Here is a 72,089-nt window from a genome sequence, read left to right on the forward strand (position 1 = left end):
TTTGCATACAAATAAGCCAACTTATTTGTGTAAGGTCACTTTTTATCTTACATTTAAGCAAATAAGTTAGTCAAATGCACATTATTCAATGATTTTTATATTATGTCAATGATTGATACTTTTTTGAATATTTATTCTTTTACTAAACTTAGGTATCACTTTTTATCTTACATTTAAGCAAATAAGTTAGTCAAATGCACATTATTAAATGATTTTTATATTATGTCAATGATTGATACTGTTTTGAATATTTATTCTTTTACTAAACTTAGGTGTGTATGGGTTAAAGATATTTCTAAATTCCAACCCAACCATTGGTATTTCTAAAGTCCAACCCAATCCAACAGGAAGGGATAGGGATTGGGTTGAATTTGGTCATTGGGTGAGGCCATTTATTAGACTTAATTTTTATATATATATATATATATATATATATTTATATAAAAGGTTTTCACTTTTCATTCAAAAACTTTTTAGTATTCTACAAATTATTATAAATTACACAATTGAGTTTAATATTCCAACTTCATTAAAATAAAGTTTTGACATACCAGAATAAATCAAGCTAATAAATTTAAATTAAGTCCCATAATCCAAAATGAATCAAACTACTAATGAATCTATAATATATGCATTTGTTAATTATTAATGGCATAGATTGGGTCGGATTAGTCGAATTGAAAAATTTGTCAAGTCAAACCCAAATCGAGTCCAACTTATAATAATACTAATGACAGTTCCTAACTCAACCCATCAACTCACAAAAAATAACACAAGGCATCAGGTTGGACTATGTTAGATCGGTTTTAACAAGTTGGTAGGTTAAATACATATCCTTATACTAACGTAGTTTTTGGATTTTGTTATCTGGTAGAGTCAGGTAGACTAATCTTTTGACCTTGTCTTAAGTCTCAACATATTTGCTCCCTCTTTTTTAAAAGAAAAACTTTTTTCACCCACAAGTGTGAAAGGGAAATCAAAATCCAAAATTCTCCTCTTTAGAAAATTTGGGTGATGGAATTGAGCTCGAAAGCTCTTGACCTTCAACTCTATCCGTACCTCAAAAGATGATAAAATAATGCCTTTGCTTCGTCTATAAGATATTAAAACTTTCGCTTGAACCATTAAACACGGGTCCACCAGATAATCATGAGTGAAGAATTTATCTGGAACCGTTTAGTCAAACTCTTCAAAAAAAAAATTAATTAATCAATTAACACTGGTTTAGTCAAACTGACTTTTGAGTCATTGATAGGTATTTGTGCTTGTGGAAAGGTCCAAAAGTTAATTAAAAAAAACGATTATTATTGTTATTAATTCCTTTCAAAAAAAAAATTATTGTTATTAATTGACTTGGTTTTGTTGCTATACGAGAATCCTGCAATTGCTGTAATTGTCCTATTGTTTCTATTTTAGGTGCAAGCTAAAATAGAATCAAAATAATAAAAGTATGAAATGAATATCAGGAGTTAATCATCACATCACATTTCCCACTCATTTTATATTATGGGTATGGTTAATGGGTGCTTTTATGGTATTTATTAATGGATAATTTTAAAAAAGTTTTAATACTAATTTAATGAAAAATATATACAAAAATTGTCCAAAAATTAGTTGTTTGTTTTTTTTTTTTTTCCTATAAAAGTTTCTAAAAATAATTGCTAAATTAAACTAATACCCTTAGATTATCTATCCCTAGCAAAGAGTCTTTTGTTAACTTTTTCCTTATCTTATCTATCCATCATAAAGAAATGAGTGAAAGATTCAAACTTGATATAGGAGAGTTTAAAAATTGCAAAATGAATAGCCAAGAGTCTTATAACTCAATGTCATAGTTAGGTATTTTTAATAGAAATGTCTAGGGTTTGAATCCCCTTCGTCCATGTGTACCTATTGCTTTGAAGCTCATAGAAAATTTAAGCCTAACTGTACCCTTTCATATAATATAAACCCGTACACCTCAAAAAAAAAAAAAAATTATACAAAATAACAAATCAAAAAGGAGAAAAAAGACAACAAAAGAAAATAAGGGAAGGAAGAAGCTTCCTTCCACCACTAGGGTGGAAGGTTGTCCTCTCTTCTTTCTTGGTTGGAGCCTTGAAGCCTCCACTATGGAAAAGATTATGGATAGAAAAATACAAAAAGTTTCACAATTTAGACCGTTCCCTTGTGTAATGATTACCGAGGCAATCATTTCTCTCTCTCACTCACTCACACACACACACACACACACACACACATATATATATATATTTGTTTGGGTAAGTATATGTGCCATCGGATTTGGAAGAAAGCTTTGAAAAACTATCATTTTTAAACAGCAAAATATTGACTTTAACTGTTCACTCATAAATGGTCAAATAAGATGTTGAAACTTGAAACTGCATCCATAACACCTTATCCTTATTTCTAGAGGGGGGGTGGGGGATATTTTATTCATTAAAACTCTATTTACTATGAGTCTTATTAAGGCATGTTTAAATGTTTAACTAGGAGTTATAATTTACATTTTTTGAAAGAAAAAACATTATACCACACAAAAAAATATATATATTGAATTGACTTTAACCTTCAAATTAATGAACACTCATTAATAAAATCGTTTAATATTTAAAGCAAAAGATAGAAAGTTTAATGATATTCATTATGGTCGCTGTTATGATACCTACCACACTAATTATGCATAGACTTTGCATAATGCTTTGGAGTTTGGAGGCTACATTAAGCAATCAATCCTTTTAGGACGGTTGAATTAATGCTCGAGTCAAATTTCACAATTTTTTTGTAAAGAGACATCTGTGAGTCAAACCTATGGTGCATATGTTAATTTTGTTTTTACTTTATGTCTTTCTCTAAGGGTGCTTGGGGTTATTGCCTTCCATAAATTTGAATGATCACCGTCTCTATAACTGAAAATCTCTAACGGAGTACTTTGATTATTTAACAAATGTATTCAAAGATAAATAATATTAATAGTGGGCTTAGATGAAAACCAATAAGAGGTTGATCACATCAATATATTGTAAAAATGTTGTAAAATAGTTTGTGACTATAGTATTACTCTTAATAAAATCATTTAGTATTTAAAGCAGAAGATAGAAAGTTTAACGATATTCATTATGGTCGCCGTTATGATACCTACCACACTAATTACGTGTAGACTTTGCATAATGCTTTGGAGTTTGGAGGCTACATTAAGCAATCAATCCTTTCTAGGACAGTTGAATTAATGCTCAAGTCAAATTTCACAATTTTTTTGTAAAGAGACATCTGTGAGTCAAACCTATATGGTGCATATATTAATTTTGTTTTTACTATATGTCTTTCTCTAAGGGTGCTTGGGGTTATTGCCTCTATAACTGAAAATCTCTAACGGAGTACTTTGATTATTTAACAAATGTATTCAAAGATTTGAGTAAATTATATTTCTATTTTTTCATTATAAGACCATTAATTAGTAATATTTCTCTAAATTTTAAATTTGAGTAACCATTCTTTTGAAATTATAGAATTAGTTGCAATTTTTTTCACCATTGGGATGTGAAAAGTTCCAAGTCTACCAATACAAGATATTGTAAACCTTAACTAGTATAATGTCCTATTTCGAATTAGGGGTGTGCATGATGTATCCAACCCATCAATCCAACAAAACTGACCTAACTCTGACTTTGAAGCACCCTTAATTAATAATTTGTTTAAATTTCTTTAGCATCCATCATGTTTAACCTTAAATTAAATGTACTTGCCACGCAGCCATGGACAAAATAAAGGAAAAATAATTATAAAAATAGAAAATAAAAAGAAAGATTCTCATTTGTTTGTAAATTCACATTTTGTTTTGAGAATATGCAAGCGAAGAGTTCTTATTTCCTATATTATTTATCTTATTGTTTCTTTTTATTTTTCTATATGATCATTAGATAATTTTTCATCATAAATTGACACTATTTATCATCACAGATCGATTTCATAACTCGGGCCTTGATAATAAAAAAAAAAGGCAGAAATTGAAAATTCCTTAATTAATTTTAATATTTTATTCTCTGAGTATGCTTTTGTACCGAGTTGTCCTTTTGAAATTAGATAAGGGTCATACAAGGTCGTCCCTTCAAAACTTCCTTTGCTCAGAACCAAGACTATCATGAGTCAATTTAACAAATTCTGACTGTGGAGGTAATGCAGTTAGACAATTCACTCTTATTCTTTTGAACCTTATTGTGAATTGTTCAACAATTTTCTCTGGCCTTAGTTTCAATTTGCCTTATTTTCTAGAGAACTTGGAGAAATCTAGGACCTTAAATCCTTTAGAAAGCTTGACTTCCCTACCCATTTAGGGTATGACACTGTTCTTAATTCCTCAAGGATTAGGAAACCATTCAAGACCAACTAATTGATTTGATTAAGCGAACACATGGTCAAGGGATAAGGAGAAGCACTGTTCTTCATTCCTCGATTATTGTTGCAGCTGTTACCCATGTTAATTTTTGGTTATTTGTAATTGTTTGGTTAACAAATACTTGGTTACCACGTAACATATGCATATATTTTATGTATGCTAGATTGACTCTTTGATTGTTGGACACGTGTTATGTCTTTTTTTTACCACATGTCACTTAGCAATAAAATTACCTATAAAAAAATTCGGAAAATCGTATTACAAGCTTGTTTTTGCATATTTTATACATGGTACTTTTTAAAATTGTGTTTTAAAACACAATTTCAATTAAAACTATAAAATTATGTTTTAAAAACACTATTTCAGTCTATGTGACAGCGTGCATATGGTGAGTGTGAAATAGCGAGCATATGTGGCTATTATTAGTCAAAATAATTAGTTGTTATGCTATATAGATTAGATAATTGTGGTGGTCACTCACATCATTTTTGTTGAAATAAAGATATTAAGATAGCAAAATAGCCTTGACTAGTAAGAGATGAATTTTTAAGAGTGGGTACTAATTGGATCAATATGTATCTTTCATCGTTGAAGAAGAAATATTGGATTGAATTCAGCCTAAAACCAAGGAAGGGAAGATTTAAGGGAACTAGGGAAGGGAGAGGGCCACCTCCTCTTGTTACATGACACAGCTTATTTAATTGATCTCAAATGGACTGAAGAAAAGACATTAAAAAAAAAAAATGGTTAAAATGTCCTGGTCATATGCAATTAGGGTAAATTTTATTTTTGAAGTAACAAATTTGGATAATTTGAGAGCAATACAAATGATTGGTTAGGCTCAAAGTGAAGGAGCTAATATTATATGCATCAAGTGGAAGCCAAGAACAATCACTGAGAATCATATCACAAAATTATGGAGAAAGATACGGGCCATATGGCTGGTGATTTCTTAAGAAATATGTTACTATAATTTGTTATGAAAAAAGATGACTGCACGGCCAAATTACAAGTAAATGGCTTGTGTAACCTAACCTTAAGTAAATTATATATATACACACACATTCTTTAAAAATCTTCCGTCTGGGGACGTCTGGGGACTTCTTTAGTTCTTAACTTATACTTTTCGGTGCTCTCTGGCTTTCGGGCTTGTAGAAGCAGGTGAGTGTCTCACATCCTATTGCGAGAGTTAGTCTGACCTTCCTTAGGTAAGGTCACTGGTAGTGCGGGTGGTGTGAGGTGGATGTTCGTGTCTCTCTGCCTAACTCTAAAGGGCTGTTGTATTGGAGTCTCATGGCGGAGGAACTAGAAGTGTTGTGGAAGAAGCTATCGTTTACGGAGGAAGAGGCTGATGATGTCGAGCTTGGGAGTGGCAGTACAAAGGTGGCAATAGAAAGAGGGAGATTTTGTGCCGTCTTGAAGGTGCTCACAAACAAAAGCGTCAGCCTAGACGCCCTGAGGAAGAACTTGAGGATGATGTGGAAACTAAAAAAGGAAATGAAACTGTCTGAAATAGAGGAGGATCTGTTCTTGGTGGAATTTGGAGATGAGAAAGACAAAAGGAAAGTTATCGATATGAGTCCGTGGAGTTATGAGAAACAGTTAGTAATAATACAAGAGTTTGAGGCTGAACTTACCCCAAAGGAGATAGAGTTGAAATGGTCACCCTTTTGGGTCCAAATGTTCAACTTGCCTTTGAAGTGTAGGACAAGGGAGACGGGGATGGTAATAGGCTCAAAACTTGGGGAGGTCTTGGAAGTGGATGTCCCTGATTTAGGAGTCCATTGGGGAAAATGCTTGAGGGTGAGAATTCGAATAGATGTGACAAAACGTCTATTGAGGGGTAAACGGTTTTCCATAGAAGGTGGGGAGAGTCGGTGGGTCAACTTCAAATACAAACAGCTTCCAAACATTTGTTACAACTGTGGTTTGCTTAGTCATAGTCTAAAGGATTGCCAGGATAGTTCAGCTAGTGTTATATAGAAGAAGGGGGAGCTTCAATATGGGGCTTGGCTGAGAGGAGAGCCAATAAGGAGAGGCAATAGGGATTTTCTCAGTTCGGGCATGGAAGGAGGCGTAGCAGGAAGGGGTGATACCGGAGTTAGGTCGGAAAAGGAGAGAACACAACCTGCTGAAACTGATGCGGTTGGTGAGGTTGGTAACACTCAATTGCCTAGGCTTGAAGCTAGGGGTGATGATAGCCTTACATGGGATGAAACAAAAGTGGCTTCCTCAATGCATCTGACAGAAAATTTACATGAAGAAGGCAAAGTCAATCTGAAGGAAGGTAAAGCAAAAGATTTGATAGCACAAACTAGTGAAAAGGCTACTGATGTGAAAGCAGCACAACCCGAGGCCTCTGATGAAATGCAGTGGGAGAAAATCACACGGCAAGTGGAAGATCCCACTTTTAAATTTGAAAATAAGTCGGTGCAAAGTTTGAAGATGCACGCAACAAACACGGACTCAGCTGATGTGTCACAGGGCCCAGTTGCGATGGTGTATGATGGCAAAGTGGGTTGGACCACGGAAGCTTTAGGCCCACATAGCAAACATTGGAAACGTTTGGCTAGGGAATCAAAGGGCAAAAGTGAAAGTGAAGAGTCTGGCCCAGAAAGAAAAAAAAAGAAATGGACCAACTCCTTTACAAGAGTTGGATCCAAATGCAATTGATCAGAAAAAAAGAAAAGGGACGAACCAAAGGAAGATCAAACTAGAGAATGAAAAAGAGATGGCTGGTGGAGAGGCGGAGGCTGCGCTGCAGCCCCGCCGAGCCCAATGAATGTGATAGCTTGGAACTGCCGAGGTATGGGGTCCACCTTGGCAGTTCGTACTCTCATCGACGAGGTGAGAACTCGTGAACCCCTGCTGGTCTTTCTTGTTGAAACCAAGGCCAGGGTAAGCAGAATAAGAGGGATTCAAGCAAAGCTGAACTACACGCAGGGCATCGTTGTTCCTAGTGATGGCAGGAGTAGCGGCCTTGCTCTGTTGTGGAAGGAGGGTGCGGATGTGAGTTTTAAAAGTTGCTCAAATGCTCACATAGATGTGGTAGTTCGAGAGAGTCCATCATCACCTCCGTGGAGAGCCACATGTTTTTACGATCAACCGGAAGCAGAGAAGAGGTATATATCGTGGCAGTTATTGGAAGCTTTACGAGATCAGTGTGAAATGCCATGGATTGTCTTCGGCGATTTTAATGAGATTGTATACTCTCATGAAAAATCGGGGGGCTTGGCTAGAGATGGTAAACAGATGGCAAATTTCAGGGACTGCTTAGACAGGTGTGGTTTAGTGGACTTGGGCTTTGTGGGCCAGCGCTTCACTTGGTGTAACGGGCGGCATGGAGATCAGAGAACCAAACTCAGGCTTGACAGAATGGTAGCAAATGAAGATTGGTTGAGGTTACATCCGGAAGCAAGTGTGCACCATTTCTCAATGTCCATTTTAGACCATTGCATGTTGGTTCTAGCCCTGAAACGAAGCCAGCCAAGAAAATCAATGAAAAAAAGGTTCATGTTCGAGGCTATGTGGATGAGAGAGGAAGGATGTAGGGAAATTATAGAATCAGTTTGGGACCCTCTTAGCTGTGATGTGGGACGTTCAATCACGGATAAATTGAGGCAATGTCAAGATCATTTGCAGAGATGGAATTGGAGAGTCTTTGGGCATGTGAACAAGGTTCTGAGGCAGAAACAGTCAAAACTTCAACAACTTGAAGCCACGGAACACAGGAATGAGAAGTCGGAGGAGATTAGGAAGATAAGGGTAGAAATAAATGAGTCATTGCTTAGAGAGGAGATGATGTGGAACCAAAGGTCTAGAGCTCTATGGATCAAGTGGGGAGACCGAAACACAAAGTTTTTTCACACCACAGCTAGTCAAAGACGAAGACAGAACAGGATAGTGGGGCTGCTTGATTCTGATGGGGTGTGGCAGGAGGATCAGGGGAGGATTGAGGACATAATGCTGGAGTATTTTGCTGCCATTTTCAAATCAGATTTCCCAACTTCCTTTGAAGCCAGTTTGAGTGCAATCAATACCCGTGTCACTCCTGAAATGAATGATGAGCTGTTAGCAGAGTTCAAGGCGGATGAGGTGACGCGAGCAATCAATCAAATGCATCCTACAAAGTCTCCAGGTCCAGACGGTATGTCCCCGATCTTCTATCAAAAATATTGGGATTTGGTTGGTTTTGATGTTATAAATTGTGTCCTAAATATTCTAAATGTTGGTATGCTGCCTAGTGGTCTTAATGAAACTTACATTTGTCTCATCCCAAAAGTCAAAAATCCCCAAAGAATCACTGAATTTAGACCGATTAGTCTTTGCAATGTTCTCTACAAAATTATTGCGAAGGTTCTAGCTAATCGGTTGAAAAAAGTCCCAGCTGTTGTGATTGATGAATCCCAAAGTGCTTTTGTCCCGGGGAGACTTATTACTGATAACGTCCTAGTGGCGTTTGAAACAATGCATTGTATAGACCAAAGAAAGAAAGGAAATGAGGCTCTTATGGCTATAAAGCTCGATATGAGCAAAGCCTACGATAGGATAGAATGGGTCTATTTGGAAGCTATAATGAGAAGGTTGGGGTTCCATGATAGGTGGGTGTCTCTTATGATGATGTGTGTGACCTCGGTGTCTTATTCGGTTTTGCTTAATGGTAAGCCCAAAGGTAGAATCATTCCATCAAGAGGGCTTAGACAAGGTGACCCAATATCACCATATCTCTTCCTTCTTTGTGCGGAGGGGTTGACGGCAATGTTGAAAAAGGAAGAGTCTAATGGCTATATAATAGCGGTAGCGGTGTGTAGGGGTGCTCCAAGAATTTCCCATCTTCTATTCGCGGATGATAGTATTGTTTTTTGTAGGGCCTCCTTTGAAGAAGCAAGACGGGTTATGAAGGTGCTTGAAGACTATGAGGGTGATTCGGGGCAAAGGCTTAATAAGGAGAAAACTTCCCTATTCTTTAGCAAGAATACTAGTAGAGAAGTCCAAGACCAAGTGAAGTCTTTGTTTGGAGCCCAAATTATAAGGCATCATGAGAGGTACCTTGGTCTACCACCACTTGTGGGTAGAGGGAAAAGAAAGGCTTTTAACCATATTAAAGATATGGTGGGTAGAAAAATTGCGGGTTGGAAAGGAAAGCTTCTTTCCAATGCGGGGAGGGAGATTCTTATTAAAGCAGTGGCCTAAGCCACTCCTACCTACACTATGAGTTGTCTCAAGCGTCCGGTGACCTTATGCAAAGAGTTAAATTCCATGGTTTGCAAATTTTGGTGGGGGCAGAAGGATAAAGAGCAGAAAATCGCGTGGATTTCGTGGGAAAAACTTTGCATGCCTAAGATGGAAGGGGGGATGGGTTTTAGAGATTTAACTACCTTCAACCTTGCACTCTTAGCAAAGCAAGGTTGGAGGATCCAACAAAATCCTAACTCCCTTGTCCATAGAGTTTTTAAGGCAAAGTATTTTGCGGGAAGCTCTTTTAGGGAGGCGCAATTGGGCTATAGACCATCCTATGTGTGGAGAAGTATCATGGCGGCCAAGGACTTAATCATGAGGGGGTCTAGATGGATCATTGGAAATGGTGAAAGGGTCCACATTTGGGATGATAGATGGATCCCAATTCCGGACTCTTTCAAAGTGGTAAGTCCGAGGGGTCTTTCGACTAACCTTGGACTGGTTTCGAGTCTTATCAACAGGGAGACTAGGGGTTGGGATGTTAATTTGGTAAGGAATACCTTCCTCCCCCATGAAGCTGAAATTGTGCTGGGAATTCCAATAAGTCCTAGGCTTCCTGATGACTCCCTGGTTTGGGCTTGGACTCCAAATGGCCGATTCTCAGTCAAAAGTGCCTATAGAGTAGCTCAAAAGCTGTTGCCAATGCTAAACCAGCAGGGTGAAAGGGGGGAAAGCTCAGATGGGTCAAAGTCTAGAGCCATTTGGAAGCTTGTATGGAATCTAGATTGCCTAAACAAGATAAAACACTTTATGTGGAGGGCTTGTAGAAACATTCTGCCATCAAAGTGTCGTCTAAAGTCCAAGGGCGTGGATGTGGAACCGAACTGTGATGTGTGTGGAAGGGAGGAAAATACAACTCATATTCTTTGGGACTGCAAAACAGCAACAGAGGTTTGGAGTGCATCCAAAGTAAAGCTTCCTTATCTGCCTAAAACTCACCTGGAGTTTGTGGATATAGTATGGGAAATTATGAAGAGATGCCCGGTGGTTGATTGGGATATGTTTGCAATTACGGCGTGGAGCTTGTGGAACAATCGGAATACAATAAGACATGAAGGCAAAGGCAAAACCATTGCTGAAATGGTTCGGATGGCAGTAGAATACGCAAAGGAAGTCAAGCAATCTCATCAAGTCCAAATCCATCCCTCCACCACAGGCAAGCCCTCATGGTCTCCCCCAAACCCGGGTTGGTATAAAATTAATACAAATGGGGCTATTTTTGGAGACATTGGATGCAGTGGTGTGGGAGTTGTGATTAGAAATGAGAATGGCCAACTAATGGGGTCGATGAGCAAAAAATTGCTGCTGCCGCTGGGTGCGCTGGAGGCTGAAGCAAAGGCTGTGGAAGAAGGATTTCAATTGGCTTGGGATCTTGGCCTCAAAGATGTTATAGTTGAGAGTGACTTGATGAGTATGGTAAATGTCTTAAGGGGGCAAGGTCCTTCTCCTTACTCTATTAGGAAGGTTTCGGAAGGCATTGAAATGACTCTAAGGCAATTTAGAGCTTGGAAGACTTCTCACATCAACAGGGGCAGCAACATGGCTGCTCACTTAATGGCACAATATGCCAAACGGGTAGATGATTGTTTGGTTTGGGTTGAGGATACTCCCCCTGTAATAGAAAACCAAATTCTGAATGATGTATTCAATTTGAATGTTGTTTTAGATCAATGAAAAGTTCTCCTGTGTTGTTTATCAAAAAAAAAATCTTCTGTCTCAATTATTGATTTTTTATTTTAAAATTTTTTTATAGATAATAGAATTGGGTTTTTTTTTTTAAGAATTTGCATCATGATGATGATGACGATATTATAACCATTACAATAATGCAATAACAGCCACACAAGTACCGCCGGCGATAGCAAAGAACGAAAACTCCCTTAGCTCATTTCACTTTAATGAAAAAGACATTCACTTTGTGAAAATACATAAATGATATATATATATATATATATATATATATATATATAAAGTAAGAATATAATTGGTGCTATTTAAACAAAATAATAAATAAATATTTAAAATACTTTATTTTATGATTTGCGACATGATGACACCTTAATTTGTAAAATTTCTCTAATGAAATTTGTAATCCTTAACGTCACATATTTAATATATTCAAAGTTGATTTCACAAGTGACATATATTTTTGTGACTTTCTCATGACGACTTTGAGAATTAATGACACCTCAGTTTAATTATACTAGTCAAACTTCTCTTATGTTAACGGAAATCATGGTCCAATCAATGGTGGAAAGAAATTGTTACTCGAATGTATCAAATGGGAATGATTGGAAAAAGAACAAATGACCAAACAAACCAAAAAATATATTTGCTTCTAGTTTAGCTTTCAACTTCAAAGTCTCCATGAAAGTATCTGATATTGTGCCTAACCATCACTACAAAAAAACGGGGCTATCCCAGCGTTTTGAAAAGCGCTGGGATAGCCCCAAAAAGCGCTGGGATAGGGTCAAAATTCCTATCCCGGCGTTTTTTTTCCCGGCGCTTCAGACCGCCGCTTTTTGAATGTGGGGATAGGGTCGTGCGGACCTGTACCAGCGCTTTTCAAAAGCGCTGGGATAGGTCCTAGCGCTTTCAAACCCTATTCCGGCGTTTTTAAAAGCGCTGGGACAGTCTTTATGAAAATGTGAATATAACCTATACCAACGCTTTTGGAAGGCCTATGCCAGCGCTTTTGAAAGCGCTGGCATAGGTTTTACCTATTCCAGCGCTTTCAAAAACGCTGGTATAGGTCTTGAATCAGTATAATTTAAAAGGACCTATGCCAGCGCTTTTGAAAGCGCTGGTATAGGTCTTGAATCAGTAAAATTTAAAAGGACCTATGCCAGCGCTTTTAAAAGCGCTGGTATAGGTCCTTTTTTAAAAAAAAAAAAAAATTAATTTTATAGACCTGAAATATACCTACAATACATATTTTCCAATACATATTTTATAACACCTGTAATGAACCGCAATTCATATTTTTACAAATAATAATGCAAAAACCAAAAACATAGATTAAAAGAATTTTATTCACAGATTTTTTACAATAATAATGCTAAGACCAAGTGTGTAAGTTAAAAGAATTTGATTCACAAAAAGCCTAAGTCATGCCAATCATAGGACAAACCAATAACCTGAAGAACTCAACCTAGGCAACCACAAGATCAGCATCAATCTACCTGCACCAGACCAATAAGAGAAATTACCACATTCAAATAAGCGATGACCTTGCAAACATAAAATGGCCCCAAATTGAACCACATTCAGCAACAATTGATCTCTACAGAAGTTTGGTGCAACAAGGAACAACGATTCCTTTTGAGGGAACAATATATTAAACAATGTATGCGCAAAAAGTGAAATCTACAGAACTAGAAAAAAGTCATAAATTTTAGACCCATAATTACCGGCCATCCAACAATAAGGGAAAGGAAACTTCATGTATTATGCTCCAATAGAAGAAACATATTGATCTACAGAATTGTAGCAAAAAAAAAAATTGATCTACAAAAGCTTGCTACAACAAACACCTTTAAAAAAAAATAAATAAACCATGCACCCAAATCTATTAAATAAATGGAATGAAGTCATACCTGGACCATTCTTAATCTACCTGTCCCTCAACAAATGCCTTAAAAAGAAACCATGCACCAAGTCATTCCTAGAAAGCCTAACTAGTGTTATAGGATGAAGCAAAAAAGCTGTATTATTTTCCCTGGCAACCATATTAAGGTCAAAAACTTTGTTAATCTACCAGTCCCTCAACATCAACAGGCATTACCACATTCAAACTAAATGACCAAAATTTAAACAAGAGAAGACATAGAAACAAGAAGAATTGCAAGGGAAATTTCAAGCCCTCCCTAGGTGAGACATGAATTTATGGATGTGAAGGAAACCAAAGCCTAAGAAAAGAATTTACAGGCACAAGTATCAAAAAGAATTAAAACAATACAAGAAATTTATAATTCTTATGATTGCAAGAGAGAATAATGAAAGCAGGCAGAAAATAAAGCTTATCACCAAATGAAAAGTTCAGTTTATTAAAGCTGCTAAGCACAAACACAAAAAAATTAAAAAAAAACTAGTTCCTGTAGACAAACAAAGAATAGATTTTTAACATGTGAATTGCAGAAGTTGCAAAACAACAAATGAAAGAACTATATATTTCAAATGAAATTAAACAAGCAAAAAGTTTTTTAAGTTCTCATGATTGCAAAAGAGAATGATGAAAGCAGGAGAAAAAGAGAATTTATCAACCTAATCAAACTTGGCTGCTTAAACTGCCAAGTACAGCAGAAGAAAAAAAAACAGTTCTATATACATATAAGTAATAGAATTTTAACATGCACAGAGAATCACAGGAGTTGCAAAACAACAAATGAAAAAACAACTATATTTCAAAGAATGCAAAAATATAAAGATAAATCCTTTCTAACTTAGAAAGCCAAGCTCTTCTCTGTTGCTAGATATTGGGGGACAAGGAAATCAAGTAGCAACAATCCAAGTTAACAAATTACGATGCATACCAATGTAACTCCCAGAAAGCCCACAAATGCCAGGAGAAGAGAAAGCAAAAGCGTTCCCTCAAGACACACTACGATTAAAATTGTGGACTACAACAATACTAAGCACTGCCAGATTAAGCTGTGAATTCATTATTGAAGTTGCCAACACATAATGACCAAAAATAAAATAAGACAGCAAGACAAAGGAAGAAAAATTGCAATAGAAATTTCAAACCCTCACTTTGCAAGGCTTGGAATTATAATTCTTCTCGAAAATGAAACCTAGGAAATTCAGTCACAAACCCAAGTATTAGACAAAATTAAAACAACAAAAATGTATCCTTCAAATTATTGTGCTTGAAGGAGAGAAAAACAAAGGGGAAGAAAAAGGGAGTTTATCGCCAAACTCAGCTGCTTAAGTTGTGAAGCACCCAAACAAAAACATCTTGCTTCCTGCATACAGAATGTGACAATCCAAACTAGAAAAAGAGCTGCTAGCACAACATAACCAGGTTCCACTATAAGCAAGAAAACATCAATAGAAACAAGACAAGAAGACAAATGTACAAGTGCTATGTGAAAGATGACCACACGAGCAAACTGAAAAACAGAATTCCAGCTACATAGTTTGGAATAATTATAAATTATAAGATTTTACTTCTAAAGGAAAATATAAAAAATTTATAAAGAGCAAGACTACTCAAAAGCATGTTTCATCAAGAAGCAACCAAACAAAATCAACCTAGCTTAAGTACCACAAATGCATCACCACTTAAATTAAAAAAACCGACAAAGTAGACAAGCAAGATATCCAATCTCCAATAATAAAAATGTAGATTAAAATAATTAGTCATTATTATCATTATATATATAACAGAAAACCAAAAACCTCTTAAGGGTCAAGCAAGAAGTTAAGGGAGTATTAGGATCAAAAGCAAAAACTAAAACACAGCTGCAATAGAAGCCTGTTCTCAACCCAATGTCAGTCCAACAAATTGTTTTTCTAACTCATGTGTATCTTACTCCAATACTTAAAACTTCAAATTAAGAAAAATAATAATGAAATCAAGACATAAAGAGAGCTTATTACCTGAGGTCCCCCATCAAACTTTGCCACCCAAGTAGATATACAACATGAAAATTTTTAAACACAAGAATTGGGGCAACAAAGCCATAAGCCCCAAAATATCACCCCCACACAATCCAACTATACAAACCACATCCAATATATCACTTGTTTTGACTTTTTAGTTTTTTTTTTTCGAATTAGGTTAGAACTTAGAAACTATACAAATAATCCACACACCTATAAGTGCTGAAGTGCATGAAAAGGTACCATCTGGACCAACTTGATTGACTTTGACAACAAGAATCGGTGCAGCGGCAAATTAAAATAACACCGGACATTATCCACACAATTAAAAAATAAAATAAAATAAAATACACTAACTACTTACCCAGTACTTTTTTTGGAGAGATAACCAGTACCTAATTAAACAATGATGCAATCCACACAACGAGAAGGAAAAAAAAAAATTTAAAAGAGAATAAAGTCAAACATAATTTTCTTTGCAAACAAACAGTAAAATACATACATATATTATTAATTATTAATTCATAACTTGGTGAATGAAGGTGATTGAGTTTCGTTGGAGTCAATTAACGTAAAGTCTTTTGATTTGTATTTGATAGCCACAGAGTGTTTAAACCTTAAATATACACAAAATATTTAACAACAACCAACATAATCCAACAGTTACACAAAAATATACACATAATCCAAACCAAACTTCAACCAAAATCAAAAATAAAAAACCAGAAATTTAACAACAAATATATATACAAATATTGCTACAAAATAGAAATGAGAGCTAGAGAGACTTACCTTGCTATGTACAGAGGCAGATTAACAATTTCTAATGTAAACCTTAGAGAAAATTTTTGTTAGCACTACTGCCACCTATAGTTCCTCCAAAATAAAGCAAACTTTAACCAAAATCAAAAATTAAAAGCCACAAAATGAACTAAACTTTAACCAAAACCAAAACTAAAACCCATACAATCAACCAACAGTTACACATAAATATACACATAACCCAAACCAAACTTCAACCAAAATCAAAAATAAAAGACCAGAAATTTAACAACAAATATATATACAAATATTGCTACAAAATAGAAATGAGAGCTAGAGAGACTTACCTTGCTATGTACAGAGGCAGATTAACAATTTCTAATGTAAACCTTAGAGAAATTTTTTTTTAGCACTACTGCCACCTATAGTTCCTCCAAAATAAAGCAAACTTTAACCAAAATCAAAAATAAAAAGCCACAAAATGAACTAAACTTTAACCAAAACCAAAACTAAAACCCATACAATCAACCAACAGTTACACATAAATATACACATAATCCAAACCAAACTTCAACCAAAATCAAAAATAAAAGACCAGAAATTTAACAACAAATATATATACAAATATTGCTACAAAATAGAAATGAGAGCTAGAGAGACTTACCTTGCTTTGGGTAGGGTTTGTGGTTTTGGGTAATATTTTTTTGTTTGAAATTTCAGAAAAAAAATGGTGGGTTTTGAGTAAAGAAGAAGAGAGGAAGAGGGGAAATGGGTTAAGGAAGAGGGAGAGGGAGAGTAAATGTGGGTGAGAGGAAAACATCTGAAGCAAAGAAGAGGGAGACCAAAAACGAGAGGCCAAAGTGGTGGGAAGGTGAAAAAATAAGTGGGAAGTCTGAAAATTTTTAAGTGGTGCGAGGGACCTATCCCAGCGTTTTGGAGAGACCTATCCCAGCGCTTTCAAAAGTGCTGGGACAGGCCTCTTTTCATAAGGGAACGAAGAGACCTGTCCCAGCGCTTTTGGGACAGGTCTTTCTCATTCCCTTATCAGAATGACCTATCCCAGCGTTTTGGAGAGACCTATCCCAGCGCTTTTAGAAGCGCTGGAATAGGTGGACCCTATTCCAACGCTTTCAAAAGCGCTGGGACAGGCCTCTTTTCATAAGGGAACAGAGAGACCTGTCCCAGCGCTTTTAAAAGCGCTGGGACAGGTCTTTCTCATTCCCTTATCAGAATGACCTATCCCAGCGTTCTGGAGAGACCTATCCCAGCGCTTTTAGAAGCGCTGGAATAGGTGGACCCTATTCCAGCGCTTTCAAAAGCGCTGGGATAGGCCTCTTTTCATAAGGGAACAGAGAGACCTGTCCCAGCGCTTTTAAAAGCGTTGGGACAGGTCATTCTCATTCCCTTATGAGAATGACCTATCCCAGGTCTTTCTCATCCCCTTATCAGAATGACCTATCCCAGCGCTTATAAAAGCGCTGGGACAGCTCATTCTCCATAATGGAAATAAGTAACCCTATCCCAGCGTTTTTGGGCTTCCTATACCAGCGTTTTTGAAAAACGCTGCTATAGGCCTCATATGGCAGCGCTTTGTAAAGCGCCGACAAAAAGCGCTGGTATAGGCTTATCTATTACGGCGGTTTGTAAAAACGCTGGGACAGGACGATTTTTTTGTAGTGATGCATCCATTAAACTTTCAACAATTTATTCTACCCTAGTTTCTGATAAGTTAAAAACTTAGGGTACCTCTTGAGGTACCAAGAGGTACCTAACCATTCAAGAAATACTTGATTTTTTGAGATAGTTTTAACCTATGACGTTCGCTCTTAATAATAGCTCTTTATCATCAGATCAAGATATCAACTAGTTTGTTGATGTAGCCAGGGATTGAATCTCAAGTATCTTATTCAACTATCAAAAACTTTACCAATTGAGTTAACTGAAACCCACAAGAAATACTTGGTTTGAATCTAAATGACTACATTTCATTCTGAGTATTCAAATTTATATTTCACCAAATAATAGTTGATAGATGTCACTTTTTTTTTTCTTTTTAATAAAGTAACCAATATTAAAATGGAAAAAAATTAGACACATGACATCATATAATTGGTGGAGTACAATATGAAACACTCATAATAATGAGTATTCAACTTTATACTTCACCGATTACTGTCAGCTAAATGTCATTTTTTTAGTTTCCTTTAAAAGTAAACCAAAAAATAAAATGAGAGAAGAAAAATTAGACAAATAACATTGTAGTTGATGAAACATAAAGTGAAACGCTCAAAATAATGAGCTTTTAACTTTAAGCTTCATCAATTACTGTTTGCCAAGCATCATTTTTTGTTTTCCTTAAAAAGTAGCCAAAATTTAAAATAAAAGAAGAAAAATCAGACACATGACATTGCAATGGGTGAAACATAAAGCAAAACGCTCATAAATTGATTTGTAACTGTCTGTATTACACATCGACAAGTATTGTTATGTTGTTGTTGTTGTTGGAGTCGCACCTATATGGCTATGGCTATGAATGAAGCAATTAGAATCTCTCAGTTTGAGCCATCCAAGCCGCTCTGCAATTTATTATTATTCTTCCGGACCACATCAAAGACGGCCTCATTACCCTTCACTTCATTAGCTTTTATGCTTTTCTCACACGATGTGCACATTGTAAGAGTTGCAGCCTTTTGGATCTGAATGTATAATGGTGATGGTCCAACTTTTAATGATCGTAGCTCCTGTAGTTCTTTCTTCAATCTTTTATTCTCTTCACTCAAACTTTCACAGCATTTCTTCAAGAATTCACAGTCTACTTCTGTTTGCTTCAGCTTGGTTCTGCGACATGAAATTGTCTTTCTTGTTACATAATTACAAACAAAAACAAAAAAAAAAAAAAAAAAAAAAAAAAAAAAAAAAAAATTATTTATGAAGCAAAATTACCTTGCTCTTCTGTTTTGAAACCAAACTTCCACTTGTCTAGGCTTCAGATTCAATTGCTGAGAAAGTGCCTGTTTCTGTGCCTGCATGTTTTTTCCAATACCTATTAATGCACTCTTGAACGCATAAATATATAAATGTAAATTAAATATATACAATAAATAACCCATGATATGTGCACCCAAGGCAGAAAATTTCATGCAATGAACTTATTGTGCCTCTAGAAATTATGTTAAATCCTAACACAAACGAGCATCCATATGGGATTTTTGCAATGCCCGAGGAAATTTCTCTGTGCATCATTATATATATATATATATATATATATATATATACATATGTATTTAAATATAATAGGATTGAAGCCTATAACATCGACAGTATAATAATTATTCTTTATAACCAGTCAAAACATCATTCGGTTTCTTTTCGGTTTGAATCAAATCATTTTATTGATTGAATTAATTGAAATCCAGTGTGAATCAATATGTGGGCACTTAGATTAATTTTCTTTAAAAAAACATAAAAAAAGATTAATCTTTCAAAAGAAAAATGAAGAAATTCATTGAAAAAAGTACCGGAGTAAGGGTGCTGTGAATTTTGAAGCTATCTTCAAGCAAGGAAGATTGCTCTTTTGAGAGCCTCAGTTTCTTTCTCCCTCCATCCTCCTTGTTGTTATTGGAACCATTTTCCTTACTTGGGTATTCATGGTCTCTCTCCATTTTCTTGAAACTTGATCTATCTGCCTTATGATCAACGTTCATAGCTTCTTGTTTTGGGCGCATAGCAAACGCCAAGCCCAAGGAAACCACAGGCTTAGCCTTCTCATCATGTCTCTTTTTCCTCGGAACATAGTCACCCAAGCCAAGTCCAAGACGGAGCTTTGTGTTGCATGCTTCATCATCTTCCATGGTTGAAAGAGATAGATACAAAGAAAAAGAAAAAGAAAGAGAGAGAGAGAGAGAGTCAGAGGTGTGAATATAATTTTATCAAATGGGATAGTTGGAAGGAAATAAAAAGGAGAGGATTTGATAGAGATTTTAAAGAGGGAGGGTATTTAATATCAATCAGTTATTAGTGGGAATTTGATTTTATGAATATTTATGTAATATTAAGTAATTAGTACTAATGACAACTATGAGATGTGAAAAAGAGTGAAGGCATGCGTTAGAATTGTGACTCCTTTTAGGAAACCAAAACTACCTTAATGCCATGGCAGCGGCTTTGACTTTATACACGAATTCCACGAGATTTTTTTTTGGGCCAACTTTCTTTGTCTTTGAGTCCACCATACCATATCTTTCCAAACACCTTCCTATCATAGTGCTTTGTCATACATATATATCTAATTTATAACTTCTTTAAATAAATAAAAATATTATAAATAGGATAGAATTTTAGTCTATTGCATAAGTTTTGTTATGATTGTTTTTTATCATTAGTCCAATATATTAATTAGTTTCTTTTTGTGTAGTTAGGGTTAAAACCTAGATATTTTATTTGATGACAAAATATTTTATTAGTTGAGCTTATTGGAATCTATTATCTACGTAACAACTAATATTTTTCTCACCTAAATTCCATATTTTATAATAGGAAATAGTTAACCGATATCCTAGGAGTATTGGTTTAACAAATGCCCTAATTAAGGGCACTCGTTAACAAAACCATTTTTTTTTTTTTAATATTTGGTTGTCAATCACATTTTCTTGATATTTTAGCTCATGAATTAGAGAGTGTTTACAAATAATCCATAATCATTTCATAAATCGGATATATATATTTTCTTCAATGATGGGTCGGTTCTATAGCTAAGTGAGACTCATATGGTGTAAAATTAGATACATATAGTCAATACATGAGATGCATTTTTCCAAACAGTCCTTTCAAAAACGAAAATGAATTAAAAAATTTATTAATATGGTGGTGTTTTAATCAAGGCTTTTGTTAATGGATACACTCATACATACGTTAAAGAAGCATTTAATGGGTCCCTCCCATATTGATAGGTAACAAAATGAACAAAAAAAAATTAATAAAAATATAGACTATTATAATATGGAAAATGTACGAGGTTTGACTGTCCATAAAAAAATAACTCAATTGTAGTAGTGTTTCCCATCCTTATCGTTAACTAGACCCTTTAATCAATAGTTTGGTTTTGGAGAATAATCTTAATGTATTGGAAAAAATGTGTAAAATTAGTGATGATTGTGCGTGAAGACTACTCTTTAGAATTCCTACGTGAATGCACGCGTAGTTCTTGTCCCTATTCATGCAGTTGTAGCTTGGACCAAAGAAATAACGTTTTGTAGTAATTTTGAAGAAGATTCAACTAGAAACGGCAGAAGATGATGAATGATCATTTTGTGAACTGCCCAGTCTTCTCAGCATTCAATTCCATCTTCTCCTTTTTATTTTTATTTTTTTGGAGAGTCCCTTCTATTCTTGAATATATCATTCTTGTTCCTCTTCTTTTTTTGGTCCTATATGGTATTTATTTATGGAGAGAAATTTATACAAAGTAGCTTCTTATTTATAAAACCTCATGGTCCATTCCCATACTTCTCATATACTAGTGAAATTTTGTAACAAGTATAGATATTTTGATAACTCAAAAATTTCTTATCACACCAAATTGGTTGACATCTCTTAATGTTTTCAATCGAAATATTTAATGTTTAAATTTCCTCTTCCCAACTATATATCAATGTATAAAAAAACAAAAATTCCTATTATTGTTTGAGAAAAGTGCAAGCTATATGTGTCTTATATCCTGAAAATTATTCAAGTTATTAAAAAAAAAAGTTCAATATTATTACTTATATAGTTCAAATTAAATCTACCTTGTATATGCCTGATATGTGACAACACAAATTCAAGGATGGATAAGAACTTAATCTTTGGATATTAAAATATGAACAATATATCTTTGAAATTTTAGGAATAAAAACAATAATAAGATTCAAGGCCAACTCTTAGGCTAAGCCATTGCCTAAGAGCCCCAATCAAGGAATGGTCCAAAATTTTAGGTTAATAAATAGTTTTACTAAAAACATAATAAATAAAAAAACATAATAAAAACATAACAGCATAGATGAGTTTTGGCTTCTCTCCCCCACCCTAAGAAGGCCTTAAAATTATTGGCCAACAGAAATTCAACCCAATTAAAATTCTAAAATATTTCCCACAAAAAAAAAAAAAAAAAGTCATGCGTCCACAATAATTAGTTTCTTATAATAACTTGAGGATCAATCGTTGTAAACAAGTTTCCCACACTGTAAATTTTCAATAATGTTAGTCTCTCTCTAATCAACACCAAAATCAAAATTGAAAATCAGATATGTGTGTGTGTAAACACATAAGGGAGATGGAAATACGTTCTAACAAAAAGGTACACCAAAAATTCCATTTAAAAGCTATGGTAAGATATATAAAACTAGCTAAAGGCATTTGACTTTAATTTGGTTGGTCTCACCATAATAATATTATGTTACATAAACTTTTGAAGTCTCACAATTTTACACGATATTATTCTAATATATTTTTTAATTATTTAAATTTTATTTTATATTTGAACCTTCAACCATACATTAAAATCTTGGTAAATTATATTTTCTTTAAAACAAGAAAATATATAATTTCATATACAAAAATATATAATCATAATAAATGCGTAATGGTAAAATATATAGTTCAATATACAATAGAAATTGTAGGGACACGATTTTCAGCCCAGGCCTAAAATGTATGAGATACTGGTCCAGTGAACCTAATACAATAAATTTGTAGAGAGTGGGTAAAAGAACTAGGTTTTAGTGAATGGGATAATAGTTATAATGAGTTTCCAAGACAATCAAACAGAAATGAACCAAGTTTGTACAAGAAAGTTTGTCCTTGGCACAATTTGAGGAGCTCTGTTCTAGTATATATTGGATGATAATGGTTACAGGAGTTGTTGAGATTGCTACAGTGCTTTCTCTTCTCCTTTTTCTCCCCCTGATCTTTGGGGTCTCTACCCTTATTTATACCACATATCTTCCTTCATCTTCACCCTACACGTGGATAGTTGATGGTTTATGCTAATACTTGTCCCATCAGCCCCCTCTAAAAGTTTTCTAGGGTGGTTGTAAGGCTGTAATAATACTGTGCAGAGGTCACTTCCTCATTAATGCAGCCAGGGAGTTAGCTGGGGTGCATTCAATGCAGTGATAGCAGCTTTTCCCAAGATATTTTGGGATTTTTCTTTGTCTTTTGTTCCTGCAATGCTTATCCATATTTCCAAAACTTCATGGATCGCACCTCTAGATGGCAGGCATCCTTTACGAACCTCGGCCTTGGCTAGCCGAGGACAAATTCATCCTCAACGCAAACTCCTAAGCTATTATGTTCAATATTGTCTTCCTTATCCACTAGCATGAGTTTCCTTGGCTATACTTACCCATCCTCGGATGGCCCCTTATCCTCGGCTTGGGCCTTAAGCTCAAAACCCAATTGTATGATCTAGGCCCATGACCCCACAGAAACAATACAAATACAATTAAAATAAATATCTATTATTAATAATTACCAATTTTCCATAATTTTCAAATTTTATAATAAAAAAAAGAGAAAAAAAAAATCATATCATGTTAAGATATATGGTAAATAACCAAATTAATTTAATTTTTTTTTTTTTTTTTTTTGAGAATGAACCAAATTAATTTAAGAAATGTGTCAAGTATTTATTTCTGCCACTCCAAAAGAGGAAAATTATTTAAACCTCTTAAAAATCCAAAGACATTTCAATTACAATAAAGTCAGAATGTGTGTTATATGGGTTTCCAAGTAAGGAAGCCGTGTCAGCATTTACTATATTGCTTACAACAGATACTCTGTTCATACTAATAATTATTAGTATTAATGGAGAATCTGGAACTCTGTATATTAAACTTAATAAAACTCTGTATACTTTCTTCTATAGAATAAAATATTTTTTTGGAAAATTGAAACTAGAAGTGTGAATTTAAGAAAATAAATTAATAAGTGGACCGCAAGATTTGAAACTTGTGACCTCGAAGGTCCAATGGTGGAAACATAATATTTTTGTTTTTTCTATATTCTTCAAATACTACTTTTTCTTACTATTTATTTTCAAAATTGGCAGTAAGTGCAGTGGTCATCTCTGCCATCAACAACACGTTTGAAGCTGATTGGGATTATTCCAATGTTATCATCACCATTAAACCGAACCTTTTCTCAGTTTGATTTTTGTGACTTTTTTATTTTATTTAAATTCTGTTTGTAGAAGATAGGCCAACTCTTCGGCCCACTTTATTGCAATCTGGGTTATCTCTTGTAATACCGAAAGGCCCACCCTCTTCTGCCATTCTCTTCTTGTTATAGATGGCCTTGTCCCTTTGGGTATTTTCTGTTTTGTTTTTATTTTTAAAAATATGATGAGATATTCTAAAATTACACCATTTCTCAGTTGTATGTCACTTTTTTCATGTGGACCCATTATTTTTTCTACATTATTCATAGTCAATCACATAAAAAAGTTTAAAAAAAAAGGTATGTGAAAAGGTGCAACCTTAGATTTATTGTAATATAATTTCATTCTTTTACTTAGGAAAAAAAAAAAGCCTCCTAAGCATTATAAAACCAATTTGGAAAACAAATCGCATAGGAAAAATACTTGTATGTTCGGGTCAATCTTTATGTGACATGTTTTTTACTTCATAGTTCTTACTTCTAGTGAAAAATTGAAACTTGTGCACATTAGTTAGTACTTAGTAGTGACTGGCTCTCTCAGAAAAAGAAAAAAAAAAAGAAAAAAAAAAAGATAGTAGTGACAGGAAAATAAATTAACTTATTTACTAATTTCTCAGAAGTGTGAATTTAAGAAAATAAATTAATAAATAAGTAGAACTTTCATTTTCATAAAACATTAAAACTTGAAAAATAACAATATTCTATAATATATATTTATATATAAAATAGATTCATTGGAATTGCTCCAACTTATCTTTTGAAAGTAGTAATATTATATACACAACATTTTTTAAGAGGTGGTATATTGGTTTTTTTTTTTTTTAATTTATTTTTTATCATTCACAATTTATCACTTTCATTGTTTTGAAAAAAAAATGTGTACCTACGCTAATTGTTGAAAAATTAGTGTCTTCACACTCTTGCACCCATCCCAGAAATGGGCCACTTGAAATCTACTAGTTAAATTGTGTGAACATTGAGGTGCTCTGATGGAATCCGATGTATTACTGTTGGTATGATCGAACCCAAATATCAAGGTACTAAGATGTATATAAATGTAAGAGACAGAGCCTTCATAGGGTGCCAATTAGTGTTTGGCCCTATCTTCTTAAACTTTGTTGTAAAAACGCCCACAAATGTAGGTACGTTAAAAGTGTTATTTGATTGACAAGAAAGAATTTTGCAGTAGCTTTGTCTTTAAAGAATAAGTTAAATTATACTAAAACCAGATACAAGATACAAACGGTACAAACCACAACGCAAACACTCAGCAGAATGACTGCAGAACACAACCAACACAGACAAAAACAAAACATAGCACAAAATCCTAAAGACACAGAAAAAACTACTGTTCCTTCGACATAGAAAAGAAATATTCCACCAATGTTACTGAGGGAATTAAGAACTTTTTTTTTTTTTTTTTTTTTTTCCCAGGAGCAAACTCTATGATTTTAATGCAAAATGGCCTATCTGATAAGATTTTGCATTTAAACACCTTTGCATTTCTTGAATAGAAAGATGGTTACAAAAGCAACCTTGACTGGCTTACACGAAGAATTACGTAATTATAGAATAATTCATGAGACTCACTATTTATGGTGAGACTAAGTATATTTACGGTGAGACTCACTATTTATGTGGGATAGGGAGTATGCCTTTATTGTACTCCCAAAATATTAGTATATAATTTTCCAAAGAATTAAAAAGCTCCTATGTAGGTTATTAACGTTTGTACTAAAATAAAATTACAAGTGTCATTATATGGACACAACACACATAGAGAGGCCTGACTGCTTAAAAGGCTTGGAAAAAACAATTTTTAACCCATGACAATGTATATTTTCTCTTCTCACATAATAGTGGATTCGACTGAGTAAATTTATGATAAGATTCAACTTTCATGTGAATCTTATCATAAATTTACTAACCATGAGCTAACTTAAGGTTATAAAACTTACACTACAAAGTTAGGATTACCTGCAGTCTAAGATTAGGATTAGTTTTCTTGCACTCAAGGTAAAATTAATTTCAATGAACATATACTAGAATTATATAACAAATTTGAAAGCTTGCTAAAAACAAAATACTTGTTAGTTCAATCTGTCTTAAAAAGAGAATCCACAATTTTAGACTCTGTTTGGGGAGGATTTGCCTGCTTCAGCTATAGTTCAATAATATTTTCTCCCATCTCTCATGATGCCATATTATGTTCAATCTATACGTAATTCCATGCCACTATTGCTGACAGTGAAAATGTACAATGGGCCCTGGCATCGTTGAAAGAATATTGAAACCAGTCATTTGTACGGCTAGCACATAAGATTTTGCACACAACATAGGAAATCTCATACTCCTTTCATATGATATAACAACATTATTAGAAAGAGAAATTCTCAAAATATGTAAAGATTGATAATAATTGCCAAAAAAAAAAAAAAATGTCCCGTTAACAAGTTTTAAAGTGCATTGGGGTTAAGGTTGAGTTTTATTATTGCATTTGAATCATTTGACCAACTTTTTTAGGGAGTTGAACCACTTTCAATTAAAGAAGTATTTGTTTATTAGTTTTTGTTACTTCTCAATGTAATGTGACCCATTAGATTCTTCGTTAATTAGTGCACTTTGCAAGATTGCCAAGGGCCAATGCTTGGATTGAAATGTAATATTCTATACATTGTCAGATTTATAAAATAAATTTTAACTATGAAATGATTCATTTCAAATAAAATGGAGAGCACATGGAGAAAGAGAGAGAGGGAGGCTGCCAAAAGATGACATAACCCAGTGGAGTCCATATTGATGAGGACAAAACATTGATCAATGATTTAACCGTGACCGGTTTTGTTTGTCATGGAACATGCACATGAAATCAATTTTTTCAATTTACCTGGCCAAACAATGCCCAAAGGTGAATATGAATTGGTCCACTTTAATACATCAAGAGTCCCCCAAGAGAGTTGATTTGGAAAGAGCATGGGACATTGCTTGTGTTCAGTAGGGCTCAGAGTTTTGGGTTGGCCTTGTTTCTCTTTCATTTTCATTAGCATCAGAATCATAGGCATGGGCTCAGACATGTTTCCCCAGCCCCTTTAAGCAATAATAGACTCTCTCTCTCTCTCTCTCTCTCTCTCTCTCTCTCCCTCTCTCACATGTTTTGTTCTTCTATATATACTTGGCTAAGATTTCTGCCTATTTTACTCACTAAGTATTAGAAAGTATATATTTTAGCTATATCAATAATGAAATCTTCTTCTTATATAATTTTCTTGTGTGTCCTTACCACCATTTTGTGCCTCTTCCCTCTGACTATCAGCACCTTCTCTTCCACCATTTTACTCCAAGAAAGGCAGCCCGTGAGGAAACTGAGCATGTATATGACTCATGACAAGCACAAATATCACAAAATCAAGGCAAGTTATATATTCGCTCTTGATGTTTAGTGTTTCAAATGGTTTGTCAAAAGAAGCATGATGAAATTATTTGATGTAGATATGGTTCTAATTGTTTTCACAAACATGATCATTTCCACTTCAAAAGGAAATGGGTTCATTTTATGGTTAAGATTTTATTTATATAGAATGTCACATCATTTAAAGTTTAAATTGATAACACTCATAATTTTAGAAAAATTCAACATTGACAAGTTAATAATACCATTCAATTTAGCATAATGGAGGATGAGTTAGTACTAGTGGTTTTGAAACTATGAAAAGGAGAACCAAAATTCTGTTTAGATTCATTGGAATGGAAACATTGGAAGATAATGTTTCCAATTTTAATATTTAATTGAACTGAATTGAATGAAATATATAAAAGTATTAATTTTTGAATTGATAAATTTATTGTCGGATTTCAACCTTACATATAGATTTGAATTATTTATGTGTCATATGTTTCAAAGTCAACACAAATGATTAATTGAAACAATCTTTTGTTTTTTTCTTATCAACAAGATTTGGATCTAATGCTCCAATGTATTGGACCTAAACCTTGCCCTTTTCTTATTGCTCAAAAGAACCATGTATTAACAAGCAAATTATACTTAAAAATTGCTTCTTAGATCCCTTGATTTTAAATTCTTACATCAAATGCAATCTTCAGCTTTTCATTCCACTACTCTACCTTGATTTGTTTACATTTGAATCATAGTACAAGAAGCCTTAATGGTCTGTGAAATGCAGAATGGTGAAGAGATGAAAGGATCTACCGTCCAAGAAGGTTCCATGGCAAAGAAAAGTACAAGCAGCGGGTACAATTTAGATGAGCTTGTCTACCAAGTTGATTACCATGGGGTGACAACACATCCAACTCCAACTCCTAGACACCCTAAACCTTAAAAGACTGCTTATTCTCTTTTATGGGGAAGTTGTGTATTATGTTTGAATAGATTAAAAACGTAGAGACAAAGTATTTACTAGTGATATTGTTTTTTCCCCCATCTTGAAATAGGATATTGTTTTGTGCACTTTATCTATGCAAGTTTGTAAATTAAAGTCAGTGTTATGAATTTAAAATGACATCTTACATTGAATAATTTCTTATCTACATATTAATATCAATAAGGTTTGAATCCTTCCATGAAATTTATCAATGGAAAAAATTGTACTTTTGAGACTTTATTCAAAACCAATAAAACTGACTGATATTCAAATCCTTTTTCTTCAAAAGTTCAAATACTTCAATAGTTCTATTCAAACGAACCATTATGATATTTGAATATAGATTTAGATACTTGAAAATCCTACGTTCAAAAACCTACAAATTTTATGAAACAGCTGTATTATTAATCCAAACAAGGAAAATCAATATTGAAATTTCTCAAATGACAACTTTGAATATAATCTCACTTAAAAATCTTCTTATCCAAACATTGCACAAAGTGTCCTTGCAACAATATAACATTTTGTCCAAAACAGACAAACTTTAATATTTCATCTTCTTTAAGTTCAATGAAACAATGTACCGTTGCCATTTTTCTCAAGTGACAGAATTAGTGCAGCCATAAGTCAATGAATTTTGTGTCCAGTAGCTTACAAAAACAACTTTCAACAGAATAAACGTCCTAATACCATTTTCAAAATTTCAATAGGGAAGTGTCCTATCAGAATAATCAGATATCAGATCATAAGAAGGTAATTTTTTTTTGAGGAGGGCAAGAACATTCTGTTTTTATTTTGGCCAGAGAGGTAATAAACTACCTTTGCCAACGGCATTTGCTGCCTTTGGACACACTCCTTTACCTAAGGATAGCAACGAAACCTGTTGAGAGAGAGGAAAAAAGAAGAAGAAAAAAGTGCACAACATCAAAGAAGAAAGTTTGAAACATAGGTAAAAGAAATCAAGATGTGCATTGCAGTGAAATCATTCCATTCATATATTGCTTTCTGGCCTTCCTGTACTTTTCAAGCAGCAATTTATAGCAATCTAATACATCCCCAAATGACACCTCATCACAAAACCTAGACTTTACATGCATAAATGCTTCCTCTGCCTTGTCTTTGTGTTCAACGCATAAAGGGAATAACTTAGAGGCCTCCATAAAAGAAAAATTCCAGTCATGTCCAGTGGTTTCTCCATCTGCATTGAGAAGCCGGAGCCATCTGATCCGTTGAAAGGGATCTTCATTTTTCTGCATTGCAACTGCTATAGTCCTCAGAGAATCCAAAAACCTGGACTCTGTATCGATCTTATTAATCAAGTGACTGAAAATGGTTTTCTGATTCTGATCAAGCCTATAACTGGTGTCTGATGGCAAAGACATTGCACCAACCAAACAAGCCTTCCGGAAGGTAGGATCAGAATCTCCTATTTGCCCAATTGCAACATGCAAGAGATTCACAGAAATAACATCAAGAAATTCTAACACAGACTCAGAATAAGGGGCATCCTGAGGTTGCCTTTGGTTCCAGCAACAAAGTGCAACATGAGCAAATCCTTCCCACCTAGGTTAAATAAAAGAATCAATATAGGGATGATAAAGCACAGTTATATTTTACAGCACATTCAAGTTCAATGCTAATAAACTACAATTTGTCCAAAAAGCTTAAGCCTATTGGAAAGGGTGCACATTTAACCATTATTCTAACACTTCCCTGTGGGCTCAAAGTCCCCCTCAATAAGTGGGACCCAACACAGAATTTTTTAAGTTTTAAATAGGAGGTAGAGTGGAGATGGATTCAAAGCCCACAACCTCCCACTCAAATACCATAATAAACTACCACTTGCACCAAAACATTCAGCTGATAGGACAGTATGAATTAATTTTTAACTTTTATTCTAAGAAATGTAATCTTACAAACCCCTTAAATGTAAAATCAAATCCAGCTCTTAATCATATCATTATCAAGACCGACACTTTTATTTTGCTTCATGTGTTTAAATTTTTATTTTTAATAATTAGTAGCCGTAAGTCTGTTTTGATCTTTATCGTGGTTGAAAGTGATATCATAGCAAACTTTCTATGAACAAATCATTTGTGGGCACAAGTATAGATGATTTCACATTGTCAAGCACAGTTGACCTCTAAATTCACTTATGTCAATCCTTTAAATAATATAATCATAAGTGAATTAGCCTACACCAAAATAAATTCAAATCCTATCACTTTACGCAAATAAACTCACATTCACATGTGCACAGGTAAAAACAGACAAATAATGCAGACCATTTCAATATACTAAGTAAAGTAGATCACTATAACATCTTGGACATGATTGGCATATGCTTGATTATTACCCTATTAAATTTTAAAGGCAGACTATAATTCAGCTTTCCAAAGACATTGGGTCCTAAACCCTGTCTCTATGTCTCATAGAAATATAAATGTCTATATGACATAACTTGGTCAAGGACATGTGTCAGCCCACATGCACTGTTCTTAGCTTTTTACTCTATCATTCTAATCATTAAGAAGATACCAAGATCCGTATAAAGAATTTGAGAAAAAAACATTGAAATGAATAATGATGTGCATCAATGAACATTCAAAAGCAACCTCTAGATGGATGCTTCTGAGGAGTAGTTGATTAATGAGATACTTATAAAGCAGAAAGTAAAATTAAAAATGGTCCCACAAACATACACTCAGCAAAGAGTTTTTTTTCTTCTTCTTTTTCCTTTATTTTTTCTTGGAAGAGATGGTGGGGGAGGGGAGTGCATTTGGTAACGAGAACACTAAGAGTTGGGGGTCAGTTTATTTATTTATTGGTAAGTAGTCCTTTAATATTGTCATTCATGAGTGTTGGTGGTTCATAGTGTTTGGATTGCAATAGATGGGCTAACCCATGTGTTAAAAAGAGCCTAGATCCATGAGTTGACTGACTGACCAATCCAATTGAATCCTTTTTTGTGGAGTGGACCAATGGACATGGAAATGCTAATCAGTCAAAGATGACTGTTGATATCTAAATGGATAGGGATACCGACATCCAGGCTCAAGCAATTCAATCATTGATTGATTATTTTGGAATCCAAGCATGGTCACCAAACAGAGTGACCCAATATGATGTAATGACCAGAGATATCTAATGGATCATGTATAATGTCTACCAGGAGAAAAATATAAGCATGTGACCATGGCAAAGTAACCAAGGGTCACTTTTGCCCCCACAAAATCAATAGTTATTGAATCATAAATCACATAAGAGCATAAATTCCAGTTCATTGAAATCATTTATTGTCATATCATATATCATTTCACCTTTTTTTTAATAAAAAATTAATTGATAGAACAGTATATAGAAAACAAAACACTAACTTTATTATGAAAGAGGCAGGAATTATGTTTATTTACCAAAAATAATGGATAGACCATCATCTTTTTCATACTTTGCAGTTAGTAAATAAATTAGGATTTGTATAAGATATGCATTAATTGATATCAATAACTAGATTGTTGTTTCTCAAAAAAAAAAAAAAAAGTAGATTGTCGATAAAAATTTTGGATCTTTTCTTTCTGAAATGTCTACGAAAACAGAAAGAAGAACAAAAAATAAATAAATGAACAGATAAATAATGTGTAGTTCCACACCTATATAACCATTTCCTGTAATTAAGTGTGATGTGTTCCAAGCTACTTTTAAATCAAGCTCAGAAAAGTATGGCATATACTTATGTCATATACATTTCAATCAAAAGTATTATCAGTGTGGTGTGATATGCTAAATACAACCATGATACTTGATTGGGTTACTTAGTGACAGGCCTATGCTGATTGCCTTATTGTTCTCAGTAAAGTTTTAAAAAACTCAGGGAAAGGTAGTTAATGTTATTTGAATGGTTAAGAACACAATTATAAAAGGAGCATTGCATTGAAAATATTAATTTCATATTTATTTCAGGATGCAGTAGAGAACAAAAGAAATCCAGTATATATACTAGATGTAATGTTAATTACTGGTGTTCTTAGGGATTTAAATTGATATATCTGAGAAATTACCAATTATGTTAAGCTAGTGCATATTTATTTTTTTGATTAGTGTTAAGCTAGTGCATATTTATGTGTCACACCATTCAAATAATGTATCCCTTTGTGTCCAAATATACTATGTTTTTTTCCCTTGCAGAATGATTTGTCTAGCTGAGGAATTAGAAAGGTTGTACAAAAATCCAACACAGAATTATTTTATTTTTTTTGATAAGTCCAACACAGAATAATTATCATCTGTCAAATCTAAAATCAGCCTCATGATACTCAGCAACCCCACCTAAAATTGAAAAGTAGAACATAAAGCAAAATATCCACAGGAAAAGCCACAACTTCCCACATATAATGACTGAGAAACCATCACCGGTTAAATCATTAGAACCAAATTTGGAAGAGAACTAGAGAGGAAAAAAAATTAACTTTTACTTACTCAAAAGGAGGTTCAACCTCAATACCAAGTGTAAGATGTAAGGAACATGCAGCGGACTCATTGGGACCACCATTATCTGTACATGCCTCATGAAGAACACCTCTGGGAATATACAAAATATCACCTTCCTTCAGCAAAATTTTGCGGCACTTGGTCACTGAATTCTCAACCTCTGCATCATGTAGGCTATCAGGACCATAGAGGCGAGGTAACTGCACATTCGGCTGAGAAAAAACTGTCCATTGTTTAGTTCCAAAAAGTTGGAAAACAAACACACAATGGTCATCAAAGTGACGAGCCAACCCTTGAGAATTGGGTGGTGTCAAATACATATTGACACCTACAGATGGTTGACCAAAAATAGATGCTAATCCATTTGCAATAGAAGCAATACACTTGAAGCGAAATTCCATGCCACGAAGAGCAACTGTATAACCTTCTTTATATGCTTCTTCACATTTCAAAAAATCGTGAATGTTAAAAAATTGACAATCTTTTTTGCAGCAAGAGTCCAGACTCTCCTGAAAGAAATGCACTTCTCTTTTCGTTTTCCTTTCTGTTCTTAAAACTCGAATGTCCTGCTGATAGATTATAGGACAACCCAATATATTTCTCACTTCCTTTAAGAAACTAAGGACATCTAGTTCATCTGAAGCAATAGGAAAACAAGAAACTAAATTTTGAAGGATTGAAGAAAGAAAAGAAGGATCTGTTTCAATCAAATCTAGAGACTTTATAAATGAACTAAAAACATCATCTTTCTCATTTAAAGCCCTCGAAAGTTTTCTTATGAGAAAGGGTGATACCTCCCAATGACTAAACATGAAATTTTCAAAACTAGACTTAGTCAAACCAAAAATACTTCTTTTAACAACCTCAACAGGAAGAGTTGTTGCAACTTCACTACTATTGATAGAAAGCCTAAAGATGCTTTCTGCCAGATTATTAACTCTAATGTTACTCATAACAAACTGTCCCTCTTGGCTAGACTTCATGGTGTTGGCAAGCAATATTTGATTATGCACTTCAGCCCATAGATTTTTCAAAAAGGCCAAGAAAGTTTCAGAGAGGTTTCTTGGGATCTTTCCCAATAGCTCAATGTTGCAGGAATTAATGAGAATTATAGATGCAGTAAGAAGTAGCACTGGAAGTTCATCATCCACAAACCCGATCTTGAGACAGGCAACACTTCCATCATCTACAGTTCCATCATCCAAAGTACATAGAGATACTTGCATCACTGAAGATTTAGGAACCTGAAGGAATCCAGACCTAATGAAAACTGAAAGTTAAGTCAAATTATTCAACGCCTTAACTCAAATTACCAAACATACTATCAGATTTTTTTTATTGGTGTTATACATGCACTCCCACCCTCCACCTTGCTCATACAAGGGAAGGAGGATTGAACCTAAATTCATTCTGCTATATAGATAAGATGCTAAACCTGCAGAGAGGCCATTTTTCTTTTCAGCATGGTTTAAAATGGCACAAGAACCAATGTCAACACAAGCCTTTAGTTTGTCAAGTCTCATGGCCCGGTAAATTCAGTGTCATGACAATTCATTACTCAAGCAATAAATCACCGGAAGAAAGCAATAATCATAAAGATCAAGAAAGTTACAGATGATTAATATGTCTAGGTGTTTCCTACACATGCAAAAACAACTAATATTAGTGAGACATAACGGTGTGGCCATGAAAGATTGATTTGTTATTACCTCGCAAATTTGCCCATTCAATATTTATTTTATGGGACCCATGTGTAAAGTCCAATTAAAGTAAAAGTTGCACATTTTAAAGGTCTAGTTATGTGTGTCTTATAGTTAAAACAATTTTTTATTTGCAATTTTATTTGATAGGTAATGGTCAACTTTGTAGCAAGGGGAAAAATTGTGATTTTAACAATTCCTATGAAGTAAGGGGATTTTGGTAGTTGAGTCTAGAATTTTTTAGGAGATCCTAAGTATCTTAGGTTGTATTTTCTTTGAGAAAAATTTAATCTTTCATTAGGAGATCCTAAGTACCTTAGGTTGTATTACCCTAAAAACCCTCATACTTTCTTCTACCAAATTGCAATCAAGTAACTCATGAAACCATCTTTTAATTCCTAACAAAACTCCATAACCCTTTCTTCAACAAGTTCTAAACTCTAGATCCAAAAGTCCTCATAACCCTAAACCCACCATAAACACACATGGACAAATATCCAAATTTTTCCTAAATCAAATAAATAGCATCAAGGAAAACTAAAACCCAGAGTTCAACCAATACTTGAGCAAACTCGTAACAAAATGCCAAGAAGTCATTTGCATGACTAATCACCAAAATCCCATTATTCACTAGTTGAACCTCTTCCAGACCAAGACCCTTTTATCTTTTAATATGCAGATGATAATTAAAGGTGTTCAGCGGTGGTGGATGTTTAAGTTGCAGAAGCTGGAGAGTTTTTCACCCATACCCACTTGAGGGAGAAAATAATGTGCTTTCAATGAATGCAAAAAATAAAATGAGGATTAAAGTTGTATATTTGTCATTTAGCAAAGAAATGTATTTGGGTTAAGACTCAATGGAGATATGCACTAATAAACTACTCTTTGAGAGGGTTTAACTGGTAGAAGGGAAATTAAAAATCTTTTTTGGGAACTCTTAATGCATATTTGGATATTTAACTGTTTGTTCAATATAAACCCTCAAGATATACTAACTACTAAATACAACACAATAAATGAATGATTAGGCTTTTTCTTTCTTTTTTCTTCTTCTCAGTGCACTGTTCACATATTAATATTTACAGCAAGAGGACAGTCCTGTAAACCCCTATTTTCTTCCCTTTTTTCCACCTGAAATGATGCAGCCCAAAAGGCCACAGATTTAATTTTGTATCAGAAAGCCTAACAAACTCAACACTGGTGAAAAAAAAAAAGTTGATGTATTGGCAGAAAATTGGGAGAACAATGAAAAGAGGTCCTAAATCTTGATTGTATAGCTTTCTGTTCAAAGATACAGCCAAGCTTCTATAAAATAGAAACTTTATAGGGAACTAGGCCTCAGCCTTTTACAAATAGAACTCAGACCAGAGTAAATATTTTAGGAACAGCCCTTTGAGAACCTTAAATAGACTGAAGAGTATCTCTGTAATTCAGAGTCCTATTCTCTAAGATAAAAGGGAAACATAAACTTCAATACACTCTTTTACCAAAAAAGATGTGAGATTTCCTTGACTCATTTATTACTTAGATATTAACTTCATTGAATTCTTTTTTGACTGACACGAGACCTGAGAAGGACAGTTTCTTAGTTTTAGCAACAATTGTAGAGATTGATGCATCATTCCTCTCAGGGTTTGTGAAAAAATAGTCCTCAAGCTTCTATATTGTATGCATCTTCAAAGAATTCACTGATTCTTGCCTCTTAAAAACCCAAATTTTTTAATGTGAGGCTTCTTGTAGTTCCTTGTCATCATAGTCTTTTGCATGTTGAAATATTCTTCCTTTTTCACTTGCACATGTAGCACTGAAAAGTTAGATGTAACCTGCCCATATTTCTCCTAGAATTGGTATAGAACTAGCTGGATTTTTTAAAAATATTTTTCAAGTAAATGAATATTGTCTCTGCCATCATGTATCACATCTCTACCAAACTCCCACAGTTTACAGAAAATCATATGGCATGTTTCTAAGGGAAGAACATCACATTTGATTTTGTCAAAATATGCCTTAATCCTTACCAATTGAAAACTCAAGCAAACATGAAACACCTATTGGTGACCTTTAGCTCATTCTCCTTTTAAAACAACACATGAAATAAGGTTTAGGACAGTAAACCAACTCACAGAATAAGATTTAGGATATGCCCCAATTTCAAGTTCAATGTTGTAACAAGGTCTTTGGAGATAAAATTACTTCCACTTGCTGAATTAATGATGATGTTGCAAAATTTACCTTTCACCTTTCCTCAAGTTCAGACAATTATGTCATTCTGTTTAATATTCATATCCTTCAAATTCAAAATGTCAGCGGCCTTTACCAGTAAAGCCATGCTGGTGCCACCGCAAGTGAGTTCCTAATTTTTACTCTCACTTTTTTCAACTTCTAACTCATCTTTCTCACTTTTCATAACTCTTTGTGGACTAATATGTGACTTATGACCTGGCTTTGGACACCTGAAACACTTCAAGCTTTCACCCTTTCCTTTTAGAAAAGCTTGTACTCTTTTTACCCCCATGGCATAATTAATTGTTGCTTGCTCCTTGACATAATCTCTTGATTCTATATTGTATGTTCGCTAAAAATCTCCTTTTTCCAGCCTTTTTGACATCATTCTTACTCTTTCTTCAGGCCTTAAGCTATTTGGTAATATCATTAACTCAAAACATCCTATGAGAACAAACTTTCTCCTAAACATGTGAATTCAACCCTGTGATGTATCTTACAATCACCTGAATCTCCATTCCCATGAATTTAATTCAAGAAAGCAACTCATAAATTCAGTTGTATGCTCTTCAACACTTCTCATGCCTTGGATTATACGATAAAACTAGAAAAGAAATTCTGGGCATAGAGTATGGTGGAAGGAATTTTTGGGGCATTCTTTCCCTCATCTTCTCCAAATTATCAAGCTTCCCCTTTCCCTTTCTTTCTCACACAGTCTGAAAACCCACCAGGTTATTTTTTTTGATAAGAAAAAAACCCACCAGGTTATAGCATCCTTGAAGCCTGATTACCACATATTTGGCCTTCTTGTGATCAGGTAACTCCTTCCATCCACTAAATTGCTCAACCCAAGTAGCCCAATCCAAGAATTCATCTGGATGCATTGACCCATTAGATTCTGGAACTTCAACCTTTAACCCTCAATCATAAGTTTTTTTTTTTTTTTATTAAATTTTATAATATGTGGGGGAAGAGGGGGGGGGGGGGGTGTTCAAACCTTGGTTCTCCCTGTAAAGGAGACGGGATAATTCCACTGAGCTACAAGGCTCTTGACAACCCTTAATCATAACTTTGACCTTCATTTCATGATGATGTAGAAGAAGGGTTGAAGAAGAAATTCTAGCAACAAACATGATATAAGTCTGCTTTTTTTTTGATAGGTAAACATGACATAAGTCTGCCTACATCTTCATGTAGGCCAGGCCTTCAGTAGGATGTAGAAGAAGGGTTTAAGAAAAAAATTCTGATAACAAACAAGATTAAAGCAAAGAAATCTTTGATGATTTATAAATTAACAAATGACACGAATATGGATATCACCACCAAAACACCACAATGGAATTGAAATCTTTGAAAATTTATAAAATTAAAAAGAAAAAAAAAATATACTCGCATATTTCATATTGATAATATAGAGAAACCATTGTAATTAATTTGTTTTAGCATACACTGAAATAACCCAAAAAAACAATTTGAATTAATCCACTTGAGTCTTTCCTACTACTGAGAAACCAAAGACCAGATACCACAATTCTAAAAAACGGATCCTCATTTATTTTCATCATTTATATCGCAGGTCATTCTATGGTACACACTTTCTTTTTTTGGTATGTACCATTTCTACTATATTTTAACCATTCATCTAATTTTACAAAATAAATGTATATTAAATAAGAAAATATCCTCCTCACATTACCAAAAACAACAAAAAACAGTTTTTAGCAAACGGGTGTGATCAAAGAAATTCGTTTCCTCATTTATCAAGCAAATCAACCAGCAATATCATAATTTTCAATTAGAAGAAAGGAAACAACAACTACTCAACTAGTAAAAACATGATAAAACTTCAAATGGACACTCACATTAGACTATCCAAAGCGAAAAACCTCAGCAGGCATTGCCTAGCAACTGGGGTTGTCGCCATATCCAAAACAGCATTGCAGGCAGCCATCAACACTCTCCTTTTCTTCCAACTCCCCAATGCCAAGACCAAACTTTTCACAATCTCACCATCCAAACCAACCTGTTCGTTCAACTCCAGCGAGTACAGAGACAATGCCCCCACAATTTCAGCACTGTAACACACTATTTCTGCACTTCTGCAACAAAAAAACTCAAACATTTAGCTAAAATTCAAAATGGGGTTGCTTTATTTAATCGAAAAGATCACTTCTGCAACAAAAAAAACTCGAAGAAATATCAAAAATTTGAAATGGGTTTGTGTTATATAATCAAAAAGATGAAAGCTTTGAAGGGATTACTTGGAAGTGAGAAGGAATGGAAGCAAAGAGAGGATGGGGTTGGGGTTTGGGTTCTGTGAAAGAAAAGTGGGTTTGAGTTTGATGAGGCATTTCTTGATCAAAAAGAGGGAACTGGGTGTGTCAGAGTTGTGGATAGCTGCGAGCAATAGAGAGAAGATGGTGTCAGCATCGGCATGTTGGAGAAGTTGAAGGCTTTTGTCATTTTTGGGTTTTCTTTTCCTTTTTCGGTGTTCGCTCTTCTTCTCGCGCCTCTCCATTCAGTGCTTTCTGTCGATGCCCGATGGTGTGCTGTGGCTCTTGCCCTGAGCTTGTCGGGGCTATGTAGTTAAACGAGCAATCGTTTGGCTTGACTTGCTTTCCTAAGTGTAGTCGTTTACGAAATATTGTGCCTTGTGACACAACTTGGGGATCAACACAACTTTTTCAACGACTCAAAACTTGTTTGAATAATTGCCCATAAATGGTGGATAGTCACTCAATACTTCTTCTTCTTTTTTTTTCTTTTTTCAGCTTGCTAAATTAGGTAATTACGAGCGATAGACAATTACTTGCTTTTACATGAATCACTATTTTTTTTTTTTTTTACATTATTGACCACTTCACGTAATTGTGACAAAAGTTGTCTTTATTGAATGTTATTGCCGAGAGTAACCAGGATAATTTATGTGACTTTAATAGTATAATAAATAAATAGAACTTTTTAAAGATAAGTATAGTTTGTTGATTCAGGCTAGAAGGCACCAAGAGCAATGGAAGAGAAACTTGTCATATAAGGATATGTTTGGAACAAAGAGAGATGGAGGAGAGGAGAAGGAAGGATGGACAAGATGAGGATAGTTCCTTCTTGATTACACAAACGGGCTCATCTGGCTAAGACCGCAAAATTAGAGTTCCTAATTACATGGTTTGCTGACCAAGTTGTAAAGGAGTTAAGCATGTTCATAATGTCTTGTAATAAGTTGGTGGAAAACTTTGTCAAGGGCAATACCATGACTCACTCCTATCATCTTCAAAGCCATTAGCCTTCCCAGACTCCTTAGGTCTTGCCATAACTTTATGAAATAGCTTGCACTTATCACATATGGGCGGAATCGCAAGGACACTCAATGGTAGTTTCCATGTATTTCCCAATCCCCAAATCCACAACAAATAGCGGAGCGCTACCTAAGTGCATAACCAATTCTTTGTTGGTTCTTAGTGATGGATCAGAACAAATGGGCTACCAACTCCGATATGTTGGATTTCAATATTCAATCCAAAGAAGAATAATCTTAAACCAAAATAGAATTTTAAAAAGAGAAAGCTTCAAGCTTATTTAAAATGGATGAGCGGAGTATGATAGATTCTAATATTCAATCGAAAGAAGAGTAATCATTTACATACACTACTTTGTACACATTAATATGCACAATTGATATGAAAATGTTCGCATTTTAAAACATGAAAATGGATGTGAAATAATAGATGTGAGAGTATAAAATGTCCTAACTCTAACTTATTGCAAGTGGGATCCAATCTTAAGCCCATTCAACCAACTAATATCTACAATAACTACGTAATTGTTGTTATCAAAAAAACAAAAAACTACATAATTGCTTTTAGCATAAATTCATCTATACTCAAAGGCCAGGAGGTGTTCTTTGGTTGCATTAAGGATCGGAAGCTTTACCCTTGGTGCCATATTGGTACCATTAGACCTCTGGGGGCAGAACATAATGTACACTATTTGATTAGGGTCACTTTGAAGACTATATAGACGTTGTCCAGCTCCGTAGCCCCCTAGAAGTTGGTATGATCTCTCTGATCGATTCATTGTAAGACAAAGATCATCAGTGCCTGTCAAAATCCAGGAAATATAATCAGCCATTTGCTTCATACCAATAAGATATTAGTGTTAGATTTATTACTACAAAATAACACAGATTGATTAGTTACAATGTTAGGAGAGTATCAATTGTAATATGTCAACATGCAATTCTAACAATGTGTCCTAGTTAGCCCAACCACAACAATCCACATCATTGGTGCTCTTCCTTTGTTGTAGGGATCAATCATTGAATAGCCATTGAATTTGGTCTATATACAATAATAGATACTTTTCTTATAGTACTTAAGCACTGATATATATCCACTATTTCACAAACATATCTATAATTGATGTGGGAATGTTTATATTTTAATACATAAAAGTGGATGTAAAAAATAATAATAATAATTATATTCACTATTTCACAAACATATCCATAATTGATGCGGGAATGTCCATACTTTAACACATAAAAGTGGATGTAAAAAAAAAATTGTAAAATAGTAGATGTAAGATAATCAAAACCCTAATAAAAAAGGGCTTTGAATTCATTATTGAGACTTGGAGGATGTGGAAAGGAGTTGAGGTTTGTACAATTAGGCTGTATGCAGGGTTCTCCATTGAGTTATGACTAAATAACATGGTAACAACAAAATCCGATTTAGTTAGATGCTCTCTCTCTCTTTCTATATATATATATATATTGTGTAATTATCTATTTCCTTCATATCAGCTGTTAATGCCAATTACACAACATAAAATGGTTAATTACCAAGATCAACCATCTTTAACTCTCCATTTAAGCTCCAGTTTTATTTGAGTCCCATATAAAAGAAACCGAAAGACCAAAGATTAGACACAGATTGACAAAGAAAAAGCCCAAATTGACTCATTACAATCGGAATTGCCCATAATCACCCTGGCCCATCTTACCATATACACCCAACTTATTAAAGCCCAATCTTTTAATTTCTACTCGTTCTCATTCCACCCCCTAAATTTTGAAAGACTTCTTCTTCATTTTTTTTAATTTTTTTTTTTTTTTGAATCACCTTAATCTTTTCTTCTTCTTTTTTCTGTCCACCTTAATCTTTTTAGTTGTTTGATGAATTCAATCTTCTGAGATTTTATTGTTTAAAAATATTGGTAATCACTTTCTCACTCTTAGTGAAACTTTCTCTTTACTACTCTTTTTGATCAATGGTTATCAAATTGATTTATTAACAAGGATCTAGGTGGAATGCAAAATTTAATAAATGGTTTTTCTACTTTTATCTGCTCTGTTACTGTTTAGATTAATAGAAACAAATAGAGGTCTTAAATTGAAATGATTTAATTCAAGTCTTTAATTGACAAACATAAATACTTAATACCTACTATGAAACATTGTACAAAGTTCAGGTCTTTTATGTGGTTTCTGATAAATTAAGACAAACACACAATAATGAATTCAAGGCCAAGGTTTTCAAGGAAGACAACTAATTTGTGTATATTCATGTTCACTGCATTCCTCTTGATAAATAAGGACCTTAAAGCTACAATTCCAACTATATAAGGGACTTGGGTTCGAAACTTCGAATCTCATTTACACTAAAAATTAATTGATGTCATAGTTTTATGATAAACAAAATTGATTATAGAGTGAACGTCATTAGTTAAAATTCTATTATTTTTTTAAAAGATAAATAAATAACTAGAATTCTAAATGAATCCCAATTTCTAACCAACTAGTCACAAGACTCACAACCATACGATTATTATTTATGTTGTTGTTTATCTAATGGGAAGCCTGCTGCAATAATAACTTAAACCTAAACCAATGGAAATAGGTTATATACTTATTAGCCAAAAAAAATTGGATAGAGACTCACTCACAGGCAGCTAATTCAATCTGGGTCTGGTAAATAAAATCAAGAACTGCAGAAATCTCTTGCTCAAACTGATGAAATGGTCCACTCACAAAATTCATCTTTCTTAGCTTACAGAGTCCCTCTCCTAGCTCCATCATGGCTCCTTTATGGTTCTAATTGACCACAAACCATCAAAACCCAATAACCAAATTTTGAAAAAAAGAAAAGAACAAAGAAAGTAAATAAAATAAACCAATGAATTAATAAAGCTAAACCTACAAATGAAGTACCAACCTGGTTAAAGAGGTGGTGAAATCCTACAGCACATTGTAGAATACCATGAATAAGAGTTCTGGTAGGCTCTTGGGCCATGTTCCAGAGAGCTTCAAGATAGTCATGGCATTTATAGTATTCTCTGTCATTGAAGAGCATGACAGCTTCGTCAAAGCTGCAGTTATCACTGGTGTCATCATCATCATAGTCGTCTTCTACAGCAGAGAATCGATATGAAAGGCGAAAGGAGGAGTTGAAAGAGTTTTTTATGAGTTTGGAAGGCTTTTCAGAATGAGTCTTGGGGACATATGGTGATGGTGATGAAGAAAAGGTGGAGGAATCATGATCAGCTTTAGGAGGAAAACAACGAGAGAACGATGAAAGAGGAAATATCTTCAGAGATGATGCACATGGGATCGCCATTGAGGATTAATGGTAGAAGAAATATTTTCTGAGTTTGGTCATGTTTTCTTGCTTTTGTTCGTGTGGTGGAGGCTCAGTGTTCTCAAAAATCTCCCTAAGAGCTAAGATATTGGACTAGCTAATTTATCACCTATCCTCGTGTGGTTTTTTGACATTGGGTTGCAATTTTTAGTAAACCAGGAAAGTTTTGATAATATTTTTAGCGGAATATATAAAAAGTTATCAATAAAATTAATTATTAATTTCTCATAAAATATTTTTAAAAATAATTTTTAAACCAATATTTTTAGAGTATTTATATTAATATTTTCATTGTTAAATATAAAAGAAAATATTTTTAAATGGGAGCTTTAAAAAAAAAAATGTTCATTTTAATAGATACCTTCAGGACATTTGTTAATAGACCATTGCATGAAAAATATTAAAAAAAATGTCAAAAAGTTGATTATTCTTTTCTTTTCCATAAAAAGTTTCTAAAAATATGCTCAAAAGAAATTTAAAAAAATATTTCTTAAACTGATATCTTAATGCATCCGTTAACTTTTCTCTTAAAAAAATTTTATTACCTTTCTTAAAATAATATATAGGTTTATATATATTAGGAGAAATTATACTTTATTTACCTGTGATTTACTTTGAAAAAAACTTTTTCTACCTATGGTTTAAAAATTGATACTTTATTCATTTGAGGTTAACTTCATTTGTCTCCCGTTACTCACCTCTATTAAAAACAGGAGTAAATTTGTATTTTGCTAAGCCTTTAAGTATCTCTCTTCTCAAAATATAAAAAACTAAAAAAAAATCAAAGGAAAAGAAAATTTAAAAGCTAAGTTTTGTAAAAATCAAAAATTAACTTTTACATCTTCTTTTATGTATCAACTTTTAGATCTTCTATTTTAAAACCTTCCCCCTCTTTATATAAAACTACTAATAGCCTTTAATAATTGTGGTGAATTTTGTCACATAAAATCTACTCTATGTTAAGAAGAAAATGCTGATTTTGTGTTAGCACTCTCCCGAAAAAGTGACGTGGAAGTGTGTCACAAACCTCAAGAGGTTGTTTACTTTTTTTTTTTTTTTTTTTTAATGTGGGTTTATAGGAAATCAAAAGGCTATTATTAACTTCTTAAAATGTGGCTGCTTTAATTTTTGTAGCACTTGGCGTGAGAGTTTTGGAATCCCATGCATTTTAAATGAGGAAATTTTGAGGTAGGATTTGTAATAGTTTTTTTCCAGAGACATTATAAATTTAGGGCAAATTACAGTAAACCTACATATGGTTAGGTTCATTTTCATGTTACTATCTATGGTTCTAAACTTAACACTTTACCTACTTGAGATTTGTTCTGTTAGAACTTTGTTACTCATATTTGTTAAAAATGAGAGAAAATAAATATTTTTACTCCTCTTTTATATCTCTCTCCTCTTAAGACAAAAAATTCATACAAAAACAAAAGCAAACAAGATCAAAAAATGTCATTTTTGTAAAAATGGTAAAAAGTTGCTAAATAACTTCAAAAACACATAAACTTTAGGAACTATTCAGTAGAGAGAGGCAATGTAATCATAGGCACACCATAACAAACTCCTTTCAACATAGAGTTCTATCTTTGAAGGTCTTTTGAACAACCTAAATGAATGAATAGTTGGAAGCCTCAATAGCATGAGCAATCTCAACAAACTGTCCCAGCGCAAAATTGGGTTTGCTTCTAAAACTACTATAAAGAACCAAATTGGGCTATTTCTTAACCTTATTAGATAGCTCATTCGAATCTCTTGCTCTCGTAGGCCCGAACCTAACAGGTAAAGTGTCACTATAGTCACGTCTAGATAGAAGATGCCAACTCAAGTTGCCCGCTTCTACCCATTTTTCTTCTAAAAAAAAAATCCAGCCTTATAAGTAATATTTGTGTTATATGATGCTAGTCCTACAAGCAAAGCCTTCTTTCCCATCTTTCTGACATAGTCTGCATAAGTTAGCTCTAATTTGTAGAAACTATTAACCAAAAGCCCAAAACTTTTTCTTTGTCGTTTGACATCTTTATCAAAATGGCCAGATTTGTCTCTCTTTGTCGTCCTTCTCTCTCCCATCCATCAACAGTCACCATAACCACCTTCAAAACCCAAACTCTATCACAAACCATAACACACAACCACTGCCAAAATCAAATAAACAACCACTACCATGCCAAAATCAGATCAACCCACAACCTATAAAGCCACACAAAAAAAGAAAAAGAAAAAAAAGAGACCCATAAAGCAAAAACAAAGTCATTGCAATCCGATTTGAGATCATCGGTGGCTATTGTTTGGGTGTGTGTGTGTGAGATGAAGAGAGAGAGAAGACAACAAAACTTAGTGAAGCTTTGGCCATGGGTTCCTTGGATGAGATCAAAGAGAGAAAAAGGTCGAAATTGAGATTAGCGGTGGATCGGCCATGGATCTAAGATTGTTGGTGGTGATGATTGTTTGTGTGTGAGTTTTAAAAGTTTAGGATTTTTTTAAATTTAAGGTTATTGTATGTATATAATTGTAGCTTGCAAATTGTTTTTTGGATTTGTGTGGATTGACTGGCTTAAGAATGTTCATACCAAGAGGTAGTGTGTTCTTTAACTAGAACTTTACCATTTTTACAAATTTGCTTTTAGAACTTATTTCCTTTTTTTTTTTAATGTATTATTTTGTTTTGGAAGGAGAGAGATATAAAAGGAAAGCAAAAATACATATTTATCCTTGTTTTTGTACAAAAGTAGATAACAGAGTTCTAACGAAGTGAATCTCGAGAGGACAAAGTGTTAAGTTTGGAACTATGGGTAGGCAAAGTGAACAATGGGTCTAACCATAGGTGGGTTTATTGTAATTTGTCAATTTTTTTATTAGTTTAATTTACTCTCAGAAATATTTTTGCACTTGACCTAAAACTCACACATTACATTACAATCACAAATTAGCTCATCCTAAAATCAAATAATACGAATCACAAATCACTCACAAACTCTCTCTCTCTCTCTCTCTCTCTCTCTCTCTCTCTCTCTCTGTATTTGCAACTCTAAGATCAAAAGCTGAGTGTTTGTGAGTGCCTCTCCTATTAATTATTATAAATTTACGTTATATATATGTGTGTGTGTGTGTGATACTTATTATGTGCGTTATTATTATTTGGGCAAACTACAATAAACCCCCTTGTGATTTGGCCCGTTTGCACCTTCCCTACCTGAGATTATCTCAATTAGTCTTCTGTTATCTATCTTTGTTAAAAACAAGGATAAATATATATTTTTCTCACATTTTATGTCTCTTTCCTCCCAAAACAAAATAATGCATAAAACAGTAAGAGAAATAAGGTCTAAAAACATATTTTTTTTAATTGTAAAAATTTGGTTGAAGAACACACTTCCTCTCTATATGAACATTCTTGAGCCAATCAATCCAAATAAATACAAATACAAAAAAAGTTCACAAACTACACTTATATACATGATTAACCTTAAATTTAAAAAATCGTACACTTTCAGACACACATAAGTAGCAGCTCAGAGAGAGACAGATAGTGGGAAAGAGAGAGAGGATAGTAAATCCAAGACTTCATCGGCTGATCCACTACCAACCTCAAAAACCACCATAACTAAAACCATGATGGATCCACCACCGGTCTCCAAGGATACTCAATGAAGCCCATGTATTTCCCAATCCTCAAATCCGCAACAACTCCCTTAAGGAAATTCAGAATTTGCATCAACCTCAGCAAATAGCGAAGCATAACTGCACAACCAATTCTTTGTTTTGTTTTGTTTTTTTTTTTTTTTTTTTTTTTTTTTTTTTTTGAGAAACAAACAAACACAAACACAAGGAAGAGGGAAAGAGGTTCTAACATAAAGGCATACCACAATTCCACTCAAAAGCTATGGTAACTTTTAAGGGAGGGTGGGGTGAGTTATACTATACACAACACACTCTTTTAAGTAATGTGGGACAATTACTCATTCTTTTTTTTTTTTTTTAGAAACAAACACAAACACACACACAATTAATGGACCAGAATAAATGGACCCACCAACTCTGATATATTGGATTTCAATATTCAATTCAAAGAAGAGTAATCTTAATCTAAAATGTAATTTTTGAAAGAGAAAGCTTCAAGTACTGCATACCTAGCTACCATTTGCAGAGTATGATGGGCCTATTGAAAAGGAATGGGTTAAGTACAATTGATTCCAATATTCAGTCTAAAGAAGAGTAATCATTTACCTACACTACTTTACATCAATATGCACAATTGATATGGAAATGTCCACATTTTAAAATATTTTATTGAAAAAGTCGATTTTCATTTCTTTTCTTTTAAGAGTGGGGAGGGCAAGGTTTGGTGGTACCATATTTCTATATATTAAGAGGATTCAGAAAATTAATTATTGCATTTTTTACTTTCAAAAATATCATTTATTTAATTAACTTATCCTTATTCCAAAAATATAAGAAATGGGATTAAAATTGTAAATAAAAAAAATTAAAAACAAAAAACCTACCCAACATTCAATTAAAAAAAAAAAAAAAAAAAAAAACCTATACCATTCCCACATTCTATCAAAAAAAAAAAAAAAAAAACCTTCTTACTTCCCAGTTCCCATTACCTCGTGTTCTATAAATTTTTTCTTTTAAAAAAAAACCATCCTATTCTCACACTATATATAAATAATAAATAAAACTTCCATTCAAATTTATTAAAAAAAAAAAAAAAAAAAAAAAACTACCCAAAAAAAAATTACAACTTCATGGAAAAAAAAAAAAAAAAAAAACTTTTCCTTTCATTTCTTCCTCTCTTCTTCTTTCCAATGTTGTGGAATGCAAGAAAAATTTTAATAACATTAGATCCCACAATATTCCTTTAGTTTCTTTTTCATTCTATCCTTATATTTCTAACCGACACTATTTTCTTCTACACTTACTGTTTCATATACTGAATTCTCCTCTAAATTGGAAAGCATTTGAACAAAATTTATTTACTACTTTCTCATTTTGATTATATTGCATATCGTACTCTCTCAATTACATATATTGTGAATTTGTTACTTTATGGCATTCTGTAATGTGTGAACTATATGAAAGGTGTAACAGAAATTTTGGTTATGAATGAAAAATTAGGACACAAAACCCAAAAAAAAAAAGAAAAAAGAACCTCATTGCATGTGTGAAGTGCGTGTGATGAGACTAGTGTCAAAAAAATTCATGTCTTTATTTTTATTTTTTAAAAGAGAAAAGTTAACAGAAGAGTATTAGTTTAGGAAATATTTATAGAAAGTTTTTATGGGAACAAAAAAATAATGGATTGTTTTGATATCTTTTAAATGAGAAATTATTGTGTATACCCGAAATACCATAAATACGTACTTCCTCCTCTTACATGAATAGTGGGTTCCGTCATGAATTTAATTAATGAGACCCACCATTCATGTGAGAGGAGGGAGTATCATTTATAATACTTTGGGAGTACCTAATAATTTCCCTTTTAAATTTCTCTTGATATTTGTACGGTATCGAAATCCCAAGACTCATATAGGCCCTGGGCCCAGGCCCAATGGGAACGGCCCCATTACCCTAAGCCCTTCTTGAAGTTGCCTTTATATAAAACGAATTTTGGGCCTCGAATCCTGATACATGTTCGGCGTCAACTTTCCCGAACAAACATACGAACCCGGCCCTTACAAATCCTTAAATGCTCGGGGATAAACTTTGCCGAGCACAATCGGCTAAACCTGAACCAAATTCCAAGGTCATAAATGTTGCATCCCACTCTCACCTTAACGCCCACTTAAAACGGATAATATTGGACCTCCTATTGCACTAGCAGTGGCTGTAATCATAATCTCCCCACTAACACAAGCTATAAATAGAAGAAGTTGGGGAAGAGGAAAAGGGGGAAAAATAGTCATTAGGAAGCAGACTAGCAATATCATTTCGAGTCTCTGTGCCGAGAACGACCCAAGGTAGGAAATCTTGAAGCCCACCCAACAAATAGATTATGAGCCCAAGTGAGTTCAAGCCCAACAGTCTCATTTCTGGAGCGCACAATTTGCGCCCACCGTGGGGCACTCCTACAAAGCTGTGGTTCGACTGAGACTCAACTAAAGGAAATGTCAGAACGTCATTCAGGAGGGCATGCTGAGAGCGGTTCCGTGGGATCTTCCCGGGGATCCATGTGGTAGGAACAAAGGCAGAAAAGGCGCGAGGATAGGGAGCGCCCGCGGGGAGAGGAAGAGTCTGGATTGGGAAAAGGGTTAGATCAAACCCGCCGAACGGTGTCCGGCATCTCGGGACACAGGCATTACGCAGAGACCGAGAGCTAGAACGATTGCACAAACTAGTGATGGATCTAGAGCTGGAAGCAAGGGGTCGACGCCAAGAAAGGGACCACCACCACTGGCAAAGGGGAAATTATAGCACGGCAGATCGGCATGAAGAGAGCTCTAGCCAATCCAGTGCGCGACGATTCTGAAATCGGTCACCCTCTCAAGAATCACACAGGCGAAGGAATCACTCACATTCCAGAGAGACAGGGCACTACCATGACCGTTTGCGTTCGCATGAATACAGAGACCGAGGGTCAGATTCGCCAGAGGAACGGTGACCCCACAATGCCGCCATGGACGCCATGAGCCGAGCCTTGCACAGGGCTGCTCGGTCCCCCTTCTTTGATGAAATTGAACGGGCCCCTATGCCAAGCAGATTTACAAGACCACCGTTCAATTCCTATGACGAGAAGACAGACCCTATGGAGTATGTCAGTCATTACATCCACATGATGTCCTTGCATGCACACAATGATGCCCTGATGTGTAAGATATTCCCATCCAGCCTCGGTTCCACGGCCCTGAGATGGTTCAACGAGTTACGAAAAGGTTCCATCAGTAGCTTTGCCGAGCTGATTCAAGAATTCGGCAGTAGATTCGTGACATGCAGTCGGGTGCCACAGCCGGTGGACGCATTACTTTCCATAAAGATGAGGGTCGGGGAAACCCTCCAGAGTTATGCGAGCCGGTACTAGGAACTCTACAATGAGATTGGTGGAGGAAATGAGAAGATTGTGGCAAGCACCTTCAGGATGGGCCTCCCCGAAGACTTTGAATTGTGGGAGTCTTTAACAAAAACACCTCCCGAGGATATGAGGCAGCTCATGAGGCACATTAAGGAGTACAAACGCCTAGAGGATGATCGGCTACAGAACAGGGGGAAAGCACCGTTACTCGAGAGATCTCGACAGGGCGTTACGCCGGCAAGACCAAAAAAAGACTTCGGGATGCAAGAACCACGGGCGCAAGTTGAAGAAGTTAACGTGGCATTCAAAGAGCCCGTACATAAAATCTTAGATCGGATCAAGAACGAATCATTCTTCAGGTGGCCGAACAAAATGGAAGGGGATCCATCTCGGAGGAACCAGAACCTATACTGGTTCGACGGGAGAATAGTGATTCCCAAAGGACAAATCTCCCTCTCGGTGGGCATGGAAGGCAAGGAAGTTGCAGTGACCTTCATAGTAGTCCGATCATTCTCACCATTTACTGCAATCCTAGGGAGGCCATGGATTCACACAATGAAGGCTGTTCCGTCCACCCTCCACGTGAAAGTAAAATTTCCCACCGAATATGGTGTCGCTGAGGTAAAAGGAAACCAACGAGTGGTGAGGCAGTGTCTAAATTGCCGCGGTCAGGTGGAAGAGTGAGCAGCTCGGGCAGGAGGAGCAGACTGATAGAGAAGCTTTATAGCAATTACCGAAGCCCCGAGAAGAAACGGGGGCGAACTTTGCCGAGGAGGTATTGAAGGTTAGAATTTTTCCAGATACTGACAGGTATTTCCAAATAGGTACAAGCATGAATGACCGAGAAAGGGTGAAGATGTTGTTGTTCCTTTTGCAGAACATAGATGTTTTTGCATGGAACCCTTATGAAGTGCCCGGTGTAGATCCCAAGTTCATTGTGCACAGGCTTAACGTGGACCCATCATTCCCCCCGAAAAAGCAAAAGCCGAGAAAAGCATCGAAGGAACATGTTGACGTAGTGAACTTGGAAGTCCAACGGCTAAAGGAAGCCGGGGTGATAAGAGAGATATTCTTCCCGAGATGGCTAGCGAACACGGTGGTAGTGAAGAAAAAGAATGGCAAATGGAGAGTTTGTGTTGACTTCACAGACTTGAACAAGGCGTGTCCCAAGGATCCGTTCCCCATGCCCAAGATTGACCAACTGGTGGACGCAACATATGGGCACCTGAGGATGAGTTTCTTGGACGCTTTCCAGGGTTACCACCAGATTGCCTTAGCGCCCGAGGACCGAGAAAAGACAGCATTCATCTCCCCAACTACAAACTATCACTATGAGGTCATGCCATTTGGATTGAAGAATGCCGGGGCCACGTATCAACGAATGATGACAAGGATGTTCCGAGAAAAAATTGGGAACACAGTTGAAGTATACATTGACGACATGGTGGTGAAAAGCAGGAAAGTGTCACAACATACGGAAGACCTCCAAGGAGTATTTGAGATATTTCGGCAGCATAAATTGCGCCTAAATGTCGAGAAGTGCACTTTCGGTATGGGAGCTGGCAAGTTCCTGGGTTATCTAGTTTCAACTCGGGGGATAGAGGCCAACCCCAACCAAATAGAGGCGGTGAAGCGTCTCAGACCACCAAGCAATCCCAAAGAGGTGCAAGTGCTTACCGGGATGTTGGCCACCCTGAACCGATTTATCTCCAAATTCACCGATCGATGCCGGCCATTTTATCAACTTCTGAAGAAGTGGGTTTCATTGGGACAAGTGATGTGATGAGGCCTTTCAAGAGCTGAAGAAATACTTGGCAAAGGCGCCAATGTTGACGGCCCCAGATCCCGGGGAGGATTTGTTTATGTACCTCTCGGTCACTGACCATGTCGTGAGTGCCGTGTTACTGAGGGATCAAGGAGTACAGATGCCAGTATATTACATAAGTAAGACTTGGTAGATGCCGAGACAAGGTACTTTCCATTGGAGAAGCTGGTTTTAGCCCTGGTACACGCCACCAGGAAATTGCCACATTACTTTTAGGCCCATACGGTGTTTGTCCTCACTGAGTATCCATTGCAGTCACTATTAAAAAGATCAGATTTCACGGGCCGAATTGCCAAATGGGGGACTCGGTTGGGTTCGTTCGACATAAGGTACCAACCAAGAAGCTCGGTGAAAGGACATGTTCTTGCAAACTTCATCGCAGAATTCACACTTAAAAACGATGGGAAGGTAATCTGTAGTGCAAAAATTCGTTCATGGAAGGTGTTCGTAGATGGTGCCTCTAATGCTATGGGGGCTGGGGCTGGTATCGTCATAATCACCCCAGAGGGCATACGATTAGAACACTCCTTCAGATTAGGATTCAAAGCCTCGAACAACGAAGCTGAATACGAGGCCCTACTAGCTAGTTTGAGAACCGTATTGTATCTGGGCGCAAAAGATGTTGAGATTTATTCAGAATCTCGGCTGGTTGTTTATCAGGTCACGAGAAGCTTTGAAGCTCAGGACTCACGGATGAAGGCCTATCTAAATGCTGCCAAGCAGATTATTGGCCAGTTCAGAACAGTGAAGATCACCCAAGTAGGTCGGTCTCACAACAAACACGTCGACTCACTGGCCACATTGGCCTCATCCTCAACCGAGAATATACCTCGGCTGGTCAAGATAGAGCTTATAGGGGAGCCAAGCATAGAAGTGAAAAGTGTTGACAAGCTGGCTGGGGTTGAAGTTGCCACGATGTCAAAGGCAAGTCCGTGTTGGATGAACCCGATCATTGAATTCATAGTCGAGGATAAAGTTCCGGACGATGAGAAGGAAGCCAAAAAGATTCACCGGGTAGCTTCCCGGTACTGGCTGTCGGCAGATCGTAAGTTGTATCGAAGGTCTGTCGCAGGCCTTTACCTCTTATGTCTACATCCCGAGAAAGTTAACGAACTTCTGACCGAGCTGCATGACGGGGTGTGTGGTGGCCATGTGGGGGGACGGTCTCTAGCGCACAGGGCCATGACCTAGGGGTTTTGGTGGCCACAGATGCAGAAAGATGCCGCAGAATATGTCAGAAAATGTGAACGTTGCCAAAAGCACGCCCCTCTGATCCATCAGCTGGCAGGACGTCTAAACCCTGTAAATAGCCCATGGCCATTCGCACAATGGGGGCTAGACATCCTCGGCCCTTTCCCCCGAGCAACGGGTAATCGCCGTTTTGTGCTAGTGGCTGTGGATTACTTCACAAAGTGGGCAGAAGCCGAGGCATTGGCCAATATTAGGGATACCGATGTAAAGAAGTTTGTGTGGAAAAATATAGTTACAAGGTTTGGGGTACCAAACTCGCTAGTCTCAGACAATGGACTACAGTTTGATAGCAAAGCTTTCCGAGCATTCTGCAGTGAACTCGACATAAAGAACAAGTACTCAACCCCGGCATATCCACAAAGTAACGGCCAAGCCGAGGCCGTGAACAAGACGATTCTGAATGGTCTCAAGAGAAAGTTGGACGGGGCAAAAGGGAGATGAGCTGAAGAGCTACCTAATGTATTATGGGCTTACCGCACGACCAGATCCACGGGCGAGACTCCGTTTTCCTTGACATACGGGGCGGAGGCCGTGATACCAACCGAGGTGAGCTTATGCAGTGCACGAGTCACAGGGTTTGAGCCCGCCCAAAACACTGACCTGATGATGGAGCATTTAGACTGGTTAGAAGAGTGCAGGGATGCCGCAACCATACGACTTGTCGAGTATCAGCAGAAACTAGCCCAAAGATACAACCAAGATGTGAAGGGAAGGGAATTCAGTGCCAGGGAATTGGTGCTAAGAAAGGTCGTGGGAAACATGCGAGACATAGCTGTAGGGAAGCTTGCTCAAACCTGGGAAGGGCCATATAGGGTTACTGCAATCGCCGGCGCAGGGGCTTACTACTTGGAAGACCTTGACGAGAGGCCACTTCCTCAGCCGTGGAATGCCCACAACTTAAAGAAGTTTTATGCGTGACCATCCATGTAAGCCAAAATTTGTATGTTGCTAAAGTCAAGATTATAAAGGAGTTGCTTGTATATGCTGCTTTCGTTTCCGTTATTGCACACCAAGGGAATTGTGAATAGAAAGAGTCTAAGGACAGAAACCTGACCCTCGACTCGATCAAAATCGCCGAGCAGGTGGAAACCTTATCACTAAGAAAATAAAAAATCAAAGGACAGAAACCTGATCCTCGGCTCGACTCAAATCGCCGAGCAGGTGGAAACCTCGTCATTAGAACACAATCTAAGGATAGAAACCTGACCCTCGGCTCGATCAAAATCGCCGAGCAGGTGGAAACCTTACCACTAAGAAAATAAAAAATCAAAGGACAGAAACCTGACCCTCGGCTCGACTTAAATCGCCGAGCAGGTGGAAACCTCGTCATTAGAACACAATCTAAGGACAGAAACCTGACCCTCGGCTCGATCAAAATCATCGAGCAGGTGGAAACTTTATCACTAAGAAAATAAAAAATCAAAGGACAGAAACCTGACCCTCGGCTCGATCAAAATCGCCGAACAGGTGGAAACCTTATCACTAATAAAATAAAAAATCAAAGGACAGAAACCTGACCCTCGGCTCGACTCAAATTGCTAAGCAGATGGAAACCTCGTCATTAAAACACTGAATCTAAGGACTGAAACCTGACCCTCGGCTCGACTAAAATCACCGAGCAGGTAAAAACCTTATCGTCACCTAGGAACAAAAGGACAAAAAATATTATACTCGGCAGAACAATATGGGAACCCTAAACCTTAACAAACGTTAAATACATTATCATTCTCGGATTATCCAAAACACCGCGCAGCAGGTTTCGGGCTATCATTCCATCCACGGTAAAAACACTGGCATAGTCTAAGCAAAAACACAAATAGAGATTCATGCAACAAATTAAAACCAAAGTTAAAATACGGTAACTGTTTACGGGTTAATCCCGCAGAATAAAAGAAAATTGTTTGTTCACCACATCCCGATGACATAGGCAAATAATCCTTCAAGAAAATAAATTAAAAACAAGAGCATAAAAAAATCAAACTATAGATAATCAGTTGGAAGGACGGGACGGGTCTGTCACCTCTTGTTGGTCGGTCAGGGGATAACGCGAGTCTTCACAGAGAAGATCCTGCACAGTCGGGATGCTAGTGGCTTCCAAGTCGTCTGGCTCGGCGTGCGCATCAATCTGTTCAACCAGCTCCCTTATGCTTGCTGTCTCTTCCTCGTTTGCAGCAACCGGGGGATCCTGCACGGCAGCAACAGGACTCGGGAAAGGAATTTGGCCGGGGTCTCTCAGGTGAGAATCCTCAGGAACTCCCAATGCTTGAAGGGCGGCGAACCATCCTGCCTCGAAGCCCAACTTTCGAGCCTGCTCCATTACCGACTTTGCAGATTTCTCGGCATCAGCAAACCTTTCATTGTACCATTTCTGCTCACAGGCTTCCAGGGCTGCTCTGAGATCAGCTAACTCTTCGGCTTGAGAGACGTTGAGGCGGACGGCTTCAGCCAGCTTCACGTGTGTTTCGTTTTGCTGGGCCAAAAGCTCTGTGCACCTCTTTTCTACCAGTGCCCTGTTTCTCTCCAAGGCAGTGGCTTTCTTCTCGGCGATCTCATCTGCCTTTAGTTTTTCCTTCACTGTTCTGGCAACTGATTCTCGCGCCCCCTTCTCCTGCTTGACTTCCTCGGCAAGATCCCGTACCCGGCCAGCCACTATGTGGGCAAGTTGTGCAGCCTGACAATCACAAAAGTTAGTAAGAAAGAGGGAGTGAATACGTGGAAAGAAAGTGATAACTAAAAAATTACCGCTATAGCATGCCATTCTAGCCGGCACCCCACAGACTCCTCAGATCCTTCTTCAAAGGCATGCACGTCCTCGGGGAGTAGAAGGCCCTCGGCCAGGGTCTGAGCAATATGACCGCCCTCTCCTTTTTCCCACATCTGCACACATGCTGTTAAAGGCAAAGGCTTGCCATCCAGCAAAAACTTCAGCTTCCACGCTTGAGCAGCTTGGGAGGAGGAGGCGGCCCCCGGCACAACCGGGGTCGGCTGATCACAGATTACGATCCCCCCCGTTGGCCGGGGAGGAGTCTGGGTGGCAGCATCTCCCGGCTGCGAGGATGGCTGATCGGCAACCCTCTGCTTCTTACGTGCTCGCCCGGCTTGAGAAGAGGGCAGAGGGAAAGGCACTTGACTCCGGCCCTGGGATGGTGGGGGCTGAGTGGGCTACCGCGCACCAAGCAAAAAGCGTTCAATTGTCATAACCGTTCGTGACACCATGTTTCCGCCGGGTTGGTTATCTTCTGCCTCGGCTGCTGGTTGCTCGGGTTTAGCGGGCGGATTCTCGGGCTCCGCTTGCTCTTGAATGGCTTCTTCTTGTTGGATAGCCTCATGGACTAACTCTTGAAGGTGCTGAGACACACGCTTCGTGGACTCGTCTCGTAGAGGGGCTAGCTCGACTGAGCAGGTGAAGCGCCGTCCGTACTCCCTCGCCTCCCTGGTTGTAAGCTTCGGCGGCAAGAAGTTAGTGTACCGGACGTCTATGTACGATAGCAAGGGGCTATCCACTAAGAGTGCCTGCTTGAAGGTTTGCCAGGTTGAGTAAACTGGCTCTACTCCGAGGATCAAATGGGATGCTCAGAGCTGTCTGTCCCAGTGCACGAATATCTCGGACCAGAGTAGAAAGTTCAAGTCTCTGACGTGGACAGTTCTGATGTCTGGAACGAACACTTTGCCGTCTGCAAAAGAACGATTGTTATATCAGTATCTGGCAATAAAGATTTACTTCAACAAAAAGAAAAGGGAAAAGGGGAGGGAAACAATTAAATCAAAGGATTGGTACAAACCCACTTCACGCCGTGAAAGAGGGCAAGGGACGTCCCCGACAAACCACTTACCGTGCACCCAAACGTACTCCCCAGCGGAGTTCCTGTTCAAATCAGGTAGGCATGATATTAGCCGTACCCGGTTGTCTCTTATCTTTAAGTAATAGTTGGTGGCCTTATTCCCACAGAGGCTATACATATGGTTAATGTCATGATGGTCTAATTGTAAGTCAAAAGTGTGGTTCAACCTACTAACGCAGCTAACTACCCGGTAAAAGTTGGGGGGAAGCTGGTCGGGACATAATCTGTAGTACATGAGTGTATTTATTAAAAGGGGATCTACGGGGAACCTAACCCATCCTCCAAAATTGACAACAAAGGGAAGAAAGCGGTGCCTCGTCCTCGGTGTAGAGCAATTTCGCTCTCATGGTAGTAAGCCCTTTCCACATCATCGGGAATACTAAACTTGTTCCTAAAAGTGGCCAAGGTGGCCGGGGACTCTAGAAGGTAAGAATAACCCATCTATGATGCTCAATGCTATGAAAGGAACTTAAAGGAATAAGCTGAAGGAATGGGAAGAGGAAGAAAACTTACTTTGGGTTCTAGGGGGGGAAGGAATTTTGGGCAGGTGAGTAAGCGCACAGAAAGTTGGTCGGCAGAGACTAAACTCAAGAAATCAGAGATGGAGAAAGAGTGAAAGAATGTTCTGAAGGCAATTATTTATAGGGTCAAAAACGGGGGGAAAAGTAACGTTCAATCAAGCAATAAATGGCACGATTTACGAGCGGCTATGCAAATTCCAGAGCCAACCGATACGCGCGACGCTTTGGTTCATGAACCGTCAAACAATAATGACAATTGTACTTGATGCCGCGAAACAGCGCGTCTTTTGAGATAAGCATTAATGAGAAGCCATAACCACGAGTCTTCGGTCCAAAACCCCGAGACCAAAAGGCTCGGTTAACTCCTTGATTCTTCCCGGCAACCGGGTATGAATCAAGGGGGGGCTAATGTACGGTACCGAAATCCCAAGACTCATATAGGCCCTGGGCCCAGGCCCAATGGGAACGGCCCCATTACCCTAAGCCCTTCTTGAAGCTGCCTTTATATAAAACAAATTTTGGGCCTCGAATCCTGATACATGTTTGGCGTCAACTTTCCCGAACAAACATACGAACCTGGCCCTTACAAATCTTCAAATGCTTGGGGATAAAATTTGCCGAGCACAATCGGCTAAGCCTGAACCAAGTTCCAAGGTCATAAATGTTGCATCCCACTCTCACCTTAACGCCCACTTAAAACGGATAATATTGGACCTCCTATTGCACTAGCGGTGGCTGTAATCATAATCTCCCCACTAACACAAGCTATAAATAGAAGAAGTTGGGGAAGAGGAAAAGGGGGAAAAATAGTCATTAGGAAGCAGACTAGCAATATCATTTCGAGTCTCTATGCCGAGAACGACCCAAGGTAGGAAATCTTGAAGCCCACCCAACAAATAGATTATGAGCCCAAGTGAGTTCAAGCCCAACAGTCTCATTTCTGGAGCACACAATATTAATATCAAAACTTTCCTAAAATGGTCCATTGACATACATATGCCCTAAGGGCACTTGTTAACTGGATCCTAAAATTTTTTGAACTTATTAGAAATATTACCACATATATACCCTATCCATTTTTCTTGGGCTCTAATTGAGATCCTCACGTTTTCCTTGCACTTAAGATGGGCAAGGACAAAGCCAGAACTTGGAGTTAAGGAAGCTGACTCTTCTGCTAGTTACGTGCTACAACTTTGACCTTTGGCTTTTGTTGTTGTTTAGCTGCTGAAGGGCTTTTTTGTTTTTTCGTTTTTTTTTTTGGTCTTTGATGCTGTGTCTACTGTTGGATATGGAGAAAAATCTTTTGTTTTGATCTTTAGGGATGGTTTGTTTGTTTGTTTTTGTTGAAATTGATTTATTGGGCTTAATTTTGTTTAGCTTTGCTATTGGTAATTTTTGTTGTTGGATTAATTTTTTGGGGTTTGTATATTTTGTTTTAGATCTTAGATCTATGAATTATTATATGGTATTTAAAAGGAGGAAAATACTATAATTACAAATCTTTTTACAAATTGCTAATAAGATTAGTGGTTATTGGTAAGTAAAAAAATTATATAAGTGGTGGGTCCAAATGTGAACCAATAAGAATTTGTTATCTTAGTAATTTGTAAAATTTTTGTAAAAAAAATTATGACTATTGTGGGGGCCGATTAATCAATAAATGTTAAAACCATGTTAGTTGGGCCTATGGCCTATTCGAGGACGTAAAACTGTTCGACGAGGCCCATATTAGGTTATAAGAGTAGTCAAATGAAAAGAAGAGTAGATGTCATGTGAGATGAGCTCAATATTCGTTTGAGGACAAAGCCCTCCTCGGCAATATGCGTCCGAGGATGATCTGAACGTCATATTATTACAAACGCATTTCAGAGCTACTTGTGAGAGTGCTTTTTTTCTTTAGCACACAGGCCCAAGGATCCTGGGCCAAATAGTTGTAGTTTGGTGGACTGGGCTTGGTTCACCGCAGCTAAATGGGGGCTGATTACGAACCAAGTTATGCGCAAGTCACATAAATCTTCTCAAGGCCAATGCGATTCCTCCTAAGTAATAAAATACCATTATAAGTGTTTTAGTAACATAAAATAACCCTTTACTCTTACAAAATAAGTAAAATAGATGTTCATAATATTCACAATGAGAAAGAGATTAAAATAGAATATTTAAAGCTTATCTTTTATCGTATAAACATTTTAAAGAATTCCTTCACTTGGTACCCCGGGCGTATTGTCGTGGGATCCCAGGGCGTACTGTCGTGGGATTCCGAGACGTATTAGGCCTATAAGAACCCAGAATCTCTGGTTCTCTGCACTATACAATCTTTCTCCATGCTTGTCATGCAATGAAGTTTTGTCTTTTCCTTTTACCTCTATAGGTCCTACACAAGAACAACTATACAATTCACATATCTTCAAATAATTGTTAGTTTCTTAGATTAGGATATATATATATATATATATATTAATACATATACATATATGTAAATGAATTTTATGAGAATGATTCAGCCACGAGGATCCTGGCCCCAATTCTCACAAACTTAGTGCTTTTGCACAAGACTTGTGGGATTTGGAACTCAAGTCTGAGTGGCTTTGCTTGGGCAAAGGACTCAGCTTTACAAGCAAGAATATATGTATTGAATAGCAAGAAGCAGTAAAGGAAGATAAAATAATAAAAAAATATGCAAAGTAACTGTTAGAAATTCTCAAATCAATATGAGATATTTCATTATTTTTCTTAATCGTGAATTACAAATGTGCTCACTAAGACGTGATACAAGGTTCAAATAAGCTCAAAAATTACAGACTTTGATGGCTATTCAAGTCTCTAAGACTTGCAAAGTTTGAATCCTTTTGAATCTAAGTATGTGCTATAGTGGCTGTTTCTGGGATACCGGGAGACGTTCCTCTGTTTTTCTTGAATTTTACAGAGTTCTAATAACTCTGTTATGATATTCTTTCTACTGAAAATCCCCCCTCCTTCAACATGGGTTTTCTCTTCCTTTTATAGTGTGTTTTCTAGGGCTCCATGGCACTAGTGATTTCTCTCTTTTGCCCCTTAGAGCTCATGCTATGACAGTTGCCCAAGGGCTGGTCTCTTCCCTTTTTTCTCATAGTTTTCATCTTTTATTGTTGTTTCTCTAAAAGTCACCTGTTGACTTTCCATTCTGGGGCATCCTTGGTAATTAGCCTTCAATCTCTCTTCTTTCAAGGTTTCTCATTTTTCAGACTTAGTTGTCGGTGTTATTTCCTTACTGTCATTATTTCCAAATAGCTGGAATCTTTTATTGCTGGGTTGAAAGTTCCCCTCCAGTCGCTTCTACTTATGATTTTCTTGTGGTACAGCTCCTTTGTTCATGAATGTTTGCTTTATACTTTCTGATTCTTTGCTGCACCACTGGGTACTTGAGAAGGACATCTCTGTTCTTCATTTCTTGTATTTCGTGGCACCTTTCTTGAGTTGTCTCAATCCCACAGTAGCTGTGCTGCATTGCCTGAGGATCCCGGGCCTCTGGCAGCTTCTGGGTATCTCAGCCCAGTTCTTTCACTGGATTTTGCTGGACTTTTTAATGATCTTTTTGCTGAAAATCTAAACATAAATAGGGCCTTAATGTTGATTCTTCTTGCTACTTGAATTTGGCCTTCTTTACTTTTCATGGAATGGGCTTTCTTATGAAATTTTAGCCTTTAACATTAGCCCCCCGAGCTCGTGGGTTACTGTAGCCCACGCGCGAGAAAATAAATTGTTTTTGGAGACTTTTTTGGTTTGTAGAACCAATGTGTAGATCAAATAATTCTTGAGGGAAACTCAAAAGGAATTGCTACACTTCCTTCATGGGATGAACTAACATGTTGCAAAAGATTAAAATTCACCTTCATATTAGTATTAGGCTATAGATTGGTATTCAATAAATCAACTTTGTCAAACTAACAATAATATATGCAGATATATATGTATAACCAAATTATATTGGTATCGCATTTGATGCTAAGAGTATATTTTTAGCACTAACGTTTTTTTTTGCTAGCAATTCTAGGATATGCCTTTTTGAAAATAGCATACAAAAATCGTGATGAATGCATATTAAATCTTAATATAAGATAGCATAGCTTTGTCAACAAGATTTTGTTTGTTTTACAAAATAGGTTGAATGAGGGGAGCCCCCATGAACTTTGCCAAAGATATTCTATGCATTGTAGTACATGCTTGCTATGGCTAAGGTGAATAACACCAAGATGTTTGCCCCATAAGATTTTTAGTCCATCAATAGTGACTTACCAATGGGACCATGATATCATAAATCATTGAATCATAAAAATATACTGATTTAGAGTCTAATCAAGGTTAGCTATTCTTCTCAAAATGTATTAGAAGATAGAAACTTCCCTGAGGACATGACTTAGAAGGCTTAGGAACATCTCTACGCCTTGCTTTAGCTAAAGACCTTGCTCTTCTGGTGGATGCTCTTGATCTTTGCCCCATTCTTTTTCCAAATTGTGAGAGATTATATAATATTTCAAATTGCAGCAGATTATTCATATACCATACCACCAATTATATTGTTGTTTGAATTGCTATATTTCATATAGTTCATAAGCCAAAGAAAATAACAGTGGCTGAACTTATGTATAGTAAAGTTTGCACTAGACTTCTTAATTTTTATCAAGTGAAAGATATATCTAAGGAAAATTTTTAATCTTGTCTTAGCCCCCAATGTATGCACTGGAAAAGCCAATTGCCAAATAAGATATGACAATAAAATTACTTCATGTATATGAAACCATGTGAGGATCTCAACCACACAAGAATTCCAAATTTGATTTTTGATAATTAGTCAAGTAAGAAGACCAAAATTTTTAGAATTTTCGTTTTAATCTATATGAATAAAATATTAGTGCATGGGTGATACCTCTTGCATAACATTTTGCAGTGTTTTGATATATTCAAACATGGTATTAATGAGTGGGCTTACCAAAAGGGTACCTTTCTTTTGTTGAGTTGAAATACCTCCAAGCCTTTGGTGAGTTTGCACCTTGTTGGAGGAGGGAAATGTTGCTAGCTGGTTTGCAATATCATTGACTAATCTCTTTGTACAGAGACTTGCAAAAGTATCTATGCTTGTGCGGCTTCGAGTGATGTACTTTTAGAATTTTTTTTTTAAGTTACACCTTCCTTGCTTCTTTAGGCTCCCTTGAACCAATTCCTTTCAAGGAGGTCAATCTTGTGCACTTTACACACCCACTTTTGGGTTTTCATACCCACTCAAGGCTCTTTCTCTTTGTACCCCTCGTTAGGCTTTACTTACAATTTGCATCCTTTGCTAGGACATGCTATGGCTTGTACCTATTGCTGGTACGTACTACAATTTTTACTCAGTGCTAATACATGCTACAAGTTGTAGCCATGACTGGGATATGCTTACAATCTGCACTTTTACCTATTACTGGTATGCACTACAGCTTGTACCCATAAACTTTTGTTTTTGACTATTTTCTTGGTCGTACTTGGAAACTTTTGCTCTTGGCCAATTTCTGGGCCATGTATTTAGAAAAATTGTTCTAGGCCAAGTCTTGGGCTAGGTACGTGGAAAGTTTGCTCTTACCAAGTCCTAGGCCATGTCACTTGGGAAAATCTATTTTGGTCAAGTCCTGGGCTAGGTACATGGAAAGTTTGCTCTTACCAAGTCCTAGGCCATGCCACTCAGAAAAAATTCTATTCTGATTAAGTTCTGGGCTAGGTACATGGAAAATATGCCCTTTCCCAAGTCCTAGGCCATGTCACTTGGGAAAATCTATTTTGGTCAAGTCTTGGGCTAGGTACATGGAAAGTTTGCTCTTACCAAATCCTAGGCCATGTCACTTGGGAAAATCTATTTTGGTCAAGTCCTGGGCTAGGTACATGGAAAGTCTACTCTTTCCCAAGTCCTAGGCCATGTCACTTGGGAAAATCTATTTTGGTCAAGTCCTGGGCTAGGTACATGGAAAGTTTGCTCTTTCCCAAGTCCTAGGCCATGCCACTTGGAAAAAATTCTGTTCTGCTCAAGTTCTGGGCTAGGTACATGGAAAATTTGCCTTTTCCCAAGTCTTAGGCCATGCCACTTGGAAAATTTGTTCATGACCATTGAATTCTTCAATCTTCAGAAAAAGTTCCTTTGTAGCCCTTCATTTTCAAGTGGGCTTACTGAACTGATTTCTTTTCTTTTCTTTTCTTTAAAGGGATGAGTATTTGTTTTCTTCTTCGAGGATCTTCTAAAATATCATTTCTTGGCTGTGAACAAATTCTTTATGGAAAGAATTTTCTTTTGAGTCATCTAAGGTTGCTCTCAATGGTGAACTGGTGGCCAGAAGCCCCACCAAAATGATCTTTTTCCCTTTTTTATTTTTATTTTTTATTATTATTATACTAATAACTGACTGCTGATTAGGATAGGCCCTGGGTTCCTTGGGTCAGCCCCCAAGTTCACCTCTTCTAGTTTTTCTTTGGTAGGATTTATGCCTTCCTTTCCATATCCATAAGTTTCTCCAGGACCTTCACAAGCAGTATATTAACCTTCCTCCTTCTGTCTTTTTATGTCCAAGGCATCTCTCAAACCATGGGTATTGCTTCTTTCTTCTGGGATAGGAGCCCCCCGGGATCCTAGAGATGGAAGCCCCCTGGGATCTTAACAATGGGATATTCTTCAGTTGGAGCTGATTCACCATAAAGTATATTTTCCACAAAATTTATTTTGTACTGGATGGAATGACTAAGATTGGCAGTGACTTTTGTGGGCTTCCCATTCAACCCTCTTTCACATACTAGTGATACATTGAGAGGATTAGGCAATAGTTGTGATGTCATGGTTGGCCTTTAGAGCAAGTTGTAGGTGTCTTCCAGTGGTATCTGTATCTCCTCCAAATCTTGTTATTTCCATAGGTGAGCCGAATTATTGAGCTGTAAGAAATGTTAGATGCATTGTATAGTTGTTGAGCTTTCAATAATGTTGATTTTGCTACTGACTTGCAATATAGTGTTTCTATTGATTTTCTTCAAAATATATTTAAGGTCCACTGCAGAATAGGCTTTAGCCCCCAAGACATGAGGCGGTTGTTGAATTATGCTTGATCCACCTTCTCTTGATGCCATTATGGAACTTCTATCCATTTTCCGGATGCCTCCATTTTTTTTTCACAACCATTTTACTTTGCTGGATTCGTGGAAATACTTCGCCTTTGCTGGAACTAACGATCTTTTAGGCTTTACTGAAATTGAGGGTGTACTTAGCCTTATTGGAATTAAGGATCTCCTCAACTTTGTTGGGATCAAGGATCTCCCAGGCTTTACTTTTCTGGAGTTAAGGATCTCTTAGACTTTGCTGGAATTAAGGATGTATTCAGCCTTGCTGGAATAAAGGATCTCCTCAGTTTTGTTGGGATTAAGGATCTCTTCAACCTTGTTGGGATCAAGGATCTCCCCAGCTTTGTTGGGATCAAGGATCTCCCAGGCTTTGCTTTCCTGGAGTCAAGGATCTCTTAGAATTTGTTGAAATTAAGGACGTATTCAGCCTTACTGGAATAAAGGATCCCCTTAGATTTGTTGGGACCAAGGATTTCTTAAGCTTTGCTGGGATCAAGGATCTCCCAGGCTTTGCTTTCCTGAAGTCAAAGATCTCTTAGACTTTGCTGGAATTAAGAATGTGCTCAGCCTTACTGAAATAAAGGATCTGCTCAGCTTTATTGGGACCAAGGATCTCCCAAGCTTTGCTTTCCTGGAGTCAAGGATCTCTTAAACTTTGCTGGAATTAAGGATGTACTCAACCTTGCTGGAATAAAGGATCTCCTTAACTTTGTTGGGATTAAGGATCTCTTTAGCCTTGTTGGGATCAAGAATCTCCTCAGCTTTGTTGGGATCAAGGATCTCCCAGGCTTTACTTTCCTGGAGTCAAGGATCTCTTAGACTTTGTTGGAATTAAGGATGTACTCAGCCTTGCTGGAATAAAGGATCTCCTCAGATTTGTTGGGACCAAGGATTTCTTAGGCTTTGCTGGGATCAAGGATCTCCCAGGCTTTACTTTCCTAGAGTCAAGGATCTCTTAGACTTTGCTGGAATTAAGAATGTACTCAGTCTTGCTGGAATAAAGGATCTCCTCAGCTTTGTTGGGATCAAGGATCTCCCAGGCTTTGCTTTCCTGGAGTCAAGGATCTCCTAGACTTTGCTGGAATTAAGGATGTACTCAGCCTTGCTGAAATAAAGGATCTCCTCAGATTTGTTGGGATCAAGGATTTCTTAGGCTTTGCTGGGATCAAGGATCTCTCAGGCTTTGCTTTCTTGGAGTCAAGGATCTCTTAGACTTTGCTGGAATTAAGAATGTACTCAGCTTTGCTGGAATAAAGGATATTCTCAGCTTTGTTAGGATCAAGGATCTCCCAGACTTTGCTTTCCTGGAGTCAAGGATCTCTTAGACTTTGCTGAAATTAAGGATGTACTCAGCCTTGCTGGAATAAAGGATCTTCTCAGATTTATTGGGACCAAGGATTTCTTAGGCTTTGCTGGGATTAAGGATCTCCAAGGCTTTGTTGGGATCAAGGATCTCCAAGGCTTTGCTGGGACCATGGAACTACTCCATTTTGCTAAACCCGTCGGTGGAGCCAAGGAACTTGTCCATTTTGTTAACATGCGCCATATGATATTATTATCAAGTTGCTGCAAAATTATTTAGCCCCACAACGTGAGGAAATTGCTTTGCTATGTAATTTACATTTCATCAAATCTCTTTGATTCACTTACTTCTCTTTCTTCTTTTTCTTTTTAAACAAATGAAACAATATCATGAATTTTTTTTTAAAAAAAGAAAGAATACATTAGCCCCCAAATGTGGGGCCATTTCTCTATTATGTAACTCATACAATCTTCATTTCATCAATCTCTAATTTTTTTTTTTTGCACACTTCTCCAATTTTTTTTTTAATAATGAGACAATGTTTTGATTGTTAAAATATTATTACATGACCCCTCTTACCCCCTTTTTGTAAAGAGTAGAATCCTCATGAGAAAAAAAGGTTTTGCTTCTTCTAGCTGAGTTCAATATTTATTTTTCAACCTTTTGGTTGTACTCTATAGGTTGGCTGTACTCTCAAAACACTTTTAGTATTAGTTAAGTTTTTATGAAACCAGTGAGTTGCCTTTGGAGAGACCAATGGTACAAAGTAGTTTCACACCACCAATACCTCATTTAACAAGCATCTTCAAGTTTTGGACTTCAAAGTTTAGGACTAAACTAATTGCATAAATGCTAATCAAATTGACCAGCTTTCTTCTTATCACTCCTTCCTACCCTTTCTATTGCTCAGGGTGTGGAGTCATTAGCAGCCAATCCCATGCCATGTTCAAAACATTGTGAACTTTTGATCAATGTCAAAACCATTTAGCAACATGGTCTCAACCACCAATAAGTTGAAATAAAACAATATTGCAGTATCTTTTATGAATATTTTTAAAATGAGGTCCATTTAGTTGGAGGATGAGCATGACAACCAAACTTATCTATGATTCTATATTGTGTAGAACAAGTGTCTACTTCTATTGCTTTCATGCAACATAGTGAAAGCTATCCATTTGAAAAACATAGATTTCAGTCCAATATGTTCAAAATATAAAATGGAGAAAATAATGACGCATAAAACTTATCTTGTGTTGGGAAGTTCCTCAAAATTCCATATAGAGTCCTTCGTAGAACATTTGTTGGCGGAACCCGCACTTTTGGGATCTTACTGTTGAATGCACTAAGAGGAACTTTCCTTCCTCTAGGTGTTTCCTAGCTTTGCAGCCATGCTTGCGAAGGGACTACTTTTTCCCTCTCCTTTTTCCCAGTCCCCAGCGGAGTCGCCAAAATATGAGAGTGCTTTTTTTCTTTAGCACACAGGCCCAAGGATCCTGGGCCAAATAGTTGTAGTTTGGTGGACTGTGTTTGGTTCACCGCAGCTAAATAGGGGCTGATTACGAACCAAGTTATGCGCAAGTCACATAAATCTTCTCAAGGCCAAAATGCGATTCCTCCTAAGCAATAAAATACCATTATAAGTGTTTTAGTATCATAAAATAACCCTTTACTCTTACAAAATAAGTAAAATAGATGTTCATAATATTCACAATGAGAAAAAGATTGAAATAGAATATTTAAGACTTATCTTTTATCGTATAAACATTTTAAAGAATTCCTTTACTTGGTACCCCGGACGTATTGTCGTGGGATCCCGGGGCGTACTGTCGTGGAATCCCGGGACGTATTAGGCCTATAAGAACCAAGAATCTCTGGTTCTCTGCACTATACAATCTTTCTCCATGCTTGTTATGCAATGGAGTTTTGTCTTTTCCTTTTACCTCTATAGGTCCTACACAAGAACAACTATACAATGCACATATCTTCAAACAATTGTTAGTTTCTTAGATTAGGATATAAATATATATATATATATATATATATATTAATACATATACATATATGTAAATGAATTTTATGAGAATGATTCAGCCACGAGGATCCTGGCTCCAATTCTCACAGACTTAATGCTTTTGCACAAGACTTGTGGGATTTTGAACTCAAGTCTGAGTGGCTTTGTTTGGGCAAAGGACTCAGCTTTACAAGCAAGAATATATGTATTGAGCAGCAAGAAGCAGTAAAGGAAGATAAAATAATAAAGAAATATGCAAAGTAACTGTTAGAAATCCTCAAATCAATATGAGATATTTCATTATTTTTCATAATCGTGGATTATAAATGTGCTCACTAAGAGGTGATACAAGGTTCAAATAAGCTCAAAAATTACAGACTTTGATGGCTACTCAAGCCTCTAAGACTTGCAGAGTTTGAATCCTTTTGAATCAAAGTATGTGCTATAGTGGCTGTTTCTGGAATACCGGGAGATGTTCCTCCGTTTTTCTTGAATTTTACAGAGTTCTAATGACTCTGTTATGATATTCTTCCTACTGAAAATCCCCCCCTCCTTCAACATGGGTTTTCTCTTCCTTTTATAGTGTGTTCTCTAGGGCTCCATGGTACTAGTGATTTCTCTCTTTTGCCCCTTAGAGCTCGTGCTGTGACAGTTGCCCAAGGGCTGGTCTCTTCCTTTTTCTCTCATAGTTTTCATCTTTTATTGCTGTTTCTCTAAAAGTCACTTGCTGACTTTCCATTCCGGGGCATCCTTAGCAATTAGCCTTCAATCTCTCTTCTTTCAAGGTTTTTCATTTTTCAGACTTAGTTGTCGGTGTTATTTCCTTGCTGTCATTATTCCCAAATAGCTGGAATCTTTTATTGCTGGGTTGAAAGTTCCCCTCCAGTCGCTTCTACTTATGATTTTCTTGTGGTACAGCTCCTTTGTTCATGAATGTTTGCTTTATACCTTCTGATTCTTTGCTGCACCACTGGGTACTTGAGAAGGACATCTCTGTTCTTCATTTCTTGTATTTCATGGTACCTTTCTTGAGTTGTCTCAATCCCACAGTAGCTGTGCTACATTACCTGAGGATCCCGGGCCTCTGGTAGCCTCTGGGTATCCCGACCCAGTTCTTTCACTGGATTTTTCTGGACTTTTTAATGACCTTTTTGCTGAAAATCTAAACATAAATAGGGCCTTAATGTTGATTCTTCTTACTGCTTGAATTGGACCTCCTTTACTTTTCATGGAATGAGATTTCTTGTGAAATTTTAGCCTTCAACACTACCTTACCACTAAAGGTGGGACGTGGGATCGAGGGTAGGAAAGAGAAGGTAAACAAATATCTTTAACAACAGCTGCCTCTACATTAATTGCCTCTCAACCAACTCTCTGGCCGCATTAATGTGGAGGTGATGCTAAACAGTGATGAAGCAGCCATACAGCTACTGGTTTGAGGTTCCAGAAGGTGGTAAATGGGACAAAAAGGGATCCTCCGAACCCAACCTACATGTGTGTGGTGGAGATGACATCAAGAGGGCAGTATATAACAAGAAAGAATGCATTGAGAGGAAGGATCAGAATTTCTGAACAAGGAAGACTAAGGAGAAAACCATATAAAAAAAAAAAAACTAAACTTGTCACAAGGAGAAAGTGATCGTTATATTATTGTTAATCCATCCACAAATGTGAAGAAAAATCGTTTTTCTTTTGGAGTTAACCTAATTCTTTAATATCCACGCTCTACAAATTTATTGTTTGGACCTTTAACGTATGACCCAATACGAATTTGAGATCGTTACAAATTGAGTTCATACAACTATAATATTACTTTTAAAAGAATAATATAATTAAAGAGACAAAATATAATTTTATAGACAAAAAATTACTAAAATTAGTATTACATATATAGTAATATTAAATAATAAAAAAAAAATTGGGGGTTGTCCCCAAGAAGCCCATAAATGGCTTTGTCCCTGAAGACGTGGGAATGCGATCCAGCTAATCTCCCCTAATGCAACTTTTTGGCTTGACTACTACAGGAAACATACTGTATACATTTTTTTTTTTTTTTTTTTTTTTTTTTTTTTTTTTTACATATTCTGAGGTTTGGAGTCTTTGGATTAATGCAAACTAGCCAATTTAGTTTCTAAATAGTTTAGTTATTTTTTCTCAACTGTTTTTGAAACTGAATTGACTTTAGGGACTAAATTAGTTAGTTTTAAAAAGTCATGAGTTTGGTTGGTATTAAATCAATCCTCAAGATGTGAATGAAATTCCAACCTTTAGAAATTTCCCAATGACATACTTTCTTCTGAGAAATAAAAAACTACCTGTTACACCAAACCTTGTTCAAAAGGAAAGAAAAAGTATTATTATGGGCAATGGCGGCTGTAAGAATTTTTTTTAAGGTGGTCACAAAAAAATTTAAATTACTACAATATTTTTATTGGTATAATTTTTTTTAAAGAAAAATGAAATTAGAAGTTATTTTTATTAAATAGGTTGAATGAGTTACAAATTTTATCTTTTTGTTTTATAATAGGCTTTTTATAAAATAATTTTTTCACTTCTTGTTGTTTGGTCTTGTCTTGTTTTTGTTTAGTTTATGTTTGTTGTTATTTGAACTAATATTTATTGTTGTTATTTAAGCTTTTTTTTTTTTAAAAAAAAAAGGGGATTAAGAATTATGTTTGGATGTAGAATTAATTTTGGAGTAAAGCTACGTCCACAATATTTTTACAATAAATTTTATGCAATAAGCTATTATTGGTGGGTAAAAATATAATATTAGTATTTGGTCCAAATTAGAATCAGTAACAACTTACTACATTAGATTTGTTGTAAAATTATTGTGAAAATGTTGTGAATGTAATAGCAATACTCTTATTTTTGTTGAACCCAAATTTTTGTAATTCTCAAGTCAAGGTTTTCAAAATTTTTATTAGAGTAATCACAATAGTTTAGTTTAACATATAATATTTTTTTGGTAAGTGTACATATATATTTTTTTGCAAGTTAGGGTGGTTTTGTGACCACCCTGGCTTGCATGTAGAGCTGCCACTGCATATACAAGTTATTGGTGGATAAAAAATAAAAAAAAATGTTAAGAGTGGACCAAATTAAAATCAGTTACAATTTATCGCATAGAATTTGTTATGAAACTACAATAAAGATATTGTGAACATAACTTTACTTGCGAAAAGTTATTTAATCTACCACTATGGTACTAAAATAATACCAAAATGGTTGTTTAGAAAGCATGTCATTGTTTGAAAATTTCTAAATGGTTGGATACAGCATTATTTTTCCTTCCCCAAGAGAATGTATGTTTCCATTTAGTAGTCAAGTCAAAAAGACTTGCATTGGGTTAGATTGGAAGGAAAAATAAAGCTATATCCAACCATCTAGAAATTTCCAAGCAATGACATGCTTTCTAACTACTATTTTAGTATCATACAAGAAGATTAAATAGTTTTTTTTAAAGTAATGCTACATTCACATTGTCTTTATTATAGTTTCATGATAAATTGTATGTGATAAATTGTTACTAATTCTAATATGGTCTTGTTAAAGGCCTTGTAGGTGAATTGACACTTCTATGCACAGAG

General features: G+C 36.2%; 4 protein-coding genes across 5 annotated transcripts; 1 reads left to right on the forward strand and 3 right to left on the reverse strand.

Annotated features, from left to right (window-relative positions):
• Positions 1 to 5,689: 5,689 nt before the first annotated feature.
• On the forward strand, positions 5,690 to 6,379 carry LOC115966367 (uncharacterized protein At4g02000-like). Its single transcript, XM_031085611.1, has one exon. It carries the CDS (start codon positions 5,690 to 5,692, stop codon positions 6,377 to 6,379), a length of 690 nt encoding a protein of 229 aa, XP_030941471.1.
• A 12,028-nt stretch (positions 6,380 to 18,407) lies between these two features.
• Positions 18,408 to 19,998, reverse strand: LOC115969516 (homeobox-leucine zipper protein HOX17-like). Its single transcript, XM_031089183.1, has 3 exons — positions 19,519 to 19,998; positions 18,944 to 19,023; positions 18,408 to 18,838 (listed from the first exon to the last, which is right to left on the reverse strand). The coding sequence occupies exons 1-3, from the start codon at positions 19,849 to 19,851 to the stop codon at positions 18,553 to 18,555; spliced, it is 699 nt and encodes a 232-aa protein (XP_030945043.1). The 5' UTR covers positions 19,852 to 19,998; the 3' UTR covers positions 18,408 to 18,552.
• A 9,345-nt stretch (positions 19,999 to 29,343) lies between these two features.
• Positions 29,344 to 39,644, reverse strand: LOC115968602. The gene is made up of 4 exons (XM_031088031.1): positions 39,245 to 39,644; positions 38,846 to 39,082; positions 33,049 to 34,320; positions 29,344 to 30,135 (listed from the first exon to the last, which is right to left on the reverse strand). Exons 1-4 carry the CDS (start codon positions 39,499 to 39,501, stop codon positions 29,532 to 29,534), a joined length of 2,370 nt encoding a protein of 789 aa, XP_030943891.1. The 5' UTR covers positions 39,502 to 39,644; the 3' UTR covers positions 29,344 to 29,531.
• A 1,011-nt stretch (positions 39,645 to 40,655) lies between these two features.
• Positions 40,656 to 43,727, reverse strand: LOC115967425. Of its 2 annotated transcripts, none has more exons than XM_031086515.1 (3): positions 43,196 to 43,727; positions 42,927 to 43,074; positions 40,656 to 41,080 (listed from the first exon to the last, which is right to left on the reverse strand). In XM_031086515.1, exons 1-3 carry the CDS (start codon positions 43,595 to 43,597, stop codon positions 40,854 to 40,856), a joined length of 777 nt encoding a protein of 258 aa, XP_030942375.1. In that variant the 5' UTR covers positions 43,598 to 43,727; the 3' UTR covers positions 40,656 to 40,853. The 2 variants fall into 2 exon arrangements, with proteins under 2 accessions (XP_030942375.1, XP_030942376.1); XM_031086516.1 differs by having other exon boundaries at positions 40,991 to 41,080; positions 42,923 to 43,074.
• Between the last annotated feature and the right edge of the window lie 28,362 nt (positions 43,728 to 72,089).

The sequence above is a fragment of the Quercus lobata genome, chromosome 11, assembly GCF_001633185.2.
Source record: "Quercus lobata isolate SW786 chromosome 11, ValleyOak3.0 Primary Assembly, whole genome shotgun sequence".
NCBI classification, from domain to species: Eukaryota; Viridiplantae; Streptophyta; class Magnoliopsida; order Fagales; family Fagaceae; genus Quercus; species Quercus lobata.

Excerpts from the sequence above, each read along its gene's own strand:
- LOC115966367 (XM_031085611.1), top strand. The coding sequence starts at position 5,690 with ATGGCGGAGGAACTAGAAGTGTTGTGGAAGAAGCTATCGTTTACGGAG.
- LOC115969516 (XM_031089183.1), bottom strand. The coding sequence starts at position 19,851 with ATGGAAGATGATGAAGCATGCAACACAAAGCTCCGTCTTGGACTTGGC. Across the intron at positions 19,024-19,518 it reads TTCACAGCACCCTTACTCCG|GCACAGAAACAGGCACTTTC; the intron begins GTACTTTTTTCA and ends AAAAACATGCAG. Across the intron at positions 18,839-18,943 it reads TTTCAAAACAGAAGAGCAAG|AACCAAGCTGAAGCAAACAG; the intron begins GTAATTTTGCTT and ends TTCATGTCGCAG.
- LOC115968602 (XM_031088031.1), bottom strand. The coding sequence starts at position 39,501 with ATGGAGAGGCGCGAGAAGAAGAGCGAACACCGAAAAAGGAAAAGAAAA. Across the intron at positions 39,083-39,244 it reads CCATTCCTTCTCACTTCCAA|AAGTGCAGAAATAGTGTGTT; the intron begins GTAATCCCTTCA and ends TTTTTGTTGCAG. Across the intron at positions 30,136-33,048 it reads GAGGTTGAACCTCCTTTTGA|GTGGGAAGGATTTGCTCATG; the intron begins GTAAGTAAAAGT and ends TATTTAACCTAG.
- LOC115967425 (XM_031086515.1), bottom strand. The coding sequence starts at position 43,597 with ATGGCGATCCCATGTGCATCATCTCTGAAGATATTTCCTCTTTCATCG. Across the intron at positions 43,075-43,195 it reads TTCACCACCTCTTTAACCAG|AACCATAAAGGAGCCATGAT; the intron begins GTTGGTACTTCA and ends GTGGTCAATTAG. Across the intron at positions 41,081-42,926 it reads CCAGATTGAATTAGCTGCCT|GCACTGATGATCTTTGTCTT; the intron begins GTGAGTGAGTCT and ends GGATTTTGACAG.